We start from the raw sequence: 72,089 nt of genomic DNA, 5'->3' as shown, positions 1-72,089 counted from the left end.
CTTCCTTCTAAACAGAAAAATGGCCCTCGAACAAACTGTCAAGGATCTCCAGGCTCAGAATGCTCAATTCCAGGAGATGATCTTGAGCTTATCCAAGGGGCAGGAAGAACTGAAGGCTCTTTTGCTCGAGAAGAAGAAAGACAAGAAAGCTGTGAGTTACATTAACCCGGGAAGAAGGCTTAAAGGACAGGCCGCAGGAGTCAAGATTAGAATTCCGAAGGATCAAGAAGAGGAGACAGAGAATGATTCAGCAGAGGAGAATGTTGACCTCTTCAACCCTGAGGACGACGATGAAGATTATGAGAATGAACAGTACTCTCCAAGAGATGGCAAGTACAAGTTGCTGGAAGAACGTATGTTAGCTATGGAGGGTCAGAAGGCGCCCGGTCTGGATTTCGAAAGCTTGGGTCTGGTCTCCGATGTGGCCATTCCGCGCAAATTCAAGGTCCCCGCTTTCGCTAAGTACGATGGTGCGTCTTGTCCTCAGATGCATCTGAGAGCTTATGTGAGAAAGATTCAGCCGTATACCACTGATAGGAAGCTATGGATCCATTTCTTCCAAGAGAGTCTATCTGGCACACAGTTGGAATGGTATTATCAGCTCGAGAGCTCTAACATCCACACCTGGACTGATTTAGCAACAGCTTTCTACAAGCAGTACCAGTATAATTCTGAACTAGCGCCTACTCGCCTACAGTTGCAGAATATGACTATGGGATCTAAAGAAGGCTTCAAAGAATACGCTCAAAAATGGAGGGATTTGGCTGGCAGAGTCAAACCCCCTATGACTGATCGAGAATTAGTGGACATGTTCATGGGTACACTGACTGGTCCGTTCTACAGCCATCTACTGGGAAGTTCTTCATCGAGTTTCACTGATCTGATATTGACAGGTGAACATGTTGAAAGCGGCATTCGAAGTGGAAAGATACAGGCGGCTACCTCTGCAAGCACCAAAAAGTCCTATCAGGGGAAGAACGAATCAAATGCTGTGTACGGTCAAAGGGGTCATAACAAGAAAAATCGTGACCATGCTGTTGGAGCAGTGACGATTGCAGCACCGCCATCTCAAAACTTCCGACACAGACAAGACAGGCCAAGAAGACAGTTTACGAAGATCAATATGACTTTAGCACAAACACTGCAGGGTATGCTAAAAGCGAATTTAATTACCCTCAGAGATCCTCCTGCAAATCCCAACACTACTTCTCCTCGTTATAATCCCAATGCCAGGTGTGCGTATCACTCCGATAGTCCCGGGCATGATACAAACGATTGTTGGTTGTTGAAGAATAAGATTCAGGATATGATCGACGCTGGAGAAATTGAATTTGATCCTCCAGAGACTCCTAATGTCATCACTGCTCCTCTGCCTAATCATGATAAGACTGTTAATGTTGTGGATGACAATTCTCACATTACCAATGTAGCTGACTTAACATCTCCTCTCCTAATCATCAAGGAGAATTTATTGCAAGCTGGTTTATTTCCAGGTTGTGCTGAAAGTTGTGATCTCTGTATACTCCGACCCAATGATTGCTTAAAAGTTGAGGAATGGTATTCAACGGCTGATGGATGATCGTACAATTCTCTTTGAAAAGATTCCTAAGGTGGAAAACCCTATTGAAGAAATATCTGTGATTGCTAGGTCCAAAGTTCCAGTGAAGATTACCACTACTAGGGCGCCTGTGAAGATTACTGTTGAGCCCAAGGTAGCTCCCCTAATCATTACTGCACCTGGCCCAGTACCGTATTCCTCGAGCAAAGCCATTCCGTGGAATTATGGAGGTGATGTTTACATCCATGGCGTAAAGCAAGTTGATAATTCTGCTAATCCTAATGGCATTGTTGGGACTAGTAAAATTACTCGAACTGGAAGGATCTTCTCCCCAGAAATCTCACCTCCCGCCCCTGAAACTCGAGGAAAGGAACCAGTCAACCCTTCTCAGTCAGAGACACCGGTCGAAGTTACTACCGAAGATGTTGCCAAACAAGAAATGGAAGAAGTGCTGAAAATCATCCGCAAGAGTGATTTTGATGTGGTAGAACAGCTGGGGCATACTCCGTCTAAAATTTCGATGCTATCCTTGTTGTTATCTTCTGAATCTCATGCCAATGCATTGATAAAATTCTTGAAGTCCACTCATGTACCTCAGGAGACATCCGTCGATCAGTTCGAAAATTATGTTGATCACTTGGCTGTTGACAATGGCCTAGGCTTTTCCAATGCTGACCTGACACCAGCAGGAAAGAATCACAATAAAGCTCTGCATATCTCCATTGAGTGTAAGGGGATCACCTTATCTCATGTGTTGATCGATAATGGCTCTTCTTTAAATGTGCTACCGAAGGCTGTGCTCAGTAAACTGGACTGTAAAAGCATTGAACTGAAACCTAGTGACGTTGTGGTGCGTGCTTACGATGGTGCAAAGAGTGTTGTCCATGGTGAAGTGGTTCTCCCTATCAAGATAGGACCTCAAGTCTTCAACACTACCTTTCACGTAATGAACATTTGTCCTACCTATTCCTGCTTGCTGGGATGCCCTTGGATTCATGGGGCAAGTGCTGTAGCTTCGTCTCTCCATCAAAAGCTGAGATATCCAATAGAGGGTAAGATCGTCACTGTGTGTGGGGAAGAAGAGTATATTGTCAGTAGTGTGCATACCTTCAGATACGTCGAGATGGATGGGGAGTTCTTTGAGACTCCTTCTCAGTCATTCGAAGTAGTTCCTCCGACTAGTCCTGTCCTTAAGCCAACCTCCCGTGTGCCCAAGGTTATTTGTGCTCCTCCTGCTATGATTTCTCTGAAAGATGCTCAAGCCGTGGTTGAAGGTGGTGGTCATACTGGCTGGGGTCAACTGACCAATGTACCGTACAAGTCTGATAGATTTGGCCTGGGGTTTAGCTCTGAAAACATAGTCAAAGGTCAGATTAATGCTGTAGAAGATGCTGATAGCGATTGCGACCTGGATAGCTGGATTTTCCCAACAATTGGTGATGGACTCAATAATTGGAAGGCTGAAGACACTGTCCCGATTTCCTTTAGTCAGGAGTAATTGTTATTGTCTATTTCAGTGTTGCAAATTTTTAATTTTTACAATTGAACTTCTTAAAGCATTGTGTCTATGCCCGGGGCACAATAGCTAATTTGTTAAGGGTTTTGTCATTTTCATAAGCATATTCACATTCAATAAATCAATGGACTTTTTGCATTCAAATATTGCGCTCTTTATCTTTCCTGTCATCTTCCAAACAAGCTATGTTTTCTTACACACACTCACGTAACAAATTGCAGATCCATACCCACTCTGGATCCTGTTGATAATAGTTCTACTACTGTTCATTATGACTTTGAAAATCCAATCTACCAAGCCGAGGATGGAAGTGAGGAAGATTGTGAAGTACCTGGAGAACTTGCCAGACTGTTACTGCAAGAAGAAAGAACTATACAGCCGCACGAGGATTCAGTTGAAACTGTAAATCTGGGTACCGAAGTAGACAAGAAAGAAGTCAAAATAGGAGCAGGCTTGGAAAACAGTGTCAAAGGAAGATTGATTCAGATGTTACATGACTATATAGAGATTTTTGCTTGGTCTTATGAAGACATGCCAGGACTGGATACTGACATAGTAGTGCATCGTTTGCCAATGAAGGAAGATTGTCGTCCTGTTAAGCAAAAGGTTCGTCGCATGCGTCCTGAAATGTCTGAGAAAATCAAAGCCGAGGTTATGAAACAATTTGATGCAGGTTTTCTGGCTGTTACTTCTTATCCTCAATGGGTTGCTAATGTGGTACCAGTGCCAAAGAAGGATGGTAAGGTGCGAATGTGTGTAAATTACAGAGATTTGAATAAAGCGAGTCCCAAGGATGACTTTCCACTTCCGCACATTGATGTTCTGGTAGATAACACCGCTCAACACAAGGTATTCTCGTTCATGGATGGATTCTCAGGTTATAACCAGATTAAGATGGCGCCTGAGGACATGGAGAAAACTACGTTTGTGACGCAATGGGGCACTTTCTGTAACAAAGTAATGCCATTCGGTTTAAAAAATGCAGGGGCAACGTACCAGCGTGCTATGGTGGTTTTGTTCCATGATATGATCCATCATGAAATAGAGGTATATGTGGATGACATGATAGCCAGATCTCATACTGAAGAAGAACATCTCGATCATTTATACAAACTGTTTGAGAGGTTGAAGAGGTACAAGTTGAGATTGAACCCGAACAAATGCACCTTTGGAGTAAGATCCGGTAAACTCTTGGGCTTTGTTGTCAGTAGTAAAGGAATTGAGGTTGACCCGGCTAAGGTGAGAGCTATTCAAGAAATGCCAGTTCCTCGTACAGATAAAGAAGTCAGAGGTTTCTTGGGACGTTTGAATTACATTGCCCGATTTATCTCCCATTTGACTGCTACCTGAAAACCCATCTTCAAATTACTGAGAAAGAATCAAGAGATGATATGGAATGATGAATGTCAAGAAGCTTTTGACAAAATCAAGAAGTATCTCCAAGAACCTCCAATTTTGATGCCCCCAGTTGAAGGAAGACCTCTAATCATGTATTTGACCGTGTTAGAAAATTCAATGGGGTGTGTGTTGGGGCAACATGACGAGTCTGGTCGAAAAGAGCATGCCATATACTACCTTAGTAAAAAGTTTACCGACTGTGAAACAAGATACTCACTGCTCGAGAAAACTTGCTGTGCTTTGGCCTGGGCTGCTCGCCGACTAAGACAGTATATGTTGAATCATACCACTTTATTGATTTCTAAGATGGATCCTATCAAATATATATTTGAGAAACCTGCCCTCTCCGGAAGAATAGCAAGGTGGCAGATGATTTTAACAGAGTATGATATCCAATACACTACTCAGAAAGCAATCAAAGGAAGCGTGTTAGCCGATCATTTGGCTCATCAAGCAGTTGATGATTACCAATCTATGAATTTTGAGTTCCCAGATGAGGATGTCATGCTTGTTACTGATTATGAAGAACCTGGACCGGATGAAGGACCCGAACTGGGATCCCGATGGACTATGGTTTTTGATGGATCTTCTAACGAATTGAGCAATGGTGTTGGTGTTGTAATCATTTCCCCCAAGGGTTGCCATACGCCTTTCACTGCTAGACTATGTTTTGATTGTACCAATAATATGGCTGAGTATGAAGCATGTATTTTGGGACTCAGAGCTGCTATAGACCTAAGAATCAAGTTTTTGAGTGTGTACGGAGACTCAGCATTAGTAATCAGTCAGGTCAAAGGAGAATGGGACACTAAACATCTGAATCTCATCCCTTATCGAGAGCGGGTGATGACATTAATCCCATGCTTTGAAGAGATTACATTCAAACATATTCCACGAGAAGAGAATCAGTTGGCAGACGCATTGGCTACCATGTCATCTATGTTCAGGTGTGATGGGATAATGAAGCTCCCATGATCACCATTGAACGATTAGATGAACCAGCATATTGTTATGAACTTAATGCTGATGAAGTAGAAGAGAAACCTTGGTTCCACGAAGTAAAAAGATATTTAGAAACTCAGGAATACCCTGAAGGGGCATCCATCAACGACAGAAAATTTCTGAGGAAGTTCTCCGCTAAATTCTTTTTGAGTAATAGGGTATTATACAAACGTAATCATGATTCGACTTTGCTTCGCTGTGTGGATAAAAGGGAAGCAGAAAAGATTATGGAAGACATACACGACGGTATTTTTGGGACTCATTCTAATGGACATACGATGGCCAAGAAGATTCTGAGATCAGGGTATTATTGGTCTACCATGGAAGCTGATTGCCACCATCACTCCAGAACTTGTCACAAGTGCCAGATCTATGCGGACAAAGTACATGTACCTCCTGCTCCATTGAACGTGTTGACAGCCCCTTGGCCCTTTGCAATGTGGGGCATTGATATGATTGGGGAGATTAAACCTACTGCTTCTAATGGACATCGTTTCATTCTTGTTGCTATTGATTACTTTACGAAGTGGGTAGAGGCAACCTCATTTGCTTCTGTCACCAAGAATGTGGTGGCACGGTTCATCAAGAATAGTATCCTTTGTCGGTATGGCATCCCTGAAAGAATTATCACTGACAATGGTACTAATTTGAACAACAAGATGATTACTGAACTCTGCACGCAGTTCAACATAAAACACCATAACTCTTCTCCGTACCGGCCAAAGATGAATGGCGTCGTAGAAGCTGCTAATAAGAATATTAAGAAGATCATACAAAAGATGACAGTAACATACAAAGACTGGCATGAGATGTTACCCTTTGCTCTTCATGGTTATCGCACTTCAGTGCGCACTTCGACAGGGGCAACTCTTTTCTCTTTAGTCTACGGAATGGAAGCCGTTTTACCAGTGGAAGTCCAGATTCCCTCTCTAAGAATTATGAAAGATGCAGGCTTAGATGAAGATGAATGGATTCAGACTCGACTCGATCAGATAAATTTGATTGATGAAAAGAGACTTGCGGCTGTTTGTCATGGACAGATATATCAGAAGCGCATGACCCAGGCATTTAATAAGAAAGTCAAGAGACAGGTGTACCAAATTGGCGACTTGGTGATGAAGCGTATCATTCTACCACAAGGTGACCCTAGAGGCAAATGGATTCCCACATACGAAGGGCCATTTGTAGTTAAGAAGGTCTTCTCTGGTGGAGCCATGATGCTCGCTACAATGGATGGCGAAGACTTCCTACATCCCGTGAACGCAGACATAGTTAAAAGATACTACGCATAAAAGAGACCCGCTAGGTCGACGTATCTAGGCAAAAATAAGGGCATCCCGGCGAACCAAAAAGGTTCGGGCAAAAATTAGGGATAAACATATAAAAAGGTACACCCGGCAAGTCGAAAACCTGAAAAGGCGGCTTGGGCAAAAAGGGTATCCTGGTGGACTGAAAACCTGAAAAGGCGGTCCAGGCAAAAATTAGGGATTAAAGCGTATGACTATGTCCCGTTCTCAGTCAGCTTCACCCAAGTTCAAAGGACTGAACAAGCTAATCACTTTTATCCGACAGCAGGAGATGAGAGGCTTGAAGACATAATGACAGTAGTGGAATTAAAATCAATAGGACTTTTTCTGCATAGATTTCTCTTTATTTTCTTGACAATTTCCTCTTACTAGGATTTCTGTCTCCTTGTACACAAATTGCCTGTTTATAGGCCCTCTTTCAAAATCAATACAATTTTATTTCCAAAAAAAAAAATGCTTTTGTTTTACTTTCTCTATTTTGTTTGCGTAAACGTCCATTGATTTAGTTTGAATTAATATATGCATTTGAATATGATTGATGTTTATCGAAAATACATGCATAAAGTAGCAATAGCAATTACTAAAAGACTTCAGGATCGAGGAGAAGGTCTAACCATGCGTTCCAATGAGTCCGGTTGCTAATTCTATTCCCTAACAAAAACCAGTTATTCCCCCCCCCCCCCTAGAAGAAATGGGCATCGCTAGACAGACCAGTCATCTCTTCCATCCCCAGCCAGGCTCTGTTGAATATTTCTATCATCAGACATCCCCAGCTAAGAAAGGGTCATCAATACAAGTATCTCCAACCAGAATATTGGGATTTATTTTCCCCTGGAAGAACTTTTCAGACGCATAATTCATTCATTACATCATTTCACAGCATACGCATGCATACATTGTTCGCATTTGTTTTCAGAAGCATAAAACATCTCATGCATCATGACATGGCATGAAGCTAACTTTAGTTTGCATGTTAATTATCCTCCGGATACGGTCAAAATAAAGATCCATTCAGACGGACATCTTTATCGATTACATTCACATCTTTCAGATATAATCCACATGAACATCCATTCCGACAAACACTCTGATATCCTCCTAATGATGGCATCTTTAAGCCCATCCCAGACATTTATTGCAAATACAACATACACAAATATTGTCAGATACAGCCTAACGTACGGTTCATTCTGATTCAGCCTAACGTATGGTTCCTCCAACTGTTCCCATACGGTCTAGCGTACGGCCCATTTGGATGTTCATCCCCTCAGATACGATCTAGCGTATGATCCCTTCTGATCTTTATTCCTCCGATACTACCTAGCGTACGGTACATTCTGAAACGTGGTCTAGTGTACGACTACCCTTTCATCCTCAGATACAGCCTGATGGACGACTCATTCTGCAACTCAGATACGATCTAGCGTACGATCCATTCTGATCTTTCATCCTCAGTGAAGTCACCCGCCTAATGGACAACTCATTCTGCTATTCATATACGATCTAGCGTATGATCCATCCTGATCCTTTATCCCTAGCAGGGTATAACTCATTCGGATCCTTATCTCATCAGGTTCAGCCCACCCGAATACCGCCTAACGAATGACTCACTATACGGTCTAGCGTACGACCCGGTGTGGCACCCATGTCCTCAAATTGGCCTAATGTACGACACACTCTGGATAGCATCTTTAAGCCCATCTCCGTCAAGACTAATTGACAAGTGCAAATTTTTGGGGCATTCTAAGTGTTCAATAATCTTCCACCTCCAGACCACGAATGGCGTGCATACCATTCAGACTCTCTCGGTTCAAGAATATTGAACAGGGGCAGCTGTCATACCCCAAAATTTGCCCCTTAATATTTTAAGGCATTCTTCAAGGCACTCCAACTCATTGTTCAAGGCATTGATCTTAAAAGGACAAAGACCCAGCACACAGGTGGCCAAATCCAGAAAATGGCCCAAACTGGCATGCTCGCTAGGCGAGCAACTCCTTCGCCTAGCGAAGCTTGCGAATACCAGAAAACTCTGGGCTTCATCCTGAGCCCATCAGGTCACAAAAATTATTATAAATAGCAGAGTTTCATTCAGAAAAAAGGACAGAAACGGACGGACAGAAACCCTAGCAAGGAAACCCTAACAGAAGCAACCGAGCAAACCCTGGAGGCTAACCCAGAGAATTCAGATCAACCCTAAAGGAAACCCTGAAGGAAACTCATCTGCACAAAGGTTACCTCCGCCAAACTCAATCCGGCGCCAACCCTAAGAGTGACTTGCCAATTCAAGGTTGCAATTCAATTGCAAACAGGTTTGCATTACTATTACCGCTTTATGCTCCCAATTTTCATGTGATATTATAATTAAATTCATAAGTATATTTGAGGTTTTGCGTGTGAATTTAAGTATGCATAGAGATCCTGAATGTTTAACCATGTAATTGCTGTAGTGAATGCCATAGGGTTTGGAGCTTGCTGAAATCGTACTGCTCTAAAATTCAAAACCCGCAGCCGTTCGCTAGCACATCCCTAAGCGAACATGTAGCGAGCGTTCGCTAGGCCTTCGCTAGGCGAGGCAGCAGCGAACATGACAGTCGCTGACTTTTCTGTTCTGATCTTTGCTCATCTGACATGTTTTATTATCACCATGCATTGTTTACCTGACATCATTACTGTTGTGATTCCTTTTGTTTGGTGCAATTCTCGATTGCACCCTGATTTGGTATTCTAACCTGTTTGCTGAATTTTGTAAGGGTTCCCATATTCCCGGAAAAGGTAGCTGGCTAGGTATTCCACTTTATTTGTGGGATACCCTTGTGGAGATTCATCCTAATTACTTAATTGATTTTAATGTGGAGATTCATCCTAATTACCTAATTGATTATAAAATATTGCCTTTGAATATGTGATCTTGGACCTCTCTTTGTTGCCTTACGGTATTACGGTATTATGGTCATGTCCCGCGAATGTGGGGATACATTTAGCAAAGACCCTTCAATTAAATCATCATGTCCCTATAAAATAAATCATCGTCCCTCAGATGTTGCCTACAAATATATGATTTTATCCCTCGATGACCCGTCGTTGTAGCCTACGGTTAAATGATGATTGTCCCTTCGAATGCTAAAGTATCCTTACAAATGTTGCCTTCAATGACCAATCGATGACCCTACGATGTCCCTTTTACATCCAAAGGATAAAACTACTTACTTCTCAATAGTAAGGACAATTTTACCCTCATAAGGATAGGAAATACCCATAAAGACCTTGGGTAGGTATAACTCTTAATTGCTGACTCACAACCTAAAACATTTTTCATACATCACACTTTGCAAAACATCTACTAGAAAATCACCACTTGGTATACATTCATACTAGAATCATTGCCAAGTTATATTTTTCTAAACAACTTTCAAAATTAAATGAGATAAATACTTTGTATACATTCGGACAAGAATCATTACAAAGCTAAACTCTCTTTTCAAAACATTTTCTAAGCAGTTCACAAACACTTTTTCAGACAAGAAAAATATAAGTGATCCAGCAATTAAGAGCCCATGGATAACCATGGATACAAAGGGTGCTAACACCTTCCCTTTGTATAATGTACCTCCCGAACCCAAAATCTAATCAAGGTCTTTCCTGTTCTTTTCCACCTTTCCTTATTGGATAAAAGAAAAGTCGGTGGCGACTCTTGCTATCCGCGACATTTGCTTTCCAAAGCAAAAACACACCAGGTCAGTTCACCGTATGACAATAACATTACTTGCATTTTATACCATATAATGCCTAAAATGTCAGTCGGAATAAATTTTTGGATCTACAGGCAAACTAGTTAAATCATTTGTCAAATGTGTGTCAAAACAATGGGCGAAAATTTTCAAAATAAAGCTTGCAGACATCAGTTTTATTAACCCATGTTTCACATAGTTTAATTTGGTATGCTCGATTTATTTTTCGGCTAATTTTTCGGTCATATTTTGATTCATCTGAGCATTTTAACCAAGCGTTTTCCATTTCAAAATTTGGCAAAAACCTGTATGTTTCCGAGAGGTTTATTTCGCACTGATCATTGTGGTACAGTCATTTCATTTTCCGGGCATTTTTACACTCAATTTTCATACATTTTTTATTCGTTTACTACCATTTTTTAGTCAAAATAATTGGGCCGATTATTCAGAATTAATTATGTTTTTTGTTTGAGTTTTAATTGTGTCATTTTTTTATTATTTATTTTTAAAGTTATCTTTTTTTAATTAAGTTTTTTAAAGAAAAATCAAAGTTTCCTCCCCCACCTCTTAGATATGGACATGTGTCCTCTCTCTTTTGAAAGAGAAGAGAATAATGGTTTTTTTAGTGGGTGATTATGATCTTTCCACTGCAGATATTAACAGTTGTGCAAAAAGGAGAGGACACTAAAAAACCACTAATCACATGCGGCACGTTTTTTATGAGACCCTTTTTTCCTTCCATTGGATCCAATTTTTCAAGAGAAAAATAAAAAGCAGAAAAAAGGTTATCATTTACATACACACACGGCCATTTCCTCCATACTATCTTCTCCATTCTTTGTCCTTTTTTCTCCCTCGTTTTATTTTTCTCTCACTCTCCCTTTCTCTCATCTCTTCCTTCAACCTCAACCTCACCATAAACTTCCACTAACCTCACACCTTACCACTGCTCTCAACCATATAACTCCACCCTCCACAAGCTTTTACTCCTTACACTCTTCTAAACATCACCCTTTTCCATCTTTATCAACCTTCCTCCATCATCACGAAGCATATTTCCTCCGACCTCACCCTCAAACTGCGGATTTCAAGCTCCCTCACTCCATAAACAACAACAACATAACCATTTCCTCTTCTCCGCCGCACACCTTACCTAACATCCACAAAACCCTCCACCACCAACTTAGACAAACAAAAAGCGAACAGTTGCAGACAATCACCACCTCCAAACAACCGCGACACACCTCACACCCTCACTCAAACCATCACGTAAATCGTTCGCTTCCGTATTCGTTATTTTTACGTACATGTTAATTTCCGGTTTGGTTTGTTTAAGTTTATATCTTTATGTTTGGATATGATATTAGTATGTGATTTCATGATATTCATGCTTATCATTTTTGGTTTTGTTGCGTTTCATTTTAATGGAGTTTGGTTTGGGATTTGCTGTTTTTTTTTTTCGTTTCTTATGGCTTAGGGAAGAAGGAGATGAACATTTGTGTTCATTATGTGTTGTTGTTGCTACTGAGTTTCGTTTTGGTTTTTTATTATATTTTTATTCGCGTTTCTATTTTATGTATATCAATGCTTGCCATGTTATGACAACTAATTGGGCATGGTGGAGTGGTTGAGACCTTGGTCTCCAAACCACCATGTCCCAAGTTTGAACTAGAGATGCCCCCTTTTTGAATTTTTCATGTTTTTTTGGTTCTTTTCATTTTGCAAGTATGTGTATATATATATATATATATATATATATATATATATATATGTGTGTGTGTGTGTGTGTGTGTGTGTGTGTGTGTGTGTGTGTGTGTGGTGTTTGCAAATATTTATTAGCAATATGACCATGGGGGAATGGTTGAAGCATCATGCCTCTCGCCTCCATGTCCTAGGTTTAAACCTTTGCTGGCACTTCTCGTTGTATTTTCTCCATTTTTTCATTGTTTTCCATTTCTTTTTCACCCTTATTTTTTATTTTCTTTCATATTTTTTTAGCTATCCATTTTTATTTTCTTTCTAATTTTTGTGATACCTGCTTCTTTTTTGTAACATTATCTTTACTATTTAATTTTTGTTTTTATTTTTTCCATTTATTTTATCCCGATTATGGCCATTGCAAATGCCCCTTTTAATGTTCAAAACAATCTGATACTTGTTGGATTTTTGCCTTGTTTCTTTATATTTTTTCATTGATAAACATCATATTTGAACCCAAGGATTCAACACTTCCCATGTCGTTATTCCACCGATTATTTTATCGATACATTGATGGTATTTCTTCGTATTTTGACTCGTCGTAGACGACATTTTCATTGTTGTCAATATGCGTAAACCGGCTTTGAGCACATTACCTAGGGTTTTGCTTACACTTCTCAATTTTATTTTTTCCTTGCACGTCATTGTGTTATGTGACTTTGACTCACACATCCTTGCATCCCGATTTTAATCAGTACACACTTTGATTTTACTTCTTTCGACTTGATTATTGAATGTGTTGTAAATATAACGTATGTCTTGCTATTTTCTTCACATGGCTTACTCTTGGGCCTTCTTACAATAAGACCAATCTCTAGAACTTACACTCATTTTATTATTGTCTGTTGATTGAGATTGATTTAATCATTTCACTATCTTGTATCCCCATTCGACAAAATGTACCCCCATTCCCATGATGTGTAATAATTTTTACCGCTTTATTTCTTTGTTTGCTTGCCTGTTTAGCTAGTTCTAAGACAAGAATAAAGCAACCATTTCATAAAAAAGATCAAAAATAAAAACTCGAGCCAACGTCGAGTATTTTCTCAATAACCAAATCAATCCATTTCAAACACAATTCATTTCTTTCCATTCCATTCTTGCAAGCCAATTCACTCAGACTCTTTCACATTCGTTCATCAAATGCTTGATCTAACGTCAAGCCCTTTTTACAATAAAACTAAAAAAATACTTAATATTTATTAAACACTTTTCAATAAAGATGGAAATGGAATGGGGTGGACACCACGATCTCATGAGACTAAGATTCAAGATGGATATCTCACCCATCCTAGCACTCGCCATCATTCAAAACCGTCAATACAGTTTCTTCAAACCTTTTCTCAATCAAATCTCTAAAACACCTAAAAATATCAAACACTTTTGCAATTAAGAAGGAAACATAGCATGGTGGGTACCACACACTCCTGAGGCTAGGATTCAAGATGGATATCTCGCTCATCCAAGTTCTCACCATTACTCAAAACACATCCAGACCAATCAAACTCTTGTCTCGCCGCTGTGCAATTGATCCTTAAACCCTTTTTCTCAAATGAAAGGTATTTTATTTCAAGACGATGCAAAATAATGTTTTATCCACTTGAACGTGTCAGTAAGCTTGCGATATTGCCCATAAATGTTGATTTGTAAATCCATTTGCCCGTGATGTAAACGTGCCTTTCTCCATTTGTTTTGGGAATCCCAACAATGTTTTCTTCGATTGACGCAAAATAGCTTTCGCTAAAATCGATCAATAAAGAAGCATTTTCTACCCAAAACTACGTAAGCCTTGAGTTCTCTATTGCACCAGAAGATACGTAGGAGTAGGGTTTGTAAATCTTGTCAGGCCCATTAATAAAAAACTTAGGTTTAGGCCCATTCATTACAAAATCCAAAAACATATCTCTCTTCTTTTATTCTTCTTTTCCCTCTTAATAACTCGAGAAGCCTAACATTTATAAGCTAAAAATAACGCGCACAACTAACCTAATGGTTCCCGTTGAGTACAACGGACGTGTGAGGTGCTAATACTTCCACCTTGCGTAATTGACTCCCAAACCCTGATTTGGTTATGATGACCAATATCATTTTCGTTCTTTCTTGAGTTTTATCGATATTTCCCCTTTCCTTTTTAGGAATAAATAAAGTTCGGTGGAAAATTTGTTCAGTCCCACATGTGAGTGTGCAATTACACTTTGTTAAGTCGTGTTCTTATTTTTTCGAGGTGTGACACATTGCATTTTCTTGCATCTCAAAAAGAAAAAATGACAAAAACATTCATACATTTGCATTTCATCAGCATGCATTGCATATCATTTTCCAAAGAAAAACTCATTTCTCCGTTTGTCCATGACCCACCAACTAATTTCCTGATACCCATATTGAACTCATGGTAGCCGTTGAAGGGCGAGGTGAAGCATGATCAAGCAGAAATAAGAGGGAATATAGACGTATTAAAGGGCCGGTTACACCAAGTGTTGGAAGCTATGCTATCTATGATAGGGAACAATCTTTAGCATGTTTTTGAAGAGAATCACAATCCCCTATCAGGCTTTCCCATGGTGACTAACCCGACGTATGATCTCCCCTTAACTATGCTCCTTAATAAGTGGACATCCCTACTCATACTCAGACTATGCATGTCCTAATATCTAAAGAGGTCCTCATGGTGCAGAAGAACCCAACTTTTCATGTGTTTAGTGCCAAATCTAGTTATACCCCCGATATTTAAAGTACCCAACTTCGAGAAGTACAAAGAGGATACCTGTCCAAGGAATCATTTGGTGATGTTATATCGAAAAATAGCCTCATATACCCACAATCATAAGCCGATGATTCATTGTTTTCAGGACAGTTTGAGTGGGGAATTATTGAGTTGGTACATAGAAAGAAGCCACTTCCAGTCTTAGGAGGATTTGGCCAATGCCTTTTTGTAGCAGTACCAGTACAACTTGGACATGGCTCCAGATTGAAGGCAATTGAAGAGCAATGAATTCTTTAGAGGATATGCGCAACTATGGAGAGAATTGGAAGCCCAAGTGAAAGCACCACTCTTAGACAAAGAATTGGTTGACATGTTCATGGATATGTTGCAGAGTCCATACTTTGGAATGATGGTAGGTATTTCATCGTCAAGCTTCTCTGACTTGGTGATGGTGGGATAACACATCGAGAGCGGTCTCAAGAAAGGAAAAATCCAAGATGCCTCGAGCAGCCAAGCTAGTGAGACTAAATACCTTAGCAATACTCAATAGGAAGAAGAGGATGTCATAAATGCAATCATGGCAGATATCGAGTATTCTCATGGTGCACCAGCAAAAACTTATGGTCATTCATCTTTTCAGCAGTCACCGTTTCCAGCGCCATGCTATCCTTATGGGCAACCAACAATGCTTAGAGCACCATACTAGCAACCTTGGATCGCTCCTCATTCAAATCAGCAAGCCCAGGGCCGAGGGCATCAGAATTAGCATTAGAGCCAGCATAGGCCTCGCAACAACCTATAAAGAAGGAATTCTCCTCTTGATCCAATTCCTATAATCTACAGTCAAATCATGCAACCTCCTATAAAAAGCTATTTGGTGGATCCTAAACCTATGAAGTCGGTTCCATAACCATTCCCTTCTGAATACAATCCCTATGTGCAATGTGGGAATCATGCTTGATTAGTAGGGAACTCGACTAAAGACTACAAAGCCTTCAAGGCTAAGGTACAAAAATTTATTGATAACAAGTACATATCCTTTCGAGAAGGAAACCTGTCGGTGAACGTCAACCTACCGCCTGAATGAGTGACAAGACCTCAAGGGGCATTTCCTGAAGACAATGGATCAAACATGAAGTCATAGGGAATTGTTATCATTTGCATTTGTATTTTATTTTTTCGTTAAATGCTACTTGATTTTAAACATTTTTGTTTTTAATGGTAAGATTAATGAAATGTTTATGCATCTTTTGAGTCAATCCATTCGTATTCACTCTTTCTATTTTTCCTTCATTCATGCAAAAACAAAAAAAAAGCAATATAAACTCTTCTTCCATCCACTTAATCAAACTTTTCTTTAAACAAAGATTGGATGGATGATGATGAAAACTAAATACCTAAAACTGTTGTGGTATGATTTCGATTAAAACTTTGTTGATGATGTAAGGTATTATTTCAAATCCCCAAACACTGAAGAGATAAGGAGTTAGTAACTAGTACACCACTTTGAGCCTAGAAGTTGTTTTTACTTTTAGAACTAAAAACCCTTAATCTTAACTAGGGGCAGAGTAGTTCATTCAGTTAATATGACTTTGCATTCAAGTTGCAAGAGAAAACATCCCACCTGAGGATCAACCATATGTTATCCTTCGAACACATCTTGAAGTGTCAAAGAATTAATGAAAAATCCAAGAGATATTATAGTGGTTGATCCTTATCTACCAATAATATGGTAGTCACGACCTTTTAAAAAAAGAGCTCGCTAAGTCGAACACCATAAAAGACGACTTTGGCAAAAATCAGGGCATCCCGGTAGACTGAAAGCTTCAAAGAAGTGGTCCAGGAAAAATTAGGGATAAAAGTCAATAAAGAGAGGTCATCAAATCCTCAAAAATGTAAAGCAGAGTAGGATGACTACCATTTCAAGAAAATATAATATTGAATCCTCGTCTTTACCATCACACTTTCAAACCCTCTTGTAAGTTGAATTGTGTGTGTTAAATTAACTGAACGTAGGACTGGAGATCATTGAGAAGAAGGGATGAGATAAAATTATAATTTGAGCCTCATATCCTTTTGTTCAAAAACTGCGAAGTAGGCCAGCTACAACCCTTAAAAGACCTAATTGAGGCAGGGTTTATTTTGAAAGCATGCTACAACAAGATTGTGTAACCTGACTATAAAATATCTTTGCTAATCATTTGTATTGGTTACACCATCTTTCACAATGTGAATGGTTAGATCAACATTGTGTTCTGATCATTGTCCCGTTCATTGTATTTCATCCAGTTGGAACCAATCAACTTTGATTTCAAAATTTTGCATAAGCACTGCATTAAAATTACCATTTTTTAATAAACTATTTTAACTACAAGTCAACATTTAGCATCAAAGGAATCCCAACAATAGGCAGTCAGTTGAGGAACTTGATCAAATGAAGAAAGTCCAGTCAGGGGGGATTCACTTTGGGTGTCAGTCAATCTGAGTCGATCACCCCAAGAGTCAGTTAGTCAAGAGTAAATCTCTTCAAGACTCAGACTAAGGTAAGCCACCAAGAGAGCTTAATAAGTCCAAATCTCCAAAGGTCGGTTATCCAGAAGCCTCCCATTCCAAGAATTGGTTCATCAAGGGCAGACCCCTTCAAGGTATAAAACATTTGGGCAAGCCATCTTGAGGTCATCTCATGGAAAGCTGCTTCCAAACTCCTGTCAAGGAAAACCTATTCAAAGACCCAACATACTGGGGCAAGATAAGCCACAGAGGGGCAAACCCTCTCCATGCCTTTAAGTTGCTCAAAAAAACTTTACCATACATCAACAATTGTTGAGTTCGAGATGAGTGTCAAGAAATCATGTTATCACCCTATCAAATAACCTTTCCCTTTTGACAAAGGAACTTTGCTACAAAGGATTCTATACATTACCCACCATAGAGGAATTTTGGAAATCTTCGAGTTATTTCATAAATCATTCTCATGCATTAATCATGTCGTTTTGCACTAGCGTTAAGCCATGCATATCATCTCATTCGTTAAGAATGTGCCCATAGCATGAAAAGATAAATTTCAAATCCAGTTCTCTTCTGGTAGATCTATCCTTCAAGTCAGTTTTTGTCTGATAGTCCATTTTTAAAACCAGTTCCCGTCTGGTAGCCTTTGCTTAAAACCAATTCCCGTCTGGTGGCCGATGGTAAAACCAGTTCCCGTCTGGTAGCCTTTTTCTAACTCTAGTTCTCGTCAGGTAGTCGATTTTCTTTTCAAAACTAGTTCTCGTCTGGTACCCCATCTTAAAGTCAATTATTGTTTGATAATAAATAAAAACACCAATTCTCATCTGGTAAACTATCTGAGAGTCAGTTCTTATCTGACTAACAAAAATTAAAAAACCAGTTCCCATCTAGTAATCTACCATTCAAGTCCAGTTTTGTCTGGAAAACTTTGCTTGAAGCCGGTATATATTTCACTGATGCATGCGGTCAAGTCCAACCTCGTCTGGAAAACTCTGTTTAAAGCAAGTATATATTTTAGTGATGCATGCGGTCAAGTCCAGCCTCGTCTAGAAATCTCTGTTTGAAGCCGATATATATTTTACTGATGCTTACGATAAAGTCCAGCCTCGTCTGGCAAACTCCACTTGAAGCCGGTATATATTTTACTAATGCGTTTGGTCAAGTCTAGTCTCTCCTGGAAAACTTCGTTTAAAGCCAGTAGATATTTTACTGATGCCTTCGGGTCAAGTGCAATCTCGTATGGAATTTAATTTTAAAAGTTTAGCACCGTCTGGAGTTGTATCATTCTTTTCTCCAGCTGTTTGGTATCCCTAGTGAGTCATCACCCTAATTGTCTTTGTCATTCTCCTGTGGATCACCGCTACCATATGTCTCCATTTTTTCCCACAGGCTCACCTTTCATTCTTCATCCTTCATAAACCTCCTACTAGGTTTTATCTCATACCACATCATATCTCTAGCAAAGCAAAAAAGAAGAGACTTTCATGCATTCATAACATCTCATATCATTTCATCAAGGAACAAAATTTGGGTTCTTTAGTATTTAACTATCTTCCATCCCGATCATATGAAGAGTGTTCTTCTTTATATTCTCTGGTTGAAGATACTTAAATTGGGGCAACTGTCATACCCCGATTTTCGTTCCCCATTTAATAAATTTATACGTACATCACGACTTTCGCATCATCTGCATAGCATAACATGCATCTCACCTTACATAATGCCTAAAACTCTAACCAGAATAAATTTTCGATTATACAGACATGCCAGTTGAATCAATTTTCAAATGTACGTAAAATTAGCAGGTGCAAAATCTAAAGATCAGGCTTGCAAACGTTAGTTTTATTAATCTACGGTCCGCGTAATTTAATTTGACGTCCTCGTTTTATTTTTTCGATCGCATTTTGATCATCTTGAGCCTTTTAAACCGATCGTTTTTTACTTCAAAATTTGATCAAAACCTGTCTGTTTTTCAGAGGTTTATGTTGCGATAATCATTTTAATGCATTAATATTAATTTTTAAGACATTTTTGCGCCTAGTTTTTAATCATTTTGAGATCTTTTATTTTTTTATTTTTTTTATTCTTTTGTCAAAATGTTTGAAACATTTAAATATGATTACTTGTAGTCTCACTTTAATTTTATCCAGGTTATTTTCAGATGTTTGATTTTGTTTGTTTTAATTTGTTTTGAGTCATTTTTTCACATAAATAACATTTAAGGGCATTATTGACATTATTTAAAACTTGTAAACCTAGCGTCACACTATATATAATTTCATTGGCCAATGTAATAAGGAGGACAACCAGTAATACTCGGACAAAAGAGCGGCGCCCTCAATTCTACAAGACCTCTCACTTTGAAATAAATAAAAAAGAATACTTTATTTCTTTGAAGATAGATCCATCCATACACAATAACTATCTTTCTATGCCAACAAAAATCACATCCTTCACATATCATCACCACTAAACAATAAGAAAGCTCATGACTAAATTGATTTTTTAACTATTCACGTAAAAAACCTCTACTCTACTTCAACTAGAACTCTTCCCCATACTACTCTTTATCACCTTGTTCCTCCATCATGAACATCACTCCCTTCATTACACTTAAACCAACATAAATCTTCATAAGCTACATGAATCAAAGGGTAACCAACACATCACAACATCAAAATCAACTCATCAAAATCATTTATCATGCTTTTCATCAACACATAAGATCAACATATGAACATCATCATCTCTAATGTTTTCATGGCGTTCGATCACACAATTCACATCAAGAATACACATAGCATGATTAACATATATAAAATCAATAATACATCAATCTAATTGTAGAGGTTTTTCACAAACCTCATACAATTCATAAACCTCAATAATGGAGGACAAGAGAGAAAGGGAAGGAGAAAGGGGTAACGATCCCCCCATACCCTACAAGATTAAGCCCCCTTATCATGAACAGTCCCCTCTTACATCGAATTTACCAAAAAGCTCCAAACTTGACAATGGAATCTCCCTCTTCTCACTATTGCTCTACTAGGGTTTTTTCTCCTTTCTTGTTCTTTTCTCACCAATTTCACGTACTGTGATTTTCTGTTCCCTTCTTTTCTATTTGAATAAATCTTATTTTACTTTTATTTTTTGTAACTATACTAATTCCCCTAATTTCTTAATAATTCACTCAACTTCCCCAATTCCCATTAATTTCTATTTTTCTCCTCAAAACTAATTATTCTTTATTTTCTCTATTATTTCAATTAATTAAATAAAACTCTAAAATATTTCTACTCACCCTCATGAAATTAAATAAAACAAATAATTAATTCTAAAACACGCCAAAACTAAAATAAAATCAGATAATTAAAACTGGGGTGTTACACTTCTTATAAGGGACTCCCTTTTGTTGAAGGCAAATTGAGGTCTTATGTCATCCTGAATGCTCTTCCTTGATTGCTGATGCTTGATATATTTGAGGCTATTCGTTTCCTCTTTGTCGAACATTGTGCTGCAGCAAGGACACCATATTACTTTAGAACCTTTAATTTTGCACCGGTTCAAGAAGTCAATTAACTCCTCCTCAGTTTTTGGATATACCACCTTAATTTTCTCAGTCCAATCCACCATACTCACTTTTTCGACCTTCGTGTTAAGACCTACAATAGTGTTGACCATCATTATCTCCACATGCTCGACGAGATGTGCATCCTTGACTTATAGGGGGTCTGAATCGATTTGCATGAAGGTTTGGATTTATCCCCAAACTTCATCCTGTCATCCTTTAAAGCATCTTGCACCAAATTCCTGAAATGAACACATTTAGAGTTTTTATGACCAAGGATATTATTATATTCTCAAAAACCTTTCTTCTTCCTTTTTTCCAATGGTGGCATCTTTAGGCCTTTCGAAACTATGATTTGACCATCGACAAGTAAAAGGTCAAAAATTTCATTACACTTAGTTACATCAAAAGTATAAGTTTTTGTAATGAATATTTTATTTCTACTTGGTTTCATAGGGTTCTTCCCATTCTAAGGCCTTAAAATTTTACAAACATACGGAAGGCGTGGCTGCAATTCTGCCAGATTAATCTCATTTTCTTTGACATATTGAAAAACTACATCGAGTTCTTGGCTATTATCATTTGTTTCTATATAAGAATTTTTTTTCCTTTCTATGGTCTTAATTTATTCTATCCTTTTCTAATCTAGCCTTCTCTTCCTTCGGGTGTTCGACTTGTCTAACCCTACCTGCTAATTGAGCCATATCCCTTAGATACTGGGTATCTAGCTTCTTTCTAACAAAATAGTCTAAACCACCTGCAATCATTTCGACTAACTCGTGTTTAGGAACTTGAGTAAAGTACCACGACTTCATTAATCTGAACCTATTGAGATAATCATCTATTGGTTCAGACAGTTTTTGTTTCACACTAGCTAATTTGTCAAACTAATTTTTGACTCTCCTTATAAAACTGCTCATGGAACACTCTCTTTATTTGATTCCAATTATATATGGAGTTTGGAGGGAGAGCAGTGAACCATGTGAAAGCATTTTTGGTCAAAGAATTTGGGAAGTATTTCATTTTTAAATTTTCATTATTATCCCGATCTCTAGCTTCTGACCGGTATCGAGCAATGTGTTCAATAGTGGACTCACTAGTGTCACATAAAAACTTAGTAAACTTAGGGATTTTCTAACCCCAGTGGAGTTTAGTTTGCAAGACATATTCAAATAATGAAAAAATAAAATTTGACATATGCACCAACATTAAGACCATTTTGAGTTAGGATTTGTCCAACCATATTGGTTATGCTATTTCCCCCTTAAATTTTTTTGTTGGACTCTCCCAACTACATGATCTGCATCTTCGTTCCTGTTTATGAGCACTACATTTTTACTACCCTGGGTCCATGTTGTTCGACTAGCTGGGGCGCAACTTGCTGTTGCACTTGGTTATTAGGGACTGGATGAATTGGTGTTGGAGGAGCACCAAAGAAGTTAGAAATTCAACCCACTTGATGTGCTAATTGTTAGTAATTATGATTGGTATTTTGGATCAAATGATTGAATAATGTACCAATTTGTTGGGTAAGCATGTTAACCATATCATGGTTACCGTCATCCATTTGTTGCCTCAAAACCATAAGAGAATTATTATTTAAGGGTGACATAACCTAAGGGATGTATCCCAATCCTCCCCGAGATTAACCATTCCACTAGGACTATTTATAGCAGATCCTGATGTCATATATGTGTTGATAGGAGAGGCAACCACCATTACATTATTTGCATACATCGACACATTCGTTTGTAGGCCTACCATTATTGCAGTTGACATGCCACACAAATACTCTATACTGTAGCGGGGTTTTCGTTACCTTTAGGTTTATTGACTAAACCAAAAGTTAACATACAATTCGAGTCCCCACCGCACTTTTATTTGTCCAAAGGAAAGGCTAAAAAGCGAACAAAATCCAAGTAAGAAGTTTTTCAAATCAAAAACTAATAAAAATGTCAGAGATCTAGGTAAGGGGGTTGATTATGAAATGGGAAGGTTTTACGCACCCAAAACATCCTTAGTACTCTAAGGGAACCCTTTTTGCAAATATGTGTTGTAGGTTTGTATTTGTGAAAAGATTTGTGCAAAAAGATTGGAGGGATGAGAAGAGAATATGTTATATTTACAAGTTTTGTTGTTTGAATGGATGAATCCATTGCCTACGTACCATCACAAAGGAGGACCAAAACCTCGTAGTTCGGGGTAAAAATCTCAAAAGATTGGTGAATTGATTTGATCAAAAGCCTTAAGGTCTTTTGTTATCAAAGGGAGAAAACTCAACCTAAACCAACAATCCACCATGTAAGGAAGGCTTCAACATGCTAGTGAGGGGTTAACCCTATAATAAGCATGGAAGACTTATAATCCAATCACTAAGGATGAGGTGAATTTTACATCAACCACTATGATAACTCAAACCTATGGCTAATGTTTTTGAAAAGGTTTTAACAAGTGGCCATTGGAACCACAAAACAACTTGAAATGAGTTATATTTACAAGTTAAAGTTATTTACAAAATGAAGTCAAAGTGGGATTAACATTTATTCACAATGAGTATTTATGAAAAAAGTTTTGAAAAGTCAAAGGCATAAGGCCTAGGTTTCTAATTTGAAACAAAGTCAAAGTTTGAAAAAAAGATTTTGGCTTGGTTAGAGTGGGGAGAAGAAGAGAAGGGCTAGTCCTAAAGCATACAAGGATAAGAGGGGAAAGATAAACCCTTGGAGTTCCTTTTCTTGAAGTCATAAAGATGACTCAAGATGCTCATTTCCTTTGGACTTAGCACACAAACAAGCAATCAAACAATTTGAATTCAAGCCCCTAGGATCTCCACTTGGCTTGGCTCTTAACTTGGCTACTCATGACAATGATCCTCTTTTCACAATCTCAAGATGGTATCCCTATTACACAAGAGCAAACATCAAAAAGTTCACAACACAATAAGGGGAATGGACAAAGAATAAGTTTGGAGGAGAAGTCATTTGAGATCAACTTTGAATTTTAGCATTCTAAAGGCATGAGGCCTAGTTGCTCTTGAACTCCTTTAGGCATAGGTAAGTCCTAATTCTAAGTCCCTTCTCCTTTTGCATTTGGTTCACACAAAACAAACACAAAGCAACACAAAATAACAATATATTTATATACAATATTGGGCTCGAATGAGCAAAAGAAAAATGACATAAACATAAAATATGTGCTCAAGTGAGCAAAAAGAAAATCAATATGAATAATGAGCAAGAAATAAATGACATTAAAAGTAAATGACAAGAAATTAAATGCTCAAATTAAAGTTAGTAGTCAGTAAAGTTATGTTAGCTTGTCATAAGACAATGTAGCGCTATGTTGAGCAATCGTAAGTGGACTAATGTAGTAGTCACACCTATCTGAGGCCGGTTAATAAAAATATAGGCAAAGAACACAAGTTAGAGATCATGACTAGTAAGCCAAGCTCCATAAACTTGTCATGCCAAAACAAGAGGGGAAGGGCCTTGTATTGACTTTAGGTTATTTGCTTGACCAAAAAGCAACCTATCTTGGACACAAAATAACTCACTTGATCATGGATCAAGTTGATTTTAGTTTGGATCAAAGAAGGTTAAACTTCTCGTTTGTCAAGACCAATCATAAGACTTTAACTCATTGGCCATTGATCGAAAGAAAGGGATGAAGATGAAAGGGAGAGGAAAATAAGACCACCACCAAATCCAATTGATCAAATGTGAATCAAATTAATATCAACCAACACCAAACAGAAAAGAAATGAAGATAACAAGTCAAAGAGTCAATGGTATTTTTTTGAATTAAAATAAAATGCAAATAAAAAAATAAACAAATAAGGTCAAACCTCAAATTTAATTCAAAACAACTTCAATGAGTCCCATTAAATTCTCATAGGTTCAACATAGTCAAACAAGCTTTGACTAATTTTCTCACAAATTTTTGAAATCAGAAAGTGATTAAAAACAATTAAAAATAGCATAATATGAATTAAAATCTCAAATATTCTCAAAACAATCAAGAAATTGTTGAAACCATTTTTCATTGACTTATCATGATCCATAGATGCTATGAAAATATTTTTGGATTTTTCAAAAGTCAAAATTTTTTTTAAAATGAATTAAAACCATTAAAAATCAAATAATCCATGAAAAATATCAAATAAAGTCACAAAAATAATTAAAAATCATAATATGAAACTAGATTTTTCAAGATTTTTTTTTGGAATTGGTCTCATATTTTTATGACTTCAAATGAATTTTTAGTGAATTTTTGAAAATCAAATGAATTAACTGAAAATAAAAGAAAATGGAATAAATGAAAAAAACCACAGCCATGTGATGGAGTTCATTAACTGACGTGGTGCTTATGGATGGTTCATATCTGATGGCGCATGGTACATCCAAGTGAAACGCGCTACACAAGGCATTAAATGAAGTATTCCAAATGAATGATCAAGATTAAAACGTGGCAACTAGATCCAATGGCTACAAGAGTGCACACGTGGTTGCAGAGAAAAAAGTTTTAATGAAAATGGAAAACAATGACATGGAAATGAAGCTCGTGTGATGGAGATCATCACTGTACCATTGGATCTTCCTCACTCTTCCTATATTGAGAGAAACATGAAGAAGAAGATCATGATGTTCAAACTGTAAGCTCATGAAATGATGAATTGAAAGCACCAATGGCTTGCCTCAAGTGTGAGGACTTCAGAAAACCACACAAACACAAGAATGCTACATTGAATTAAGAGTTCTAGATTCAAAAAGTTTGAATGTATACCTCTGAATTGAAGCACTTTTGGCCACGAATCCTCCAAGTTCCTTGCTCCTCTTTGATCTATGGATGTAGTGGAAGTGAAAGGCTAAGGAATTAGGCCTTAAAGTTCAGCTAATGATGCTGAATTTCAAGCTCAAAAGTGAGAACAATTTTTGAACAATTCCTTTGGTATGGCTATGGTTTCAATGCTGCAGCAATTCAGATCTCCAAAAGGTTCCCAAATGAATGAGAGGAAGTGGTTATTTATAGCTGAAGGTATCAGATCACACGCTTCTTTCATGTGCATGGCAATTTGAATTTTGCTTGCATGGGCCTGTGCAAGTGTGTGGAAGGCCCAATGATGGCTGAAAAAACATGCTGAGATCAAGTGAAAAGCAAATGGACGTATGCATTGGATGGAAACAGCTGGCACATTCAAGTTTCATCATGAAATATCAAAATGCATATAAATGGAAATGAATTTGAAACTCCCAAATGGTAGATCCAAATGAGTAATGTGAGTAATGGTTGGAAAGCCCTTGAAATAAGGAACAAAAGTCATGTTAGACAAAAATTCATTTGGCATGTGCAAATTGATGAAAACTGGCTGGGAAAATCCAAGTACAAAATATATTCAAAACACTTTGAAAAATTTCACCAAAAGCAAGCTTAATCAAACCCCTATGTTTCTATGATACAAGCTTAAAATGCAAACACCTCCAACATCAAAGTTTTAAATCCTTTCAATATAGTCAATCTAGACTCAAATTTTGCATCATTTGGATTTTCTATGACAAAGTTATGGGCATTTGAAGTTGGGTACTTTTTCAAATTCAATGAATTAGGTCCAAGATGACCTATAATGTTTTGTATTATCACATGTGTTTATTTTAGGATTATGAACTTTTGTCCAACATAACATTTAAATTAGAAATCTCAAGCTTTCCAATGAATTTGGTCTCACCTCAAAATAATAAAAATTAAGGAAGTTATGCCCTTGGTAAGTTGACCCAAAATTAGGGTTTAAGTCAAAATGACCTATAATGTTTTGAAATGAATGATCACATTCAAAGTTTCAAATGGATTTTCGATGAACATGAAAGTTGTTCATATGTTTCTTAGTAACATTTTGTCTCTTGGGGTCATCTTCATTTGACAAACACATCAAAAGTTACATCTCATAGATCCTCAGCTTAGTCAGATGACTTGATTGGGCAACTTTTCAAGGCCAAACTTCCAATCTTGATAAATGAATGATTGAGGATCCTCAAATAGGCTCATATATGCATAAAATGATGAATGAAAGAACTTACCTTGATTAAATTTGATCAGAGGTTGAGATTACTTCATGGGCAAGGCATAGTCAAAGCATAGTGAAATTAGGGTTTCCTTGGGAAACAATCCTCAAGCCCTTTGGGTTATCTTGATAAAATTGGAAAAATGAGATACTTGGGAGACATATATGATGATTAGGATCTTTGTGGACCATTGTCATGCTTCTTCTCTTCTTCATCTAGCCATTGCATTGGGCTTAGGAGCCTCCTATGAGCATTGGAGCACATGATTACTTGAGTTTCAAAACAACAAGAGTTAGTGACATATTTTTGTGCTTTTTGGTTAGTAATCAAATAAGAAGAGCAATAATATACAATACAAGCATGCTTGGTGATCTCAAAACACTCAAACAAGTCCCACCCCTAGGGTTAAGGAGCCAAACATGCTATGATCCTTGAGGCAATGCACTTGTGCAATAACATGATGCCATGAGGGATCTTAGGGTCAAAATTAGGGTCTTACATATACCACTATGGGGAAGTGTAAAATTGGGAAGGATTAGAGGCCTAGGACCTTCTACAGTGGTTGGTGTAACCACAAGATTAATAGGAAAATTAGTTTGTTGTATTGGTGGTATCATCATTTCTAGTTCTGTAGTCGAAACTGAAACTAATGTCTGACTCACGATAGGAGAAGTTACTCCAATGGTTGTTGAAGTGTTTGTACCTCCAACCGTCATTCTGATTGGTTGTTCTTCTGCATTTAGAGTGTTATTCTAGGGAAGAATAATTCCTTGATGAGACGAATTCCCTGATGATCTAGAGATACTAACAATTTTCCACTCCTCAAACGTATAAACACTCAACAATTGATAACATTTAGAGGCGTGAATAACGAAAACAAACATAAAAGCACATATACTCTTTGTAAAAAATTTAAATTTTGCCCAAAAAAGTCCCACCGGATGTGCCAATTTGTTTACTGGTGTTTTTAGTAAACAATCACGAGTTTTAATTCACTTGCAGAATCAAACTCGAAAAATCTTAAAGGACAATTTGTGCTAAACGTTTGAGAAAAATGTGATAGTGCTAAAAGGTGTCCACCGTAAGAAAGTAAATGCACAAGTATTGGATGGATAAAAGAAATAAAGAAACAATACAAAAGTAAAACAATTGGGTAAATAATTGGGTAAATAATGCTTGAATTAAGAGTGAGACGCAAATTCATTCATTTCTTACAAATTATTTATCTCTATGACTCGGATGTGTGGATTCTAATAAGAAAAAAATGAAATGTGAAACTTCATCACAAAAACGAAATCTACTTATATACTATGTCCATAAATAACTGTCAACAACGATTATATCTCTAGACTTTGACATGTATCTTCCATGTGAGTTTATCTTCTTATATGTTTACACGTGTCTTTGATTCTCAAACCGCTTAAATCAGTTATTACTATCGAAAACGTCTTCAAATTACCTACACGTATCTTTCAAAAATTCCACGTGTCAAATTTACAACTTCGTATTGACAACATGACTTAATGACCCATATTTAGCATTTTATTTATTTATTAAATAATGAATGTATTTAGACTATATATAAATTATATACATAAAAGTATTTTTAATATTTTTGAAAAATTAATGTATATAGTATATAAATTATATGCATAAATTTCTTTTCAATTTCTTAAATAATATGTAAAATATTTTTAAAAATTTATTAAATGGTTAACATATATAGTCTCTATATATAAATCATATTCCTAAGTTATTTAATGAATATGTAGTAAATCATACGATTTGCATAGCAATTAATTCTTATAAAACATTAAACAACAATAACTTTTCACATCACTCCAAACATCCGGTCAAAGTAAGAAATCAAAACAAGCGTGAGACAAAATATATAAAATCAAAACAAAATCAAAACGATTCATGCCTAAATAAAAATTCAAAAAGAAATCTCATGAAGGATAATATAGTCATTTCCTTAAAAACAAAATCCAAATGTCATAAGAAACAAGTAAAACCCAATGATATAAAAAGCGACAAAAAAAGAGAATCATAGATCACAAATTTCGTTCCCTTTCTATTCTCTCTGTTTCTCTCTCTAACATTCAACTTCGACCGAACACAAGCAAAAACACAGAACACAAAACAAAAAACAAAAAACAACGTAGCTCTCCCAGAAACCGCAACCTCAAAAACATCAACGACAAAAAATTTCCGATAAAAAAATCTCCCATTCATTGTCGTTTAATTCTCAACCCGTCGTCGTTTTGACACCGAAAAGATGTCGTCCGGCGGCCCAACATCAGCCTCGTCCAACACCAGCCCAAGGGTCGCCGCGGGTCCCACAACAACACGCAGACGCGTACCGGACATCAACAACAACAACAACATCGACACAGAGAAACAACAACACCAACACCAACAACAACAAAGCTTCACAGATTCCTCCGAACTAGAACCCGACGACCCCGCTTTAATAAACACCGTCCACCACCACGTTCATCACCACCTACATCCCATCACGCGCTACCTTCTCTTACGCGCCCGCATTTTACTATGCGTACCAGAAACTTTCATACTTCGGCTAGAACAGTTTTTTCTCTGGTTGTCCGGTTCGGTTCAGGGTCTCCGGTCCGGGAAAAACGTGGGTCGGAAGATCTTTGCGGTTTTAATTCTGATGGTTGTTATGTCGGTTTTTTTTAAGGTTTCGTTTATGGGTGCTGGGGTTGAAATGAATGGGAAAAGTATTGAAAATGGACAATTGATTTTGCAACGGTTTAAGGAAGATTGGGCTTCGGCTCAAAGGGTTGTGACTGAAACTGAAACTGAAACTTCTATGCCTAAGAGGGTTCTTGAAAGATTGGCTGTAAGTCATTATTATTTTTTATTATTCTTTTCTCTTTTTCTCAATCATAAATCACGTTGCAAAAAGTGCTTTTTTTTTTACTTGTCTCAACAAAATTCTCTTTCTGAGAATCCGTTTTTTAATCGCTTTCTAGCTTTTTACCGTTATTAACTTATTATGCTTTAGCAATAGAAAGAGAAAAGTTTTTTTTGGAATCAGATTTTCAATTATTTTTGTATGGTCAAGGTATGAATGTAAATTACATTTATGAGTTTTTTATAATAAATTCTCCATTCATATAGCTCATGTTTAGGTGCAAAGAAATTATTTTTCTTACTATGGAATATTTATTACTCTTGTTTGACTAACCTCGTATTTGTTTTAAAAAAAATACTACTCAATTAGTAATATATTTTTGGTAATAAGTGCATTCTAGAAATTCACTCATATAGGAATAGGAATTTGTTTCATAAAAATTCATAAAAATTAAAGTTAATATCTTTCTCAGGAAAAAATAATACTAACTTAGTATGAAAAAATAAAATTCCTAGTGTGGCATGAGAAACTGTATAAGAAATTGATTTTGTTTTAAGGAAGTGATGTCTCAATCAAATAAGTGGAATTTTCAAAACTTAAATTTTAATTCCTTCCATATTGAAGTCGGTAGAAACATATCGTTTGAATAATTTTGGGTTCTTTCCACTTGCTAGGTGGCTTTGTCCCTAACACAGCTTTGTATTGCCTTTTTAGATTTTTCTCACGCGTTTTCTGATTATGTTTTAATATTGATTAATTCAGTTTTACATAATTTTTTGTTAATTAATAATTCGTGGTTATACATTTATTTTTCTCATGATCATGTTTGAATTTTTTGTTTTTGTGATGATTTTGAATAGACTCCAGAAATATGGATGAAGCCAAACAGTGACAAGTATTATCAATGCGTGTCACGACCTCGGAGTCGAATTAGTATGTACACTTACCTTTGGTTTCTGCCATGTTTTGCTGATTCTGTTACATTTTTGTCTCATTTGCGGTTTTGTATTTATTTGTTCCTTTCAGAACCGTCAAAAACCAACGGCTATCTTCTTGTTCATGCAAATGGTGGATTGAATCAAATGAGAACTGGGGTAAGTTTGCACACATAATTATTAATAGTAGGGTCCACTTCACAAATAACCTTTCTTTCATATATATATATATATATATATATATATATATATATATATATATATGTTAATTGTGGTCCACTTTGCTGATTATAAGAAAGTTGAATGAAATGCAGATATGTGATATGGTTGCAGTGGCAAAAATAATGAATGCCACACTTGTTCTTCCTTCTCTTGATCATGATTCATTTTGGACTGATCCAAGGTAAATTTTCACGATGCAACAAATTTGTGATTATATCAACATTTGTGTTACTATTGTTTTTCAAAATATAATGTTTCTAATATATTTCAGTGACTTTAAAGATATTTTTGATTGGCGGCACTTCATGAAAGTCTTGAAAGATGACATTGATATTGTTGAGTACTTGCCTATGCGGTATACATCTCTCAAGCCTTTTGTCAAGGCTCCGGTTTCATGGTCAAAGGTGTGGATAATCAAATAACTCGAACCAGTGTCTGTCTTTCCGCTTTTTTTTTTTAGTCTCTCGCCTTTTTTCGGTTACGAGTTTATCTTTTTAGTGGAATGATGTCTTAGTTAGATGATTCTTTTTGCAGGCTAGTTACTACAGAAGTGAGATTCTTCCTATGTTGAAGAGATTCAAGGTTGTGCAATTTACTCACACAGATTCAAGACTTGCGAACAATGGTCTCGCTTCGTCTATTCAGAAACTGAGGTGCCGTGCCAACTACCATGCTCTTAAGTATACGGTTGAGATCGAGGAGCTTGGAAAGACCTTGGTTGATCGGCTAAGAAACAATGATGAGCCTTATATTGCCCTTCATTTAAGGTATTGTACCTCATGAACTTATGGATCTGTTTGGTTTTAGATAACGTTTTCGGTTTCTGGTTTTTATTGCACAACACTTTTTGAACAAATGGTTATTCTTCTGTGATACGCAATGTAGATATGAGAAAGACATGCTGGCTTTTACTGGCTGTAGCCATAATCTTACTATGGAGGAAGCTGAGGAACTTAGGGTTATGAGGTATGAAGTGAAGCATTGGAAGGAAAAAGAGATCGATAGTGTCGATCGGCGGTTGCAAGGAGGATGCCCTATGTCACCTAGAGAAGCAGCTATTTTTCTAAAAGCCATGGGGTATCCTTCAACTACAACAATCTACATTGTTGCAGGACCTATATATGGTGGCAATAGTATGGCAGCCTTCCGCTCCGAGTATCCGAATGTCTTTACTCATTCGACTCTCGCGACGGATGAGGAATTAGAGCCTTTCAAGCCGTATCAAAACCGTCTAGCTGCTTTGGATTATATTGTTGCGCTTGAAAGTGATGTTTTTGTTTATACTTATGATGGAAACATGGCTAAGGCCGTGCAAGGCCATAGGAGGTTTGAAGGATTTCGGAAAACCATCAATCCTGATAGGTAAGTTTACATAACACGAATAACTATCTAGACCGAATTTAGATCTTCTCCGGTCTTTCCCTCTCCAACCAAATCTTAGTTGTTGGAAAAGAAATGGCTGGAGAAGATCCTTAACGATCAAGGGTCAAACCGCACTCACTTTTTATTCTTCTTTCAACGTTTGACATATCATTTTTTCATCGATCATGTTACCAACATATATAAAACTCGTTTTGTTTCGTTTGCAGATCAAATTTTGTCAATCTTATTGATCGATTCGACCAAGGCTCGTTATCTTGGGAAAATTTTTGTTCCCTAGTTAAAAAATTGCACACCGAACGACAAGGTGCGCCTTATCTTAGACAGGTAGGCGAGACACCGAGGATCGAAGAGAATTTTTTCGCCAACCCTTTTCCCGGTTGTGTTTGTAACAAGTCTCAAGAGCTAATTACAAGCCAAAAACTAGACCAAAGATTTGGCATTCTAGCAAAAAGATGATAATATCTTAGTTTTTGTCATATAATGACACAGCAAAAGGCTAAAACATTGGAGCTTCATCATGTTATTATTATGGCACTACCTTAAAGTTTAAGGTAACTCACATGAGTTGTGGTTGGAATGTGCTTTTCTTTGAGGAGGCTTTTGAAGAATCAAAAGGAGCCTTATGAGGTTCTTAATTTATTCAAAATACTAGTTTGAGTTTAGGTATACAAAAAGGGTAAAGAATAGAAAGTTTGTGTATAGTGTTAAAAGGGAAATTTAAGGTTAGAAAAGTTTACTAGGGGTGTTGGACTTATTGTTGTTGGAGTTACACAATGTTAAAATCATTGGATTTATTGATTAATTTCTTGGAGGATCATGGCTAAATGGAGCATAATTGGATTCATTTTTGGATTGTGAAGGCTTGTATAAATTGCTTTTATACTTAACAATTGATATGTTGTTTATATTTAGATTTAAGATGTGTACCTTTATCTTGAATTGTAGGGCAATGGCTCTATGGCTCTGAATGTATAAATTTTGATGATTTGGTTAATTTATTGTTTTATTAAAGTCTATAAAACTGTTCTTGATGTTGAAATGTTGCAAGATTTTGAATTTTGGTTACATAGTGTATACTTAATCAACTTAAAAAAAAACTACTTTCAGTCAAAGATACTCAGATTAATATTACACCCCTCATCCTCTCAGTTAATTTTGTTTATATGTGGTTCCTATTACGACATTCCGAATATGTTTGCTTAATCCAAGGTTGGCCACGAATTTTTGGCATCTATGCTTACTACTATTAGAAGGAAAACTTTGTATTCCTTTTGTAAATTTGTTAAACTTTTTCTTACACAACACCCTACTTCATTAATCAAAAATAGCCTTAAAAGCCCGAAATACATTTGGGTTGGGCTCAAAAAGCTTTATGCTAGTTTTCATAGTAATAGCTAATTGGGCCATCCTGTGAGCCCTTTGGCTTTTGGTCCGGTTTATGATATTTATGTCCCCCCGTCTAAAATGAATCTAGGGTTTTCACAATATTCTAAATTTGGTATCTCATATGGATTTTATCGATGTTGTCTATGTCCCGCTTTCACTCTTTCCATTAGTCCAAGACAATCAGTGTTTACTTTCACATTCCTTTTTCCCATCACCATAGTCATCATAAGAGAGTTTATCACCGCTTGAGCCTTCGCTACCATGGGATTGTGGAGTCTTGTTGATTTCAAGTGACCTCAGCTTCAACATGTCCCTTGTTGTTTTGATAGATCGCTCACATATTCCATTCACCCTTTACCGTCAGATTTGTATCAGTATTGTGTTACATGTATCCTTATCAGTGTTCTTTGTTTTTGTTCTTGGTATGGTTATATTCTCATCTTTCATCTAGAATTCTATGCTCTCCTTTTTTTCTAAAGCCTTGATATACTCGTTCTTTTTATGCTTCGTTTTAGGGTTTCCCCCGCTATTGACAACCACTTTCACTTCCTTTAAACTGCCATGATCCTCCCTCGCCTTGCTTTTTTGTAGTTGCCTCTATGATGGATCTGTGACATCGGTATTTGTTTCTCTTTGCTATTATTTTCATTATTTTTCATCTGCATGTGGTCTTTCTTAGTTCTAATTTGCTTCGATTTGTCTTGGTGATTACTTTTTTGGTGCAAGTCATTGTTGTTGATGTTATTGTTGCTTTTGTTTCTCCCTAGTTGCTTCCTTCCATTCCTTTGCTCATCCTTAGTACACTACTATCTTTTCCTTTTGGATGTTTTTCAAGTTTCTTGTTTTCTTTCCGCTTGTCTTCGTTGCACTTCTCGATCCTATCTTCGGGATAGCCACTGAACAACTCCTTTATGGTAATACCTTTGTTTCTCCTTTAAATTTTTTCTATGTTCTCATACATGTTGATCATCTTGTTGGTGTTCCACTCTTCTTTTATGATGGTAATATCTTTGATTTCCCAATTCTTATTGAAGGAAGGATGCTCATCCCTACGGTGAATGGAATATCCCTCATTATCGCTGCCTTTGTACCCAATACACCTATTCATTAAGGTAATTAGCTAGTCTTCACTTTTATTGTCAGTGCCATCATTTTTTGTTTATGCTTTTGGATTTAACATCATTGTTCGGTTTTTTCATGTTCTGCTGAGGTTGTCTGTTGTCCATAGATCCCTTGACTTTATCATTTGGGTTCTTTGTTTTGGAGGTGGATCTCTTCTTATTTTCACTCTCATAACCCATTTCTTTCATCGCCTGACTAGTATTATGATTTTTATTAATTCTTCTTTTTCCACCAAGATCATCCATTATGTGGTTCATTCCCATGTCATGATGTTGTTAAACCTTAATAATGCTCTTATTGTTTTTATCTCTTTCTGCAGACTGTAAGTTTTATCTCCCCTCTTACTCTTTCTTATCTTAGCATCCTAGTTATTACCCTTTTATTTCTATTATCTTGATGAGTATTTGATTGTTGACACTTTCTTCCCTCTTGATTGAACATATTGCCAGCATAGTTGATAATATTATCTATAGAGAGATATGTTTCCTCAAAGATATTATTATTCCTATCCCACCATATTCCATAGAGAATAACCATAACATAGTGTAAGGTCTCATTATCTTTGTCCTTTAGGTTTTGCCATAACCAATCATTTATATTCTCTTCCTTCTCATAGTTGAGGTTTAAGTTATGCATGGATCCAAATCAAATTTTCTTAGTCCACTCACAACTAAGGAATATGTGATCATCCATTTCCTCGTGAGTCTTACAGTTAGGGCAGAAAAAGGGCATCTCAGCCCCGAGCACCCCTGATCGGAACTGCGTTGTTGAGGATTTTCCAAGTTAGCATCATCACTTTAGGTTGAGTCTTTATTAACCATAATTTCGTCCATACCTTTTCCTTATCTTTGTAGTTAGAGGGGTCAGGTTTATTACTATTACTAAGAGTATTAAAATGACGGTACCCTGATTTCATAGGGTAATTTCCATCTACTGTAGCCATCCACATAATAGTATCCTCATCCTCATCATTGCCTATATGAATCTGGTTTATTCTCTCTTTGTCGTACGAAAGGAAAGTTTTGTCAAGAATGTTTTGATTCCATTTTTTATATTCATGATTAATTAGGTCCCTAATCCAAAGCACATGAGAATCCAAGACATCCATGTTAGGACTTTAAATTATCCCCGATAAGGAATCCATGGATCACCCCATACTTTAATAGTTTTTCCACTATCCACTTTCCAACAACAAACTTGAAAAAGTTTATCTTTTCCATGCATAATGCTTTTACATGCATAATTATCCTTAGGATTGCTAGTAGCTTCCATGAGGGTATTATTTGTGAAGTATTTCGCCTTTAGGCACTTAAATATAAGAGAATCATGTTGATTATATAGCCTCCATATTTGTTTGGCTAATAAGGCCTCATTGAAAACCTTCATATTTCTAAATCATATCCCCCCCTTTAGTATTAAATTACACATGTTATTCCATTTAGTCTAGTAGATTTTTTTTCCTTTCTTGATTAGCACCCCACCAATAATTTTTAAGAAGACCATCAATCTCCTTGCACATATTTTCAGGAAATTTGTATATGCTCATAGCGTAAGTAGGGATTTCTTAGGAAACCTCTTTAATTAGAATGACTTTCCCAACATAGGAAAGATTTTCTTTCCTTCCACCCACTTATTTTATTTCTGATCTTGTCAATGACGTAGTTAAACTCAGATTTTTTGGAACTCCTCACTTTGATAAAACCCCTAATATAGAACCCCATTTGATTGGTAGTGGTTATAAGTATCCATTATTTGAACTTGTCTCTAATGTCAGTAGTAAATTTATTGATAAACACCCTGCTAGATTTATTGAAGTTGATCAATTGACCCAAACACTGTTGATAGTTGGTGAAGATTTTACTAAGCTCTTGGGCCTCCTTTTCCTTGACTGTACAAAAAAGAATACTATCATATGCAAAGAATATGTGAGAGATAGTAAGAGCATTCTTAGATATTTTGATGCCATGTAAGAGCCTTTCTTTTTCACTGGCATTTATAAGCCCAGAAAGAACCTCAACACATATGAAGAAAAGATAGGGGGATAGGGGGTCCCCTTATCTTATGCCTCTAGAGGTATTAAAAATCTCATACTGAGTCACATTTATAAGGATAGAAAAAAGTCACAGATCTAACACAGTTCATGATGAGTTGAGTCAACTTATTAGGGAATCTCATAGCCTTAAGGGTCCCTTCAATGAAAACCATTCAAGCCAGTCACAGGCTTTGGCCATGTCTAGCTTCAGCCCCACATACCCTGTTTTAGTATTCTTCTTCTTATGAAGAGAGTGAAAGGCTTCATGCGCAAGGATGACATTGTCAGTAATAAGTCTCCCAGGGATAAAAGAACTATGGGAAGGATTTACAATGGTATTCAATATAGGTTTTAACATTTTAGATATGGTCTTAGTGATTATCTTGATAGTTACATTGCATAAAGATATAGGGCAAAATTCAGCAAGGGTGTAAGGATTATTATTCTTTGGAATGAGATAAATAAGAGCGTGGTTAATGTTAGAGACATTAGCAACATTGTTTAGGATGTTTAGAGTCTTATCCACCATATCCTTACGTATAATCTCCCAGTATTGTTGATAAAAGGAAGCTAGCAACACATCAGAGCGAGGAGACGCATTACCTTTCATTTGGAATATAACTTGTTTAACCTATGTAGTAGTGAAGTATGGTTTAAGCTCTTCCCTCATATTAGAATTGATTCTATTGTTCAACACTCTAAAGATGTCATTTTAGGCATTTTGATAGTTGGAGGCAAATATTTTGGTGAAATATTCTATGAAGACATTTAAGATATCTTCCTCCTTAATGTACATAATGCCATCTTCTCCCCTGATTTTTTGAATTAAATTTTTTCTCTTTCTTTGAATGCCTTTTTGAATGAATTATTTTGTGTTTTTGTCACCTCCCATCAGCCAAGAGCTTTTGGCTATTTGGCTCCACCAGATTTCCTCCAAATTAAGGGTGTTAACAGGCTCTTTTTTAGCATTTAGGATGTCCAGAATGTTATCAGCATTTGGGGGAGTTTTCCTTAACTAAGCAAGTCTGGTGAAAGCCTCTTTTCTATTTCTCTGCAAGTTTCCAAACTTCTTAGTCCCCCATGTGTTTAGGTCTTTGAGGGTAGTCTATATCTTAGCAAAAAAAAGTTATCCCCTGAGCTATTCCAAGAGTTTCGTAATATCTCAAGGCTTTCTTCATCAGTCATCCAGATCCTTTCAAATTTAAATCCTCTATTTCTTTTATACTCCTTTATCCTGTATGTATTATTATGAGAAAAAAATAGTAGAGGATTATGGTCAGAAGCAAAAGGTAGTTTCCATAATTTTGAAAGTTTTCAAGCCACTTATTAGAAACAAGAACTTTATCAAGTCTGGCTTGAATAAAGTAGTTACCCAGTTGATTGTTAACCCAAGTATAGGGATCCCTTATTTAGCCAGCATCACAGAGATTACAATTAGTTATAGTTTCAGTAATCATATTAGCCATTTTAACATCTATAGTATATATCTTAGCAAAAAAAAATTATCCCCTAGCTATTCCAAGAGTTTCGCAATATCTCAAGGCTTTCTTCATCAGTCATCCAGATCCTTTCAAATTTAAGTCCTTTGTTTCTTTTATACTCCTTTATACTGCGTGTATTATTATGAGGAAAAAAATAGTAGAGGATTATCAGAAGCAAAAGGCAGTTTGCATAATTTTGAAAGTTTTCAAGCCACTTATTAGAAACAAGAACTTTATCAAGTCTGGCTTGAATAAAATCGTTACCCAGTTGATTGTTAACTCAGGTATAAGGATCCCTTATTTAGCCAGCATCATAGAGATTACAATTAGTTATAGTTTCAGTAATCATATTATCCATTTTAACATCTATAATATATATCTTAGCAAAAAAATTATCCCCCGAGCTATTCCAAGAGTTTCGCAATATCTCAAGGCTTTCTTCATCAGTCATCCAGATCCTTTCAAATTTAAGTCCTTTGTTTCTTTTATACTCCTTTATACTGCATGTATTATTATGAGGAAAAAAATAGTAGAGGATTATCAGAAGCAAAAGGTAGTTCGCATAATTTTGAAAGTTTTCAAGCCACTTATTAGAAACAAGAACTTTATCAAGTCTGGCTTGAATAAAATCGTTACCCAGTTGATTGTTAACCCAGGTATAAGGATCCCTTATTTAGCCAGCATCATAGAGATTACAATTAGTTATAGTTTCAGTGATCATATTAGCCACTTTAACATCTATAGGGTTCCCCCTTGTTTTTCAGAGGAAAACTTAACCATGTTAAAATCTCCAAAAAGGATCCAATTGTCCATGTTAATACTATGATAGAGGTCAACTATTATAGCACAAGTCATGGGTTTATTAACCGGCTTATAGTGGCCATATAATCCAGTTATTCAACAATCAAAAATGTTATCATTAAATATGATATAGACATCATTGAAATGTTTATTCGTATCAACAATATTCAAATTAACATGATTAGCCCATATTAAGATAAACCCTTTAGCCTTACCACCACCAGAGGTGGTGCAACCAATAGCCACAAAGTGAGACATGTGATTAGCAAAATTATGGAAAGTTTTCTGAAAAGAGTTGATTGAGTATTTGGCTTCAAAAAGAAAAAGGATATCCGGGTGATGCGTATTGATGAGCACCTTTAGGGCTCTAAATTGTATGAGGGTTTCCCAACCCTCAACAGTTCCAGCTGAGGATCTTCATGCCTCTCAACTGGCATTTGGAAGAAAAAAAACATGTTGCTTATGTACTTTCCTTGGTGGTTTCAAATTCAACCCTTGTGTAGTCACCATTGCTTTATGTTATTTTTTTCCTTTTGATGCCTGGATTAATGTAGTTGTCGCCTTCACTATCTTGCTTTCATGGATTCTCTTGCTCATCTTTCATAAAAATATCTCCCAATTTCTTTATCATAGCTTCAAGAATAAAGCCGAATTCCCCATAATTATGGGAGTTCATAGGATTGCTACAATAGGTTTTCTCTATTTGGTCTTTGATCCTTTTCCCATATTCTGTAGACCTGAGCCAAAGTCTAAAAGGATGCTTGATGCGAGGGTCCATGTTTTTTAGGCTTTCCAGTGCATAAAACTCTTTATTATGCCCCATGATTGCTTAGTTGAAGCAAAACACAAGGATTAAGATTATGCATAAAACTCTTATATAACTAAGATATAGATTTCGATCCAAACATGAACGTAAATTCAGAGGTGTTCTTCCTATCATCAAGGTCACCTGCATGATCAAAATAGATAGTCTATGTTGTTTCACTTTTGTGTTTCTATTATACAATATACTAAGGCTTAATATTCCTTTGAGATATCTCGTTATTCTCTGGGTTGTAGTCAAGTGAATATCAATTGGTCTTTTCATATATTTATAAATTATACAAACGGAGAAAGTGACACCAAACCTAATAGCAAGAAAATACATTAAGCATCCTATCATTTTTCTATATTATTGTATCAACAACTCTTTCCCCTTTATCTCTAGTCAATTTTTTATATACTTTTCATACTAAATATTAGGAAAATATCTTTGGTATATTTTTGTTGATGGATGAAATCCCATAGTCAACTTGTGTGACTTCTACTTTAAAAAATACCTCATCTTACCCATGTCAATCATGGAAAAACCACTTTGCATTGAGCTCTTAAATGTCTCAAAACATGCTTTCATAATTTTTCGTGGAGATTAGATCATCAGTATAAAGGTTGACTATAAAAACTTTACCTTCACGTTCTTGTTTCATAAACATAGTGTCTTCATAGGACATATTTTGAATTGTTCTTGACATAAGTATACTCAATTTTGTTGTACCAAGTTCTTGGTGTTCGGTTGAGTCCATATAATACATTTATTTCTAGTTGTACACTTTTCCCTCCTCCTTATGATATCCAAGTGACTGATCTACATAAACACATTTAACCAATTCTCCATGAAGGAAGGAATTATCACATCAAGCTTATATACAATATAGTTTTTGCATGCTTCAAAGGACAAGATAGTTCTGACAGTGTCTCCTCTAGAAACCAGAGCAAAAAAATCCATTATAGTTACTTCATGCCATTGAGAGTAACCTTTACTACTAGTTCTTCTTTTTTGCTTTTCAATTTTTCCATTTTTATTTTACTTAATTTTGTATATCAATTTTATATCAATCTTCTTGTCTCTTACTCGCATATGTGTTAACTCCCATATGTTTTTCTTATCAATGAGATTTATCTCTTGATTCATAACCCTTCAAATTCCAAGCTTAGAACCTTCTTCATATGTACTTGGATGATTACTTGTGCCAAACATGGGTAAATTGTGTAATTTCCTACATTCTACATCCTCTTGACCTATGACATAGTCCTTAAGGTAAGTAGGTTCTTTTCTCTATCTTGGAGGTAGCTCATCAAAAATAGTATGTCTCTTCATCATTGGAATCAGATTCAATGATCTAATTTCTACACTTATTGGTTGAGAATCTATAAATCTTAGACAAACATGCTTGAGTTATCTTTTAAGTTGAATACATAACTGTATAGACTTGAGAGTTTTTCCGAATTCATATATTCAAGAATTGTTAATACACAAATACTTATACTTCTCTTTTATCTTACTTAACACATAGAGTCTAGCCAAAGTGAAACATTGACTCAATCAATAATGAAGTTAAAGTTGTAAAGAAAAATGCTACCTTTGTCAAAAGAAATGACCCATTATTTGTTGGACTTCAAAGATTTATCTTTTGGAATTTCTTATCCCATTCAATATGATAGAAAATTATCATATAAAAAATTTAAAATATTTTTTAGATTTTGGATATGCATTTTCGAAGACGTCTTATTGTCTAAGTCATATTACAACTGATTCAAAGATGTATCTCTAAAATATGGGTAATGCTAACTTGTGCCCCAATGACACATGTTAAGAAACCCATAAATAGAAAATTTGTATTAAAAAAATAAATAAAATTATTAATTATAAGTTTCTAATAAATTCAATACACAATTTCGAAGAATTTATTTCTATATTGATCTTTTAACTTGTGCCCTTGGGGCACAAGTTAGCATTACCCCTAAAATATTTCAAAACACATTCATTCATCCCACTGAATCACGTTAACATATTTTGTAAACACGAATCTGGAGATACATCTCTGAAATATTTCAAAATACATTATACACATCCCTCTCTATAAAATCCATTTTAAATGTTTATTAATTCGGAGATACATCTACGTAATTTTTTATATTAAATCAGATTTCTATTGATTTAACTGCATCCAAAAATTCATATTTAAATTATAAAAAAATAATTCTTTTCACATGATATCTTAGTAATACATAAGATAATTACGTATTTTCTTATATATATATATATTTTCTATACGTGGAAAAAATATAACATACTTTTCCTAGTTTAAAATGGAAGTGATAGAATAACAAGAAAAAAATCTCAAAGACTATTCATTTTCTTTTATTTTCAAAAATAAATAAGATTAAATAGGTTAGAACTCTCAATAAATAATACATAGCACATAGGATTTGCAAAATTTTGAGGTATTTCTAACAAGTTTTGATTTATTTTAATTTTTCAATATATATTATATATATATATATATATATATATATATAATATATATATATATATATATATATATATAATATATATAATAATTTTTTTTACACACAAATTTGATAAAATTAAATAATTTCATACACTGTCACATAAGTATAAGTATAAGGTAGATTCAACTTAAAAGTGAAGATAAGCTTGGTAGAAAGTGAAATATTTTTCAATAAATGTATCTTTTCATGTATTTTATTTAAAACTTTAAGAGACAGTATATTAAATTTTCTCTGAAATATAATTAAAACTTAAAATATTAAGTTATCCACTATTTCTATGTAATCTCTATTTTTTTTTTGATAAACTATGTAATCTCTATTTAATAGAGAAGGAAAAAGGGAATAGTCCAAGGAACAATTTTTGAAAAAATAAAATAAAAAACAATTTTCTATTTCAGTTGGGGGTATATATAATATAACTTATATAGTGAGTGTAGATGCAATTTGGTATTGGATAAGAACAAATATGTGACTTTTCAGTACTTTTTAAATTGATTAGAACAATTGATTTATTCAATACTTATTAAACTAAATAATTTTTTATAAAATAAATAAAACTTAATAAGGCCATATTTTCTCTACATGGATAAGTTTTCCGATTTAACATTAATAATAAACGTCTAACGTGGGGAAGTTGTTAAGTTTTTTATTTTTTATTTTCCTTAGGAAAGTAGACTATTAAGTTTAGTTACATCATAATGTATAGTTTACTTTACTCGATCATGTTGTATACCTAATCAACTTGAAGATTATTTTTTGTTAAAAGCCATTTTCATTCAAAGGAAGAAACATTTGCAAATTTTTTATATGTCTATTGTGACATCCGAATATGCTTGCTTAATGCAAGGGGGTTTAGCCCACGAAATATTGGCATGTATGCTTACTACTATTAGCAGAAAAACTATTTTCGATAGATTTGTTAAAAGAAATCTCTCTCTTATTAATTACAATTTTTATAATATTTTAAACATAAAATCATTGCCATTGGAGAAAAGAATGTGGAACCAGAAGATACACTCGAAGGAGATCATATCATGAAAGATGATAATATTGAAGAAGATAAGAACGAATGTTTGAGGGTAGATGAAAGAAAGTTTGGTGAGTATGAATGTCCATAATTCATTCTTTTGAAGAATGAGGAGAAACAGATAGGAAAGTTGCGGAGGAAACATGTCATTGTGAAAGTGTTGGATAGGAGGGACATATATAAAGTATTTCAAAGTAGACTTCAACAAATGTAGGATAGGAGAGGGTGATAAACATAGTGAATATGAGGCAAGATTACTATTTAGTAATCTTCACTAGTTAAGAAGACCAATACACATCTTTGATGGAAATATTATGGCTCATTTATGGTCACTGCATTTTCGTTAGAGAATGAAGTGTTAACTTTTGCCCCGCGAACAATGTTATTGAACAAGTTGCACTATGGATCCGGGTTTGTGGTTTACCAATAGAATATTATGATGCAAGAGTGCTAACTTTCGTTGGTAATCGCATAGGTGTAACGATTAAGGTGGATAGGAACACTCTTACAAGGAAAAAAGGTAAATATGCAAGCCTATATGTCTAAGTGGATTTGACAAAATCTCTACTAGCAATGTTTTTAATCAAAGGAAGACATTATACAGTGGAGTATGAAGATATGCATTTATTTTTCCTGGTTTGTACAAGTTTTGAGCATTGTAAAGAGGGATTAGTAGAAAAAAATGGCGAAGGAAGTGAGGAATGGAGAAGGAAATGATATGGGGAGGGTGTATGTATGTGAAGAGAGGAACGGTGAAGTAGTTGACATGGGGTCTTAAAAGATGGTGTAGAAATCAAGACGTCCTCATAGACTGAAAGATGTGGAAGAAGAAAAAATATACAAGATTGGTGCAACAATGAGACAGGTCAGAGTTCCGACAAAAAGAATGGCCATAAATGCTCACGAAAATAACATGGGATCTCTCTTTATTATTCTTAATGAGGAACATATAGAAATGGTAATTGACAGTCATGATATTCCTGAGAAGAAAATTGGTTATCAACCAATCATTGGCTCTAGCGTAGGCGGGGAGAAACTAACACCAAATTTGAATGGACCAACAAAGATACAACACATGGGAAATAATGAGGATTTAAATAAGAGGAATAAGAAAAAGTCAGATGGAAATAATTTTACTATTGCAACATGTGGAATAGTTAAATAGAGAAAGAAAAAGGAACCATATGGTAAGAATAAAGGTATTATTGGTTGGATGGTGGAAGAGAATGGCATAAATGAGATGGTGGCGGGGCTGAATTTGGATGGATTGAGACTAGAAGAGCTTACCTTATTGCAAGTAAAGGTGGATGGTGGGAAAAAAGTTTCTTTGAGGAACAGTTTGGACCAACTAGGCCCAAAAGTTCTAAGAGCCCTAAGGTCAAGCAAGGAAGCTAGTGCATCTAGAGAATCACTTTCAAGCTGTAAGAAAAAATATTCAATTGTAAACGAGAATGAATATAATGGAGACAAGGAAGAATTTTTTGACAAGATGGCCAATGATGGATCTAAAGTGGAAGACTCAGACATGGAGGTTGTTGAAGAGATCTCAAGCCATGGCTTGGAACAAATTTCTAACTGTGTTTTATGGGTTACGATCATCGCAAGATCTTTATGTGGAATTATATAGGTGTTGCAAAGAAATAATTTTTACGAGTTAGTAAGCAATATGTTCATGAGAGGAAATCAGAAATGTTTATTGTTATGGAAACTAGATAGAACCCTAGAAAGCTTAAGAGAATGGTGAAGTTGCTGGATTTTGATGGGTATGAATTTACTGAAGTTAGGGGTTTTGCATGAGGAATAAAGATGGTGTAGATTCTAGATACATTGGAGGTTACGATCATGTATGGGAATTTTCAACACATTCATGCCAAGATTAAATATGTGGGGAAAATTGATATTTCACCCATATTTATGCTAGCCCTAGAGAATAAGGGAGGAAAAACAATGGAAGAGATTCATAGGATTGTCAAAGTGGTGGACCATGGATGGTTGCTAGGAGGGGATTTCAATGAAACTATGAGCGCTTGAGAAAAAAGGGAGGAGATCCAAATTCTTTCAAGAAATGTGAAGTTTTCAAAAACATGGTAGGCTTATACAATATCATGGGTCTTGGCTTTATTGGATATAGATTCACTTGGAGGGGCCCAATCTACCTTGAAGGTTTGAGAATTTACATTAGACTCGATAGAGATTTATGCTATGAAAAATGGAGAGTCTAATTCTCTGATGCTTTTTGTGAAAGTCCTTACTCGATTGTATTTCTATGATCATCATCCCATCCTTATCACAACTCAAGATAATGAAGTTAAGATAATGGAAAAGAGATTTAGGGTTGAAAGTTCATGTTTACTAGAAGATTCTTATGAGGATATGATTTGTAGTTCCTAGAACAATGTGAGCACTTTTAAAACCACTTAGAGCATGTTAAAAGCCAAGATATGACTTGGAAAGTGCATACTCTTACTAGTATTCGTAGATAGAAAAGACATCTTAAGGATAGATCGAAAGGAATTTAAAACTCAATCCAGAACTGGAAAGGCTACAATGGAATCAGGAGACTTAAAAATTATATTCAACAAGAAATGTCCAAAATTCTTCTTCAAGAGGAATTATCTTGGTTCCAAAGATCACGTGCTAAGTGGTTGATTGATGGTGATATAAACTGAAATTCTAGTTATCAAACTTTAGATGTCACACGGGTTGTTATGACATCCAATTCTGCACAGACAAGAATTATGCAGAACTTAAAAGTAAGTGCAGTAAATAACACAAGTAATTGTTTACCCAGTTCAGTCCAACATGACCTACATCTGGGGGCTACCAAGCCAGGGAGGAAATCCACTATCAGTAGTATTAATTCAAAGCTAAACTCACCCGTTTACAACTTGTCACTTAATCCCTACCCAATGCAATTTCAATCTCACACTAAGATCAGAGTTCCTACTCACTCCCCCTCAATCACCTCAGTGATTACTATCTTTAATCAATATTAAAGACAACTTTGAAGTCACACTTCAAACAACTCTTGATTGTGCTTTACAGCTTTAATCAAGATACACAGCACTCACGCTTAAAAGCTTTGAGCGACACAACACTTACAACTCAATGAACACCCTATGCCAAAGCAATCATCTACGTGATAATGGCTTGGCTTACAAGATATGTCTAATACAAGACTCACAAAAATACAGCAGTGAAGTATGATAGACACACTAAATCTTCACGCCTCAAAATCCCCAGTTCTGAATGAAGGAACGACTTCCTTTTATATTGCAGTACTTGGGCCTTTGCACTTGTATTCTTCTGAATTTAAGGTCACGCGAGTTCCCCTAAATTCCACATCTAGGTTACTAACAAATAGGCTATTTGTTAGGTTCATTAAATGTAGCTTGGTTGTTGATTTCCTGGATTTTCTCTCAGCTGTTGAATCCCTGAAGAATAGCCTGAGAAAAAGCTGAAACAGAAAACTGAACAACCTACAATATAGCATATGCTGTCAGGAATGAATGTCACGACATTCAGCTTGACATCAAGGATCATATGCTAAGTCTGTTTTTCCAGAAAACAGACTGTACAATTTTGCTGACCTGTACATGATCAAAATGACCATACTACAGTAACAGCTTACATTAATAAATGTCAAAGTGTCCAACTTAACATTTACACATTTGGCCTTAAGTTAGTTTTGTTATTCTCTTGAAGAACAAACTAAGTTACATGCTGAAGTATAACAGACCACCACTCTGTCTAATCTTCAGCAGCTGCTTTCAATGATGAATGTCATAACATCCAGTTTGACATTCAGTCAGTAGGCCTTATGCCAGGTCTGGTATTTCCTTGATAACCAGACTGGAAATAAATACTAAGTTCTAACAGAACATAAGCTGTTCTATTCCTTAGTATCTGCTGACAGGATTGAATGTCACAACATCCAGTTTGACATTCAATAAATCCTGTATTAGCTAATCCTGCAGTAACTACTCAAGTGTGTCATGACATCAGTCAAGACAACAGAGTACAGTTAGATATTCTAACCTACAATGCAGTCACACATACACACCATGTCATGACATCAGTCAAGACATTAGAATCCAGCTAGTGTTTTACCATATAATGCATCCAATTAAACACCTACAAACTCCCCCTTTGGCAAATTTTTGGCTAAAACACTTTGATCCCCATAACAGAGTTCATAGCAGCGGAATCACACATCTAGCAGGAAATAAACCTAGCTAATACACTCAGAGCGGCAGCACACTCACACACATTTGGAAGTTAAGTAAAACTTCTCATAACAGCACACATACAGAAGTTAAATAAAAACTTCATCACACATCAGCTGCAGGGGAGGGAAGTTAAATAAAAACTCCACACACAAAACAGCATACAAACAGAAGTTAAGTAAAAACTTCATCACACATCAGCTGCAGGGGAAGGAAGTTAAATAAAAACTCCACACACAAAACAGCATACAAACAGAAGTTAAGTAAAAACTTCATCACACATCAGCTGTAGGAGGAAAAGTAGAGTCTGTCATGGATATCTGTTTAAGAAACACGAAACTCTGTTGTCCTGGGGAATCACCTGTTACTCCCCCTTTTTGTCAAAAATGTTGCCAAAGCAACACTTTAAATTACAAGCCAACACCATAAACAGGAAAAAAATGACAGAATTACAGACAATGATTTATTCCTCAGCCTCATCATCAGCCTCCTCTTCAGACCTGGCCTCCTCCTCATCCTCAGAACTTTGCCCAGCAGCTTCATCCGTATCCTCAGCAGACGTCTCCAATTGAAAGATCAGCTTTTCCAACGCATGCTTCCTAGCCTCCAGTTCTTTGCAAGTCTCTCTGAGCACTGCAATGACAGCAGCTTTATCTGGTTGGTGGCCAGCTTTGGATGCTTCTTCCGATGTCATGACAATGTCAGGAACATGCTTGCCCTGGAACAGTTTGTAGCTGAAGGCCAATGGACTCTCTCTCCTTTTCACAAAGTCATTGTCTGTCAGGATGTGTGGGAATTGATTCAACACAATACCACATATGAGAGATGGAAAGGCTATAGGTCCCTTCACACTAAAACTCCCAGCATGTTTCATGGTTTGATAAAAGATGTAGGTGCCATAGTCCACCTTTGCCTTGGTTCCAATAGCATAGATGTACTTTCCCAACATCACAGACACAGTTGACTTGTGATTTGTGGGTACCCAGTTGGCTGCTCCAACTTTGTGTAACATGACATACTTCACACTGAGTTGGCTGGCCACCAGCTTCCCTTTGAGAGGCCATTTCCGGACTTGCTTTGCTGTGATGACTTGACATATTCTGTTGTCAGTCACTTCAAGCTCTGGTTGCACTTCATCTGCTCTTCCCAAGTACAGATTGATTACTGAGGGGGAAAAGGTCACACACTTGCCACGCACATAGACCTTTCTAAATTCTCTGGACTTCCCATCAGCACACTCCTCAGACAGATTTACAATGAACTCCTTCACCAAGGTCTCATAGCACTTGGGGAGTTGAGTCACAGTTCTCATCAGCCCTGCCTCTTTAAGGAGGTCCATAATTTCCTTGCACTCCAAGGCGTTCTGAGCCAGTTCCCTCTCCAAGGCCAGCCTCTTGTGGTAGACATACTTCCACCTGTTCACACTAGAGGCAAAGTGGAAGGACACATTGTCTATAGGTACCTCTGGAACACTAGCAGCCAACTTGCTAGAGGTTGGCTTCTTCCTGGACATGGATGTTGTGACATCACAGGGAACATTCGAGTCAGACTCCACCACAACAGCCTTGGTCTTCAGTTTCTTGGGCACCTCTTTGCTCCAAGATTTTGCAGGTCCATGCCCTTTTCTTTTGCGTGCACTCTCTGTCACAGCTTGCTTGGGAGAGGTTGTCTCATCAACCTCCTTGGTTGGGGACTTCTGCACCACAGTCTTTTTCTCCCTCCTAGTCCTAACCCTCTTGGCTATGCTAGGGACAACTGAAGCCAAAAGTTCATTATCAGAGAACTCTTCCAAGTTAACCGTTTCAGCTCTAGGGTTGTCATCAACACCTTGAGTGACATTGACCTTCTCACCTCTCACTTTGCCTGAGGGTTTGTCAATCTTTGACCCCTCATGAGCCTCAGGTTTCTCAACATTGTCAGAGACATTCTTTCTTAAAACTACAGCGTTATCTTGACATGCAACAATATCAGGTATGATAGTGTTCAAGGGAACAGAAACCCCAGAAACATTCCGATTACCAGATAGTATCTGAGTGACAATAGTTGCAATGGAGTTATGCACATACCTCGAGCCTTCCCTTGTTTGTTCATCAAGAGCGATTTCTGATGAAAATTCGGAGACCGTTTCCTTAGGTCTTCTTGCATGGGACGAAGTTGCAGCGTCAGCAACAGGATCCTCCCGGGTAGGGTTGCAAGACTCAGTGCTGAGGGAATCAGACATGGTCGTGTAGGTGGTTGAGTCGGATTTGTGCGACATGATTAACGTCTCGGAGGAGAGTTGAATCGTTTCTTTGGAAGAAGGTTTGCACAAATGAGAGTTGAAGCGACGGAATGTGAAACGCTTGACGCAAGAGTGAGGTCTATTAGTTTTTGACCACTCAGAGCACACTATTTGTTGTTTAATAATTTGACTTACTAAACAGTAGTTAACTAACTTTAGTAGTTGCTATAAATTATCAGGCGTACACATTCCCTCTTTGCCCTTACTATTGTCAAACTGAGTAACGTACAATGTCATGACATTCTGGGTGACATTGTACTCAGTCTGCGTCAGGTTCCTCCATACTATGGTTGACCACCTGCTACCAGACGCTAGGTATTTAGTTTCTGCAGATGACAATAATACACACATCTATTTATCCCTTGTTGTCATGTCATTTGTATGATGACCAATAGGTGCCAAAGACTCATAACTTTCAATCAGACATTTTCCACAGTCTGTCCTTTTATCTGAGGACAGATATGGGCCTTCTCTCATAGTTCCCTTGGAAATGTTCTTCTTCATTCCTTTTACATGAAGTTGATCAAGTCTTCCATGTCCCAGCTTCCCTTCCTGATCTCCCTTGGCTAAGGGGCACTTGGGGAAGTAGAGTGAGTCTTTAGATTTCCATAGATAGCAGTTATCTTTGGATCTGTCTCCTCTCATCACTTCCTGATTGCAACCATTCAACACCACACATCCTCCCTTAGTAAATTCCACCTTGCATCCTTGGTCACATAGCTGGCTTATGCTTATGAGGTTTACAGTCAGTCCTTTTACTAACAATACATCACTCAGTTTTGGAGCTTCAGGACAGTCCAGCTTACCAACACCCTTGACTTCTCCTTTAGTTCCATCACCAAATGTCACAAACTTGGTGGTAGGAGGTTGTAGATTCACCACTAGGTTGCTCATCCCAGTCATATGCCTTGAGCAGCCACTATCAAGGTACCAGTCTTGTTTGATAGGTGCCCTTGGAGATGTGTGAGCAAGGTTAGCAACACTTTGTTGATTCTCAGGAGAGGGATGAAGCTTAGATGCCTGCTGCTTAGGATTGACCTGAGGTGTCTACTTAGCTGCCCATGTTTGTTTCTTAATAGGGACATTATGCTTAGACACCTTCTTCTTAGCCCTACCTTGCGAGGTCTGGTTTGGGTAACCATGCAGCCTATAGCAGAAGGGTTTTATGTGACCGAATCTACCACAGTAATGACATCTCCATCTCTGAAATTTCTTCTTCTGATGTTTGCTCATTCTGGTTCTCTGATGTTGAGACATTGGATGTGACTTCCGCTTGAATTTCTGAACTCCAGCCTTAGACTTTTTGAGTTCAGGTGAAGAGTTCTTAGTGAGACCTAAACCAGATATGGCTCCTGACTTCTGTCCCACTTTTAGAATGTCAGATCCTTTACTCAACATTCTGATGGATTTGGTCATTTGATTCAGCTTGGAGGTCAGCAGGGTTATCTCACCATTTAGACCCTCTATGACTTTCAGTTGCTCCTGTTTCTCAGATTCTAGCTCTTTGATGAGTTTCTTCTGCTTTTCTCCTTGGATACATACTTCTGCACTTTTAACACATAGTTCTTTATATGAGGCAGCAAGTTCATCCAAGTTGAGCTCATCTCCGCTTGAGTCATCCTCTGAACCATAGACACTGGTCAGAGCTGTGACATGTTTAGAGGAGAGTGAGGCAGTGTTGGTTTGTTAGAACCCGATTCTCCTTCAGATTCACTCTCCGTGTCTTCCTCTGACCAGGTGGCAGATAGCCCTTTCCTTTGCATCTTGAGAAAGGTAGGGCATTCAACCTGAATATGACCATATCCTTCACATCCATGGCACTGGATTCCCTTGCCTTGTTTGAACTTTTCTTCAGAAGTTGATCTTTTCCTTATGTCAGACGGGATGTTCTTGACATTGGGTCTACCCTGTTGGTCAACCTTCTTTATGAACTTGTTGAACTGTCTTCCAAGCAAGGCTATGGCTTCAGATATGCTTCCATTTCCTCCACTGTTTCCTTCTTCTGGCTTCTCTTCAGTGTTAGATACAAATGCTATGCTTTTGTTCTTCCTGTCAGCATCCTCACATAAGCCCATTTCAAAGGTTTGGAGGGAACCAATGAGCTCATCTACCTTCATCTTGCTGATATCTTGAGCCTCTTCTATGGCTGTGACCTTCATAGCAAATCTCTTAGGCAAGGACCTGAGAATCTTTCTTACAAGTTTCTCTTCAGCCATTTTCTCACATAGTCCACCAGAGGTGTTTGCAATGTCAAGAATATTCATGTGAAAGTCATGAATAGTCTCATCCTCTTTCATCCTCAGATTTTCAAACTTGGTGGTCAGCATCTGAAGTTTGGACATCTTCACCTTGGAAGTACCTTCATGAGTTACCTTGAGGGTATCCCAAACTTCCTTAGCTAGTTCACAGTGGTGCACCAGCCTGAAGATGTTCTTACTGATTCCATTGAACAATGCATTCAAGGCCTTGGAATTTCCAAGAGCTAATGCCTCTTGCTCCTTGTCCCACTCTTCTTCAGGAATCTGCACACTGACTCCATCTTCACCTGTCTTTGTTGGATGTTCCCATCCTTTGTTGACAGCTCTCCAGACTTTGCTATCTAGAGACCTTAAGAAGGCTATCATACGAGGCTTCCAGTCATCATAGTTAGAGCCATCCAACACGGGTGGTCTATTTGAGTGTCCTATATCCTTGTCCATGGTACTAGAAAGTAACTTCCCTAGATCTCACCCAGATATTAACAGGCAGGGTGCCTGCTCTGATGCCAATTGAAATTCTAGTTATCAGACTTTAGATGTCACACGGGTTGTTATGACATCCAATTCTGCACAGACAAGAATTATGCAGAACTTAAAAGTAAGTGCAGTAAATAACACAAGTAATTGTTTACCCAGTTCAGTCCAACATGACCTACATCTGGGGGCTACCAAGCCAGGGAGGAAATCCACTATCAGTAGTATTAATTCAAAGCTAAACTCACCCGTTTACAACTTGTCACTTAATCCCTACCCAATGCAATTTCAATCTTACACTAAGATCAGAGTTCCTACTCACTCCCCCTCAATCACCTCAGTGATTACTACCTTTAATCAATATTAAAGACAACTTTGAAGTCACACTTCAAACAACTCTTGATTGTGCTTTACAACTTTAATCAAGATACACAGCACTCACGCTTAAAAGCTTTAAGCGACACAACACTTACAACTCAATGAACACCCTATGCCAAAGCAATCATCTACGTGATAATGGCTTGGCTTACAAGATATGTCTAATACAAGACTCACAAAAATACAGCAGTGAAGTATGATGGACACACTAAATCTTCACGCCTCAAAATCCCCAGTTCTGAATGAAGGAACGACTTCCTTTTATATTGCAGTACTTGGGCCTTTGCACTTGTATTCTCCTGAATTTAAGGTCACGCGAGTTCCCCTAAATTCCACATCTAGGTTACTAACAAATAGGCTATTTGTTAGGTTCATTAAATGTAGCTTGGTTGTTGATTTCCTGGATTTTCTCTCAGCTGTTGAATCCCTGAAGAATAGCCTGAGAAAAAGCTGAAACAGAAAACTGAACAACCTACAATATAGCATATGCTGTCAGGAATGAATGTCACGACATTCAGCTTGACATCAAGGATCATATGCTAAGTCTGTTTTTCCAGAAAACAGACTGTACAATTTTGCTGACCTGTACATGACCAAAATGACCATTCTACAGTAACAGCTTACATTAATAAATGTCAAAGTATCCAATTTGACATTTACACATTTGCCCTAAAGTTAGTTCTGTTATCCTCTTGAAGAACAAACTAAGAAACATACTGAAGTGTACCAGAACACCACTCTGTCTATTGTTCAGTATATGCTATCAATGATGAATGTCATAACATCCAGTTTGACATTCAGTTAGTAGGCCTTATGCCAGGTCTGGTATTTCCTTGATAACCAGACTGGAAATAAATACTAAGTTCTAACAGAACACAAGCTGTTCTATTCCTTAGTATCTGCTGATAGGAATGAATGTCACAACATCCAGTTTGACATTCAATAAATCCTGTATTAGCTAATCCTGCAGTAACTACTCAAGTGTGTCATGACATCAGTCAAGACAACAGAGTACAGTTAGATATTCTAACCTACAATGCAGTCACACATACACACCATGTCATGACATCAGTCAAGACATTAGAATCCAGCTAGTGTTTTACCATATAATGCAGCCAATTAAACACCTACATAAACATACACTACTACCATGAAAAGGATGTGAAGAAAAGGAGGAAAAATAAAGTTAAAATGATTAGAGATGAGGACGAAGCTTAGATTGCAGAAGCTTTGAAGATCAAAAATATGATCAATGAATTCTATTTTAACCTATTTCCAATGGATATAGCTTCTAGAAGTTGGTACCATACTCGACTTACATACCCCAGATTAGAAGCAAATATGAAAAATATCTTGAGATAAGATATTATTGATAAAAAGATCATGACAATAATGTTTCATATAGCACCATGGAAAGTTCCAGGCCCAGATGGATATCCTACTAGCTTTTATCCTAAAACTTTGGCAATCATTGGAGATAGTACTTGCACCTATAGAGTAAAAGTAATCTTAAGGATCAGAAGTAGAGATCGAAGGTGGAGGCTTCATCCTGCCTAGAGAGATCGATCGTTGATGCTTTTTTATCATCCGTGTTAAGCTAATATGAGTAAGAGTAGCTAAATTCTCTTCTATTGGGGTTATATGTAGTTATCCAAACACTCACGTATTCCTTTTGATCATGATGTTATATATATATATATATATATATATATTCTAGTTATTCATTAATATTGTTGATTATCCTTGTTCTTAATGTTTGTCGTAACCTATCTAGTTATAACTTGATATATGGTTTTAATATGTTAGTGAGAAATACTTTCCATAACTAGATACATGATTTTCATGTGTTAAACACTAAACTCTAGAGATGGATTTAGGTTCAACATTCAGATACATTATCAATGCTTAATGTTATCATATTGGTAACTTGGCTGAGGGATCACTAGTTAAGCAATATGATTGATATCACGTTGTTGCTTAGACATAAGTAACATACACATAGCGATATATGAGAATATTAATTTTTTTAATAAAATATGTATAAGTGAATAGGATAATGAAATCAAACCCCACCATTCTTATCTCATATGTTAAACTTATTTTCATTTACTTCCATTTTAATTTAATTCTATAAACAAACATATTTCAAATCACGTTCCTTAAATCATAAAGATTGTAATATCACATTAGTCTTGTGAATACAATACACTAAAACTTATTTTTATTCTTCAAGAACATCCCCCTATACAATGATGCACATATGTGTGATGGAACAAATCACGAGGGTGTGTGAGGCATTGATGTGGCACATGATATGTAACCAAGTTCAGCAGAACGTTGGCCTAATCTTGTCCCCAAGAGATCTTCTTGAGATTTTACTATAATATTGAGATTTTATAGGTTATGTCCACAGACCCTTGATACAAGCAAATCGAGAGATTTTACACTGGGATATCCCCCCAACCAAAAGAGAGCTTTTTCACGGATTGAACTCACTAATCGATTAGAGATTTTACATACTTATCTTAATACCAAGCAAAACGTTTCCGGATTGAGTTCAATAAATAAATAAAGATTTTGAAAATAGTTAATCTCAAGAACCAAAATCAGTTCTTCAAAAGCATCTCACTCTTGAAAATAACAACAGTGGCATGACACTAGTACAACTCTTTCCTCACAAGCAGTTTTCACTCAAAAGCGACTAAGGCAACTTTGGTGAAAGAAAATATTTAAAGAGAGAGAAAAGAGAGATAAATTATAAAGAATCAAGAAAAATTCAAATTATGGTGTGCAATTAAGTGAGGAGATGCCTCTTTTGTATAAGAGAAAATTGGCTCAAAATGAAAACAATTCATGGGCCGAATTAATGGCATAATCGATTAGCTAATCAATTAGGTGCCATCAATAATTGATTATTATAGACCAAAAAGGAAGGTTTTTATATAGAGTTTTTGCCAATCATTAAGAGACTGTCATAATCGATTACATACTCAATTATTCATCATCTAATCAATTACACAATTCAAAAAATTGTCCTAATCGAACAAACATTCTCCTGATCAACTGGATAGGCCTTGAAAATATTTTTAGGTCATTTTGTTAAGTAAAGAGATACCTTAAAAGTATTTTATGTGTGTGAGAGTGTGTGTGTGTGTGTGTGTGTGTGTGTGTATTTGTGTGTGTGTGTGTGTGCGTGTGTGTGCGCGCGTGCGTGCGTGTGTGGGCGTGTAGGCGTGCATGGGTGCTTGTGTGGATGCGTGTATGTGTGTGTGTGAGTGCATGAGTGCATGTGTGTATGCCTGAGTGTATGTACATGTGTGTGTGTACGCATAAGTATGTGTGTATGTGTGCATGTGTGTGTGCGTGAGTGTATGTGTGTATGTATGTGTATGTGTGTGTGTGAGTGTGTGCATGTGTGTGTGTGTGTGTGTGTGTGTGTTGCCTTAATTTATTAGGAGTTACTCTCCTACTTTTACAAGACTCTTGTCACTTAAACAGACACAACCAGACGAGATTTCACACTTCCTCTCTTTCATAAAACTGAAGCTTTCAAGTTCCTTTGCTAGATATATCGATCATACAAGCACTTCACCAGAAGTTTGAATCTTCTACTTTACAGGCTTGAGATATCTTCAAGTTAATCACCATCATCTGAGAGTTGGAAAGATATCACCACCCACTTCAACAATCATTATTGTTTTCATTATCAAAACACTAGGAAGGTTATCATCAAGATTATCAACTTCATACCTGCAAGCACATAGATCCACACGATCTTCATGGAGTGTATTCAGATTGAATAAGTCCTACTACCTATCATGTAGTAAATTATGCTAATCGGCCAACACTTATCTACCAATGGTTATTAGTATTATCTTAGCTAAGATAACAACCACAAAGAGCTTAACAAAGTACATCTACTTTATAAATAAATGTGATTCCCCAAAGTATAATCTAACAATTAGTTCATTCATCTATTACCTACTAACTCATTGTCTAACTTAGGTATCCAAGTATATTTGTAACACTATTACAAATAATTTATTTTACGACAAAACATTCACCTCACCCAACAAAAAACCTAGGTATAAACCCTAAATGAGATTTTTTTATAAATATTATCTATTCCCTCGGTTGATATACATAACTGAGGAAAAACTAACTAAGGAACACACTTCGAATCTCATCAACTGCAGTTTGTGTTCTTATTTATTTATTTTGAAATTTTGTTCCTCGGCGGACAAATGTTGAACACGATGCTCCAACAATAGGTTCAACAAGATATACCAGAACCACTATAATAACAAGTAATAGATGATGGAGCAGAAAAGCAATAAAGAACATAATCAATTATTTACCCAGTTCGGTGAAACTACACCTAGGTTTTGGGGGTAGAGCCCACAATTCAAGAAAAGAAATTCACTATTAGTAGTTTAGTGCATTTATACTTCAAGCAACAACAAACCATATATTGTTCAATACCTCTTTCCAACCCTATCCATTTTCTTTCTATTTAGAACCTCCCTATAAATATAAGAACCTACTAACTTTCTTCCCTGACACAGTTCTAGTGACAAGGGAAAACAACCACTAAACCATAATGATCAACTTCAATCTTCATAAGATGAGAGAATGTTGGATATTACAACTCAACTAGACAAACTGTATATGCCAAGGTACTGAAACATAGAGGTGTACATAAAGAATGTTGATTACAACCCAACTAGACAAACCTTTTATGCCAAGTTACTGAAACCTAGAGGTGTACATAAGTAATGTTGATTACAACTCAACTAGACAAACCATTTATTCCAAGTTAATGAAGCATAGAGGTGTACATAAAGATCCTAAACTAATCCTATTAGGGTGATAAAAGCCTGTCATTGCATGAATTTAGTCAAAGAGTCAGATCAAAACAAATGAAAGATGGACCAAAGAATGAGGAAGAAATAGCTAAGTGTGAAAATTGTGGACTTAGTGAAAATTTGAGTGAAAATGTGCAAAAAAGAGTGCAACTTTGGAAATAATAACATGCAGCATCGCGTGGGCGATGGGGCCGTAAAATTTATATCGCGCGCGCATAGCAAGTCATCACGCGCGTGATGGTCTCTTTTTCTGGGTTTTTTCTAACGCATTTTATCCATTCTGAGCTCTTTTAACGGGGATTTCTTCACTTTGATAAGTGTTACAAAAATTGGAGAGCAAGGCATGATTTGGAGAGCATCAAGGGTGAATTTTAGGGCATTTGAATTATGAGTAGCTAAGCTCATCTAGGTTAGGTTGTGTTATGATGAACCTATTTCAATTTTGTTGGATTATATGTTGATTTGACTTTGTATGAACCTTTTGATCTATAATTCCATTCAATTGCTTATTGTTCTTAATGCTTTTTATGCGAGATACTATTTTAATCTGATTTTTGACACATATGGAATACTTACCATTAGTCTATATGTTGAACATAGAGCAATTATTGTACTTACGCTGGTTGAATAGGAATAGGAGACCCCGAGTAGTGTCATAGGGAATTAACATTTTGTACTTCGCCTAACACTGCTTACGCTGGAGGATTAGGGATAGAAAGCTCCGAGTAGTGGTTAGTGAGTTATTTCATGAAGGATTGACTATAATGGTTTTGTTAATTCTCTGAGGGGTTATAGTGATAAGATCATTCATACAATGCATCAAACATCAACAATAGCGAAATAAGGGATTCTAAAACACAGCTTGACTGCTTTCGTAATTCTATTTAATCTCTTATTTACTTTTTGCATTGAAACTCAAAACCCCCCCTTTCACTAGTTTTTATACATTGCACACATTTTGTCTTGTTAGAAGCAGTCCATGTGGATTCAATCTTTTTATTACTTTGACATTATCGGTATACATGCCGAGAAGTCATCATAGGGCATTAGCATGGATACACGACACAAAACCTAACACTCTAAGATCTTCAATGGGAGTACTTGCTTTCCAATGTAGGTTTGAGCTCCTTATATAGCAAAGTAACTCTGAGATTTTCTCCTTGAATAATATCTTTGAATTCGTCCAGAATTAATGCATAATCTATTGGATATTTGATTTGCTCCTTGAATATCTTCAACAAGATATGATTTGTTTTAATTTAAATTCCAATTTAAATATTCATTTAAATTTGAATTAAACTTTATCCTGCTGTCAAACAAATCACCTAATTATATCGTTAAATCAATAATAATAAAATATTTAACAAACCTTTTGCAGAACACACTCTAAAATGCCACATTATGGCGCATGTTGCACAAGGCCCAAATGTCGTACCAACATGTTGGAGCGTTGCGCCCAACATGTGTTCTTTCTGCAACTTCATACAACTTTAGCAATCTAGACCAATCTTTAATACTTGGACAATTCTCCAAGTTGTTGTTTTGATAAAACACAATCAATCCAATGAACAACAATCTTCCCCTTTGGCAAATTATAGCAAAACAACTATTCAAGATAAATAACACTTCTTCCATGAGAATAAGTGAGAGCCAGTAGATGTACTAGATCTTCAAAGAATTTCAGCAGTAGAAGCTTCCATGTATTAGAGTTAAGTACCACCATCAACAAAAGTCAGATGCATCAATCATTCAGATTCTTACATATATTCCATTCAGTTTGCTCCAAACCAAATAGACAATAATGCAATCATTCACATACTTAGTCATGCATGAATCTAGTACCACATAGTTAGTAGCATACAATCCTACTAACTAACATATATCAGTATGCAATCATTCACATACTTAGTCATGCACACAAAATCAGTTAGTAGTTGATATCAATGAATAACTCTAACACAAATAGATCTGTTTTCACAGATACAAGGACCAGGACCAGATGTCCTGCCCGACGCTTCAACATGGAGCTCAACATTAGCACTTTCCCATATGGGGTAGTACTAAACAATCACCGGGCTTATCTCCAACATATCTCCAGCAGCAGATACACCACTTCATCTCATTACTCCCCTTTTTTTTCCATGATTTGGAAAAGGGTTAGTCTTTCAAGGAAGGAATTATGCATAGAGAATAACATACACAAGGTTAGTCATGCAATGGTTATGTTAGCACATACACACCCAAAACATGAAAAACAACATACAAAGATGTACAACATTAGATTTGTCTTAATAATACATAAGTTAAGATAGACTAAAGAGCCTTTACAAATCCAAAAAAAAACATGCCCGAATACAAGGGCCAAAACATCAAAGTTAGAATCCGGAAATCTTCAGGAAGAAATCTCTAAACTTCAGCTCCTTAGATCAAAAGCCAATTTAGGATGTCTTCATCTGACTCATCACACTTTAGTCACTTGATTCCATTAGCTCTGCAATTGTAACCTATATCTTTCTTATCTTCTCATGAGTGCATATTTGAGATCATTATATTCTTAGGGACAGATGTTCCATCAGAAGATTCCATAATGGTGACGTTGCTCATAACAACTCCAGCTTTTTTGGCCTTATTTAACCATGATTCTAACTTATCCACAACATTCTTGGGAACCTTAATTTCTTTAACAAGTGTGCTCCCTCCAGGTGAATCATCATAATTTTAATTCATGTTGAAATGGAGAGAGAGAGAGAGAGAGAGAGAGAGAGAGATGTATTCTGATAGAAGAGTGAAGCAAGATGTTTATCTCTCTTGCTTGTAACGATAACCCAATTATACCACACTTGAGATACCAAAGTAATCCACCTAAAATTTTGTGCCAAAGTGGTCTTATGGAAGAGAAATGCTTTTTCTCTCTTGGCACAACTCCCTAGCATTGATTGCTATTGAATATCATAAATGCATACCCCTTTTTCAAAGTTGACTGCATCTAATGACTTAAGAATGTTAGACACCAATGTCATAACATCTGGTCTCATATTACACTTATTCAACATTTGTTTCACATAGAGTAATTTCTTACCACTTCACCTAGCAATAGATGATTTAGCTTCATCAAAAGCTATGGTCACATTAATTTGTTCCTTGATGACCCAAGATATAATGATGTAGGCAATAAGAGAGAATCCATTAGATGTACTCATTTTGTTACACTTATGACTTACGATAAACTTCTTGTCTGTCACAAAGACTCCCTTCAGTAGTTGTAACATTTCCTTTAATGTCAAAACTCCTTTTGACATCTCATTTTCAAGGCTTATGCTTTTGTGATACAACCACATACTCTTCAACAAAATTTCTTCATCTAAGAAAGGCACTTTGAGGGAGATAATCTCTTTGTCATTCGGCCTTCTCTGGATGTCAGACCTCCTGACTAAGGCATTTTCTTCAGCATCAGATTTTAATTTGATCATTCTAGTTTCCGCAGGTTGTACATCCTTCCTTTGTAACTCAGTTTCAATATGTCAACCACGTCTTGTACACCATCTTCCTTATCAATTTTGATGATATCTTTGATCATAGGATTACTCCATTCAAGTTGAGTGCAACTTCATCCTTGGGAGTCACTTGAGTAAACCTTCATTTGCTCAACTTGAAAATTAGGAAGGTAGCTCACATCTTCAGTCATGTCGAACACAAACTTAGTCACCCTTTGTTGAACATATGACATTTCCCTACTTCCTATCCTTGTGTATAACAACAGATCCTCACTATCTCTTAGGATGACACTATCAGGGGAAGCATTCAAGAACCAATTCACATTTTTTAAGTTGAAGTAACGGAAATAGTCTATTTCTCACTATCTCTACTTATGGAGTGATCTTCATCATTCTGAGGGGACATGTCATTCTTTGAAGTACAAAGTAGAAGGATGTTTTCATTCTTACATATCACTCAATTACTCAGAGTCTTCATATCTTCTAAGACCTGATCATGTTTATTATCTTTGTTGTCAGCTATACCATCATCATCCTCAAAATCTTCATGGACATTATCATAAACTTCCTTATGCACTTGAGATTTAGTCAACATGTTGGACAAGATGTCTAACACATCATCATCAGGATTTCTTAAACTTGAATTCTGGGAATCTTCATCATGAAGCATTTTCATAGGCCTAATTCTGAGTGGAACCATATTCAGAATCCCTTCATCATCTATATCAGACTTGTCTAATTCAAACTCCAGTGCACCGGCTTCCAGTTTATCAAGAATCATGACATGTTTATGATTAGTCATACTTTCCGATATGTGAGAAAAAAATATTTACCATTATTCTCCCTTACTCCAATAGGTTGTTCAAAATTAGGAAAACCTGCATCCTAACCATCAACTTTCCCTTCAATGACACAATCCTTATGAGTTACTTCAAACTCCTGAGCCAGATGTTGGAACATCTATTTTGACATCTTGGTAGACCTTTCTTCAAGCATAATCGGTCTATCAATCCCAAGGTCTTGTAAACTCTTGATTTCTTCCTCCTTTTGCATAAGAAATTCTTTACCTTTGACACAATGTTTGATAAAGTTTGTATTACACCTTTGATCACCCTGATGGTTCACATTAGTAGATGTGTCTTTTCTCAATGGAACCTCTTTCTGATTGGAATTAACTACTTTCCCTTTCTCAGCATGGACTTTCTTGCATCCTTTGATCTTTATCTTGATCCGCTCGAAACAATACAACCTTGTATGACCATACTTTCCACAATGCTGACATATCAAAGGCTATTTCTTGCTCTTTCTATAATGGGATCCCACATGTTGAGCATAATGTTGCGATATGTGATGCAACTTCAGAACTTTAGTCTTCTTTTGATCCAACTTTAGAACTTCAGTCTTCTTTTCAAAACAACTAACCTTTTTTGAGGCAGTCTTCATTTCTTTCTTTTCTTAAACCTCTATCATTTCATCAAGCAAGTTTGAACTCCTTTTCATATTTCTTTCAATTTGAATCAAGTTTCCTAGATTGGAGTTTAATGATAATACATGTTTTTATAAAATTGTGATGGTGGAAGCCCACTCTTTTGATTTCTTTTGAAGTGTGTATATGGTTTTCTTCAGTTTGTATGAGGATAAGCGCAATTCTTCCCTCTTGGTGAGAATAAGATTGTATGCTTCCATAATTTCTTCTCTAGTAAGTTCTTCATAACTGAACTCATCTTCAGATTCACCTCTTTCAGAATATGCTATCACATTGTTGGCAGTTTCCCCTTCACCTTCACTTTCATAATCAGACCAAGTGGTGGTTAATCCCCTTTTCTGTTTCCTTAGAAAGTTAGAACATTCTGGTCTAATGTGTCCATAGCCTCCACATTCAAAGCACTAAGTTCCCTTCCACTGTTGAGTTCTTCTTCATTCCTATCTTTGTTCTGGGGAATGATGTTAAAACTATTGTTTGGGACATTGGTCCTCCATTTCTTGTCCAGATACTTCAAGGTTTTGTTGAACTTTTTCCCAAGAAGAGCAATATCATCTGCCAAGCTCTTTTATTTGACACCTTGACTTCCAGCTTCCTCATTTTTGGATACAAAGTCTATACCTTTGTTTTTCTTTTCATACATTTTATTGATGGAAACCTTAAAGGATTATAGGAAACCAATGATTTCATCAACCTTTATACTACTTAGGCCCTGAGGCAGACACTTTCATATCAGACCTCTGAGGTAATGATTTGAGAATCTTTTTGGCAAGCTTTTCTTCGGACATATTTTCACCTAAGGCAAAGGATGTGTTGGCAATGTCACACAATCTGATGTAAACCTCACTCAGAGTTTCATCTTCATTCATCCTCAGGTTCTCAAATTTTATTGTTAGGATCTACAACCTTGACATACAAACCTTGTATGTGCCTTCATGTACGTTTTTCAAAATCCATCATGCTTCTTTATCTTCTGAACATGTGTTGATCAGCCTGATTATGTTCTTGTCCATACCATTGAAAATTGAATTAAGTGCCTTGGAGTTCCCAAGGGCTTCATCATCTTCAACATTAGTCTAATCAGCCTCTGGTTTTAGGCTGGTTGTACCATCTTCAGAGGTAATCATTGGATGTTTCCATCCCTTGATCACAGATATCCATGCTTTGTTTCCCAAGGATTTGAGAAAGGCCATCATTATTACCTTCAAATAAGTATAATTTGTGCCATCCAAAACAGGTGATTTATTAACTGATCATGCATCTTTAGTTGTCTTCGTTTGAGTATAATTTATCTTCCCTGGAGCTCACCCAAAGTGCTAGGATGTCTGCTTTGATACCAATTAAAATTTTGTTCCTTAGGGGACAAATGTTGAACACGATGATTTAAAAATAGGTTTGACAAGATATACCATAACCACTATAATAACAAGTAATAGATGATGAAGTAGAAAAACAATAAAGAATACAATCAATTGTTTACCCAGTTCAGTGAAACTACACCTACGTCTGGGAGGTTGAGTCCACTACCCAAGAAAGGAAATTCACTATTAGTAGTTTAGTACATTTAGACTTACAAGCAACAACAAACCTTATGTTGTTCAATGCCTCTTCCTAACCTTATCCAATGACTTTTCATTTAGAGTCTCCCCCTAAATATGAGAACTTGCTCACTTTATTCGCTACCATAATCCTAATGACTGAGGCAAACAACCACTAATCCCTAGTGATCAACTTCAATTTTCACAAGATGAAAGAATGTTGAATATAACAACTCAACTAAAAAAACCTTATATACCAAGTTACTGAAACATATAGGTGTACATAAATAATGTTGATTATAACTGAACTAGACAAACCTTCTATGCCAAGTTACTAAAACATAGAAGTGTACATAAACAATGTTGATTACAACTCAACTAGACAAGCCATATATGTCAAGTTACTGAAATATAGAAGTGTACATAAAGATCTTACATTAATCCTATTAGGGCATTAGCGCGGATACATGGCACAAAACCTATCACTCTAAGATCTTTAATGGGAGTGCTTTGTTTTTCAATGTAGGTTTGAGCTCCTTATATAGCAAAGTAACTCTGGACTTTTCTCCTTGAATAATATCTTTGAATTCGTCCAGAATTAATGTAGAATATGTTGGATATTTGATTTTCTCCTTGAATATATCCAACAAGTTATGATTTATTTTAATTCAAATTCAAATTTAAATCTTCATTTTAATATGAATTAAACTTCATCCAGCTGTCAAACAAATCACCTAATCATATTGTTAAATCAATAACAATAAAATCTTTATCAAATCTTCTGCATAACACACTCCAAAACACAATATTCCGGCGCCTGTTATACAAGACCCAAATGTCGTACCAACATGCTGGAGCATCGCACCCAGCATGTGTCCTTTCTGCAACTTCATTCAACTTTAGCAAGCTAGACCAATCTTGAATACTTGGACACTTCTCCAAGTTGTTGTTTTGCTAAAATGCAACAAACCCAATGGGAACAACATATTTTAATAACGACGTCATAATTATTATTTTATTTTTTATTTAAATATTAATTCATCTATTCCTTCAGTTTGACTACCAACCGAGGGGAAAGATTACCCAGTTTTGCCTGTAAACGCATTCGTTCATTCAATTTTGCCTTAACCTAACTCATATGTTGTCGCTTCAAACTCGTTAACATCATTCTATGAGATGATTTGCAAGATATAAAAACCTTTTTAGGTTTCTTAATGAGTTATGAAATCTTTCAAGGTTGTGTTGTTGTTGTTGTTACATTCATAAAAGAAACTAATTTTACCAACTTTGAATAAAATACTTTTTTGTTCTTGTAATATATCTCACAAAATACCATTGTTGTTATTGATTCCACCTCTTGCAATCCATTTTTATATTTGGGAATAATTTCTCAATGTTGTCATACAATGAAAAAATTCAATGATTTAATTATTTATTTGGCTGAGAACATTGAGAAACCTATTCCTAATCATATTAAGAATATATTGCAACTGAAAAATAAAATGGTGGATGGTAAGAAGATGTAAGTGATATTCCTTATAGTTCACCATTTTCTTTTTGGGTCTACAATATAAGTAATTTATTCCCTTGGATGGATTGACAACCAAACGGAAAAATCCTTATTTTATTTTATTTTTTATTTAAAAAAGAAAAAAAAATATTATTGGTGTTCATAAATATCTGAGGGGAAAAGTAACTCAAATTTTTCTATAAACTAATATTTATCGTCCATTTATAAAGTATCAACGCTCAAGACATTGTCAACACATTAATCCACAAGAAACATCGGTGATATGTGTGAAACCCTCGCGTCATCCAATCAAAATGTGAACGCCATAACTATATATCTTAGATGCTATATTGTGAAAGATGACTAGTGATAATGAAAATATTTGGATTGAAAGCCGTGAAACTTAAAAAAACGTGGAAATAATCTCTTGGATGGATTGCAAAAGCAGAAAAAAGTATTGGTTCAAGCTTGATGTTCCTTACATAATCTCTTGTCTTGTAAAATGATAAATTATTTTCTTTATCTAACATTTGTTAATTTTATAACTGAAACAAATTTATACAAAATTATTGAGAATATATTACATACATATGGGTATACAACAAAATTCAGTATTTGATCTTCACCAAGGTTAAAAAAATGACAATGAAGAAGTTTCAAAGTTTCTCAACAAATTTATAATTGTAGATTGAAACGGAAATAATGGAAAATCAAGAAAAAATGTATTTTAATAAAACAAATATATATATATATATATATATATATATATATATATATATATATATATATTATATATATATATATATATATATATATATATATATATATATATATATATATAAAAGATATTTTTACAACTGAAAGGAAAAGTAGCGTGTTTTCAAGTAAATACGAAAATAATGTTATTGGGGATTGAACACATGGTCAGTTAAACATTTTCCCACGGGTAACAGTTAAAGCGAGGAAAAAAGTGACACATTTTCCATGACACACTTCTTTACCTCACCCAGCAAACCGAGATAAAAACCCTTTCTTAAATTGCACTAAACCTCATCAATCAGATGATTAAAAGATTCAATTGAATTGTTAATAAATTATTAAATCAAGCAGAGGACCTTAAAGTCTTAAAGAGAGAAAGTGTGAAAGATTGTATGGTCATGCACTTAACGTCTTAGAGTGACCAATTTATATTGCAAAAGGTCAATAGTAAGTCTAGAAGTACTAAGAATATTAGACACACATGAAAACTCTTTTCAAAATCTCTTTGTTTTTATTAAAAGTTATTAAAACCTATCAAGGAATGTGTGGAATTGATTAAGAAGTGTTTCTAATCAATTAGGAATATTAACTCATTGCTTAATCGATTAAAGATTTGGTCTAATCGATTAAAGCAAGGAGAAAGATCTTTTAATTGATTAATTCATATAGCCGTTTTAAACAATCCTTTTTCTAAATTAAGCATGTCGCCTTGTGAAGGTTTTAGTCGATTAAAATAAGTGTTAATTGATTAACTCAATTAATTTATCCCATGGATCATTTTTTTTAGCAAAAAGTTTTTATATATCCTCATTACAATTTACACTAAATTTCTAAATAGAAACCTCTCTATTTTTTCTCTACTCTCTATGGTTTTGAAATTTCTTTTTCATGAGAATTAGCGTAATGCTGAAAGACTGAAAAACCCTTGTGAGAGTTGTATTGTAACTAGTGTTGTGGTTAAGTTATTTTATTCAAGCGTGTGATTCTCTTGTGAATTATCATTGTACATAATTTAAATGTTTCAAGATAAATATGATAAAATTTTGTGTGAAGGTTCTTGAGCTAAGCCTGTGTAAAAGCTCTATTTTTTGGTTCATGCACTAAGCCTGTGTAAAAGCTCTGTTTGAAGGTTCTTGAGCTAAGCATGTGTAAAATATTTGTTTGTTGATTCTTTAGCTTAACTAGTGTAAAAGCTCTATTTGTTTGTTGTTCAATATTGATGGGTGAATGTTGTAAATATCAAGTATGAATTTAACAGAACTCTCAAGAGGAAACTCTTGGGGACAGAAGTGGACCAAGTGGTTAGGATGATCTTGTATAAATCTTTGATGCACTCTGTCTATCTCTTATCTCTTTATTTTCTGTTGTTTATTTTATTTTTATTGCGTATCTATCTTCTTGTATATCTTCTTGTCTATCTTCTTTCTATTATTTTGTTTCCATTTATTTGTTTGTTTATAAAATCAAATATAATTGTTTTAAAGAACAAAAGTTTTTATAAATTATTTTCAAATGTGGAATAACACAATTCACTCATGCAGTAATAAATTAAATCATCATTTAATTGATTGAAACCAGTTTATAAATAAGTAATTCAAATTTCTTTCTTCTCATCTCTCTCATAATCTTCTCTTCATCTTCTTGCATTATTGTGTTCTTGTGCTACTTTTTGTTTTCAGGATTATCATCATCAATGACACTAAAAATAGTTTGCACCTTCGCAAGTGCATCGATTACAGCAATATGCGTCCGATGAATTCTCGTCCCAAGAGTAAGAAGAAAGTTTATATGAACCCTTTGTCGACTAACATATATCCACGGCCACTATATGTCTGAGAGTTTTTATGGAAAGTTTGATTTTTTTCAATAATTTTGGCCAAGCGAATCTCAAGAACCTCATTTGCAACAAACTAGAAGATATGTTCCCGAAGTTGGTAAGGATGTTTTATTCTAATATCAGCTATGAAGGGGAATGCATGTCCGTTTGTCACCTCTAGATACAATTCTCATATAGTAAGCATGGCACGCCTATGCCTAGGTCATAACTCTAGGGGTTATAGCCCCAACACGACAGAAGGGAAGTGTGACAAAGCTATTAAGGTCAAATCATATTCTTACATAAGGAAAGTAAAGAAACCAAAGGCCAAGAAAGGTGAAAGCGAACTCTAAAGTTAATTCTCGTAAAAAAACTCAATAGTGTGAGTTTGACGTGCATGCAAAAAAACAACTTGAACTACAAGCCAAACTCCAACTATGTCGACCCAAGCTTGGGGGTTACTATTTTCCATTCCATAAAATTCCAACGATAAACATGATCCAAATGATAAAGAAACTTAATGCTAAGTAATCAGGACCGTAAATCAAGTCAAGTCGAAATCTGAGAACTTTATTCCCCTAAGACATGTGTCCCCTAAGAGAATGTTTTAGGGACTCAAACCCACAAATCATAGTATAAAAGCCTAACAAAGACATCATATTTAGGTATTTTAATTCTAAATACTTCCACTTTCTGTCATCTCAGACTTCGTCTAAGTATTTGCAGGTACCCTACTATCGGACTAAAACATCATGATGCAAAATCAGTTACAAAAACTCACAACTCATCGTCATATCATGGTTCACTACATTACATTATATGTAATCGTGTTTGTTTGATAGGGAAAAACACAAAACTGCACATTTATTACCTACCATTCACAACTTTCTTTGCATCAAAATAGTAAATGATAAAAAAATTGTTTCTATAGAAATACGCATCCAAATTGTACAAACATACATGGTGTTTTTCCAAATTCATACATTCGAAATGAAATGATGATGAGAGGTGAAGAAAGTAGCACTAAGAGTTTCTTTCTCTTTTTCCCTATGGACTAATTTTAATTGGGTTTAACATCTCATGTACTTTATTAATTCAATTCTTATTAAAAAAAAGTTAGGCCTTGAAACTCTACTCATACCTAAACTAATTAGTTCATATAGCCTAATTACAAACAAATAAACTATACTTCTTTTTTTGACCAAAGCAAGAGTTGTTAGATGAAATATCACATTTATATACTCTACTTGTTCTTCTTTTTTCTATTTATGACTAAACATAATCTAATTGATAGAAACGAAATAGAGTCAATCACTAAAGGGAGTTAAAGTAGCAAAGAAAATGAAGCCGTTGAAGCAAGACTTTGAGTTAGCTAGTCGTTGGTTTTTTGGTAAGTGGGAAGTGCACTTCCAATTACCTTATTTTCTAAATCTTCTGTTGTCATTGAAAGTTTAATTTATCATTTAATTGTTGGCTTTAGGTGGCTGTTATTCTTTATGTCATTCCGAATTTTGATGATAGGAATGAATAATAACATGCTCCAAGAAAGGATGTTTGAAAAGAAAATAACATTTTTTTATGTTTAAGTTATTTTGAGTTGGAATTTTATAGAAAATACAATTTTGCTCTTGTCTATAAAATTGTCCCTTGATCGATTTGGGAGCATTTTGTACTCAAATATTATTTTTTCCAACCAAACTAACATTTCTAAAAGATATGGTTTTCTATCAATTCTATTTGCTTCCACTTATTGAACAATACCTCCTATATCTACAATTTTAGTTGAAAACAAATTTTATGATGTACAATTTTAAACCATTTTCGTTTCCCAATTCAATTTTTTGACACCAACAAAATCGGTTCAAAATCTAAATTTTTTATTTTTCACAAAATCGACCTTCATTTCTCAAACTCAAGATTCATTTCTCTACCAACTCTTTATTTTCTCTCTCCCACTTCATCCTCTCATTCATCTTTTCTCTCATTGACTCCATCATCTCCTTATTCATTCCTATCATTCTTTATCATTTTCAAAATTTATTAAATCATATATTCAATCTTTGATGGTGTTGTATTCTAATTTCACACAAACATGCATCCTTCTTGACGAATCTTCTTAATCTTTTTTTTTTTTTATGTTTATTGTTTTCATTTTCAAGTTAAGATCCTCATCTATTATTTGAAATATTAAAGGTGTTGTTTTCTAATCTCGCACAAACATGCTTCCTTGTTGAATCTTCTTAATCTTTTTATGATTTTTTTTCTCCTTTTTTTTTCTTTTCAAGTTGTATACCTACTGATACACAAATAAAAACAGATAGTAAAACAACATTAAAAATATATATAAGTTTGAACATAAAAAATATCTTTTTCACTTCTTTTATTTTTTTCATTTTTTTCAAGTTATAGATCTATCCACAAGAACACAAAAATGGATAGTAAAACAACATCAACAGTGCTGAAAAAATTCTTGTGGTTAGTAATTTTAGATTAGATATGTTATTTTCATTTATATTATTTTAGATCCGTTATTTAATAATTTTATTAAAAAAAAATCTTGTATAGGATTTTCTTTATTGCAGTTTTGTGATTGGCGGCGGAGATATGACTAATATGTATCAAGAAATATATGAAGTTAGGGAGAAGAAAAGTAGCACCTGATGAATGGTTAATGGTGTTGTGTTTTAAAATTTTAAAACCTTTTTATTTGTTTTTATTTAATTTGATTTTTGAGTTTTTGATGTAAAATCTAAAATATTTTGGAAGATAAAAGAAGATGGTAATAATATTTTGAGTGAATGATTCAAGTTTTTTTAATTGATAAATTCTATTTTTTTTTAATCTTTTTTTTATCAATTTTTTTGTGTAGAAAGAATTACGTTTTACTTCATTTCTTCACATGTAAGAAGAATTCTCTTTTTTTTTTTTTCTTCTCTATCTTTTAGTTTTCATTTTTCATTTTTCTTTGTTTTTTAATCATGTTTTCTAAATCTAAATTATTTAATGTTAGATTGTAACATGATTTGATAGTTTTAATTTTGTTTAATAATTTTGTAAATTGTAGCTATGTTTTCACTTATTTAAATGATTTTTATATGTAGGATCAATAAAGAAGAGATTGGAAATTAAAAATGAAAAAGAAGGGATTAACTGTATAAGAAAGATGAAGTACGATAAAATATCAAAGTTATGAATATTAATTTTAAAAAATATTTAAATTGATTTTGTTTCAAAATCAAGATTCATTGTGACTTTTACTTAATTTTTATCTTTAAATTACTAATATATTATAATATATTGAAGTATA

General features: G+C 35.7%; 1 protein-coding gene and 1 long non-coding RNA gene across 2 annotated transcripts; both read left to right on the top strand.

Annotated features, from left to right (window-relative positions):
• The first annotated feature begins 29,143 nt into the window (after positions 1-29,143).
• On the top strand, positions 29,144-33,512 carry LOC127100329 (O-fucosyltransferase 19). The gene is made up of 8 exons (XM_051037460.1): positions 29,144-29,963; positions 30,839-30,911; positions 31,005-31,072; positions 31,228-31,316; positions 31,407-31,539; positions 31,670-31,902; positions 32,021-32,497; positions 32,725-33,512. Exons 1-8 carry the CDS (start codon positions 29,379-29,381, stop codon positions 32,972-32,974), a joined length of 1,908 nt encoding a protein of 635 aa, XP_050893417.1. The 5' UTR covers positions 29,144-29,378; the 3' UTR covers positions 32,975-33,512.
• Positions 33,513-34,013: 501 nt separating this feature from the next.
• LOC127100328 (uncharacterized) lies at positions 34,014-35,954 on the top strand. Its single transcript, XR_007794404.1, has 3 exons — positions 34,014-34,326; positions 34,420-34,818; positions 34,939-35,954. It is a non-coding gene; the product is annotated as an uncharacterized LOC127100328 (long non-coding RNA).
• Positions 35,955-72,089: the final 36,135 nt, after the last annotated feature.

The sequence above is a fragment of the Lathyrus oleraceus genome, chromosome 7, assembly GCF_024323335.1.
Source record: "Lathyrus oleraceus cultivar Zhongwan6 chromosome 7, CAAS_Psat_ZW6_1.0, whole genome shotgun sequence".
Taxonomy (NCBI): domain Eukaryota; kingdom Viridiplantae; phylum Streptophyta; class Magnoliopsida; order Fabales; family Fabaceae; genus Lathyrus; species Lathyrus oleraceus.
The sequence above is the reverse complement of the archived record's forward strand: the minus strand, read 5'-3'. Positions and strand labels throughout refer to the sequence as shown.

What these genes read in the sequence shown, in the direction of transcription:
- LOC127100329 (XM_051037460.1), top strand. Translation starts at nt 29,379, where the DNA reads ATGTCGTCCGGCGGCCCAACATCAGCCTCGTCCAACACCAGCCCAAGG. An exon ending in ACGACCTCGGAGTCGAATTA is followed by an intron (nt 30,912 to 31,004) that starts GTATGTACACTT and finishes TGTTCCTTTCAG; the next exon opens with AACCGTCAAAAACCAACGGC. An exon ending in TATATTGCCCTTCATTTAAG is followed by an intron (nt 31,903 to 32,020) that starts GTATTGTACCTC and finishes TACGCAATGTAG; the next exon opens with ATATGAGAAAGACATGCTGG.